The sequence below is a fragment of the Sapajus apella genome, unplaced genomic scaffold (assembly GCF_009761245.1).
Source record: "Sapajus apella isolate SASKATOON/1434 unplaced genomic scaffold, GSC_monkey_1.0 scaffold188, whole genome shotgun sequence".
Taxonomy (NCBI): domain Eukaryota; kingdom Metazoa; phylum Chordata; class Mammalia; order Primates; family Cebidae; genus Sapajus; species Sapajus apella.
The window spans coordinates 1193512-1265600 of record NW_022437128.1 but is presented as its reverse complement, the minus strand read 5'-3'; the positions used below and the strand labels follow the sequence as shown (position 1 = coordinate 1265600).

The 72089-nt window shown below is 41.4% G+C and overlaps 2 protein-coding genes and 1 non-coding gene across 4 annotated transcripts; 1 reads left to right on the top strand and 2 right to left on the bottom strand.

Moving 5' to 3' along the window:
• Positions 1-959: 959 nt before the first annotated feature.
• LOC116543487 (HLA class II histocompatibility antigen, DR alpha chain) lies at positions 960-6033 on the bottom strand. The gene is made up of 5 exons (XM_032269061.1): positions 5836-6033; positions 3231-3476; positions 2483-2764; positions 2027-2192; positions 960-1347 (listed from the first exon to the last, which is right to left on the bottom strand). The coding sequence occupies exons 1-4, from the start codon at positions 5915-5917 to the stop codon at positions 2038-2040; spliced, it is 765 nt and encodes a 254-aa protein (XP_032124952.1). The 5' UTR covers positions 5918-6033; the 3' UTR covers positions 960-1347; positions 2027-2037.
• Positions 6034-33737: 27704 nt separating this feature from the next.
• On the bottom strand, positions 33738-33853 carry LOC116543520. The gene has a single exon (XR_004265602.1). It is a non-coding gene; the product is annotated as a U5 spliceosomal RNA (small nuclear RNA).
• A 6872-nt stretch (positions 33854-40725) lies between these two features.
• BTNL2 (butyrophilin like 2) lies at positions 40726-59121 on the top strand. 2 transcript variants are annotated; one of them, XM_032268954.1, is made up of 9 exons: positions 40726-41132; positions 44948-45031; positions 47131-47478; positions 49200-49481; positions 50582-50602; positions 55312-55659; positions 56671-56952; positions 57629-57722; positions 58294-59121. In XM_032268954.1, the coding sequence occupies exons 2-8, from the start codon at positions 44953-44955 to the stop codon at positions 57715-57717; spliced, it is 1449 nt and encodes a 482-aa protein (XP_032124845.1). In that variant the 5' UTR covers positions 40726-41132; positions 44948-44952; the 3' UTR covers positions 57718-57722; positions 58294-59121. The 2 variants fall into 2 exon arrangements, with proteins under 2 accessions (XP_032124845.1, XP_032124844.1); XM_032268953.1 differs by lacking the exons at positions 40726-41132; positions 44948-45031 and having other exon boundaries at positions 46409-47478.
• Positions 59122-72089: the final 12968 nt, after the last annotated feature.

Here is a 72089-nt window from a genome sequence, read left to right as displayed (position 1 = left end):
TTGCAATATTTTATTATCACTAAGCATGTATCTAATTACTTTGCTTGAATTTTCTTTTTAATTCTGATAATAACTCAATGTAGTAAAAATTAACACCAGTATTTTCATGAGTAATGTGAGGCTAAGTTAAGTAAGATACCAGTGAAAACATAGCTAGTAAATGATACAGCCAAGATGAAATCCAAGCCTAACTCATTTCAACAGCAATTATTTGCAGTCTATCACACTGTCATGAATAACTAATCTTTATGGTGTATGGCAGGCTCTGGAAACTAGTTTAGAAATAAATATCGAGTCATAGTTTTATAGACAAATGAGCAATAGTTCATTGTGTTTCAAATATTCTTTCCTCTCATCTTAATGTCATATCTTTCTCCCCAACCCCAAATTTCACTCAGCTTTTCCACTCAAAGACACATCTTCAAATATAAGATGGTTTCAAGAATCAGACTACTCTCCCCATAATAAAATAGGCATCTGAGATTATGTCTAATAGAATGGGTAAGGCCAATCCTCAGCGTCCAATCTCTTTGCTCATTAAGTCTGGAATGAACAATGTTGACGTGTAAATCCTGTAATGTTTATGGATCCTCCTCTTTTCCTTCTCCCCACTCTAACCCTAACTGCTCCCCTCCATCCCACACATTCTCAGAGTCCATACCTTGGGGTTTCAGATTCACTCTACTGAAGATGCAGTTATGTCATTGCTCAGTAGAGATCTCCCAACAAACCAATCCCACTTTAGGTTTTCCTGTTGAGAACTAGACCACAAGAGGGTTGTCGGCAGATGCACAAAATGAGACCAAGCCCAAATGAACCGGGGTATGTAAGATGAATTCCAGAGCTTATAAGATAAATTCAACATTCAGAGATTTCATGAGGAAAGGATCACATATATTCCCCAGCACTGACTCCCCACTCCCCACTGCCACACAAAGAACTGGCTTAAACACCAAAAATTCCACTCAAGATCATCAAATAGTTTATTGTGTTCAGAAAAATAACATTTTGAGGAAATCTCAAACAATAAGTACACAAGAGATGCCCCCATGGAATGTTCAGAAAGTTCCATAGCGTGTTTTATTCCAGAGGCATTGGATGGCAATAATAAAATGATGGGAAATAAAGGAAAACAAATACAGGAAAGGCAATAGACAGGGAAGCCAGCTAGATGTTAGAGCATGGAGCAATTGAGGATGCATAACCATGCTTGGGGTGGCTACAGGGCTGGAAAATGCTAAAGATTATTGTTTTCAACTGAGGTCAAGGATTGGAATACTGCAGCTTTGTAAAGCTTTTTAAAGCAGAAGTTTCTTCCATGATCTTCTCTCTAAGAAACACCATCACCTATAGCAAGACACACATAGTTACTAAGGAGTTTAAGATGAGTTCTGAGCTCTTTGCTTCAGATTCCTTCTTCTCTCTTAATCCTTTGACTTTACAAAAGTCTTTGAATGTTCATCTAACCTTTCCAACATCGACTATATACCTTACTCTCCAACTGAACATAATAAGCAACTATGATTTACCTTATTTTACAGTTTCTGATACTACATTTGAGACTAAAGAAGCAAAAGAAGGCATTGGCCTCTAAGAGATTCCCATTTTATGCAATGAATCTACCCTCATTCCAAAGGAGCCAGGATCTGGAAATGCTTCTGAACTGATGATCTGCCCCAGGAAATATAAGCTAGGATGTGCCCAAATCTTGAGGTTTATATTTCTGGATACTTAGACTCAGTATTCTAATATGAAACAATGTAGATACTGGAGATGATTTAGTTACTGCAGACAATTTCTAAGACTGGAGCCATGATCTGGGCGCCCATCTATGGAAAGGGATGAGAGACCCTGAAGCTTTGGGATACCAGATGATACTAATGTCTGATTTGTTCTAGCAAAGAGAAATCAAGAGCCACATCTGTTCCTATCTTGTCTCTCAAATGCATTACATTTTCTTTCCCCATCCTGTTCTTCTCCCTCAGATACCTCCATGTATGTCTTCCTCTGACCACACGTAACCTACCTTCACGCGCCTCACAGAGGCCCCCTGCGTTCTGTAGCATTGCTTTTGCGCACACCCTTGATGATGAAGATGGTCCCAACAATGATGCCCACCAGACCCACAATCAGGCCCAGGGCACACACCACATTCTCTGTAGTCTCTGGAAGAGGGCTTGGTGCATCATACTCTGTGGGAGAAATAAGGCAGAGTACATGGTAATGAGTGTGGGAAGGTGTAACACTCAGAACCAAAGGTAAGATACTTAATAAAGAGAATAATTATTCATAGATCAGAGAAGACAAAGACAGAATGATGTATTGAGGGAATTGCAGAATAAAAAGTGGAGGAAGCTGGGTAATAGGAAAAGACAGGTATATTAATTGTAGCAGATATTATGAAACAGTTAGGACACTGAGTTCTACACAAACATCATAGGAGAAAACGTTGAAATAAAGGAGATTGAGTGATGGTCCATACCCCAGTGCTTGAGAAGAGGCTCATCCAAGCCCCAGTGCTCCACCTTGCAGTCATAAATGTCCTCAGTTGAGGGCAGAAAGGGGAGATAGTGGAACTTGCGGAAAAGGTGGTCTTCCCTGGGCAAGAAGACTGTCTCTGACACTCCTGTAGTGACAGGTTTTCCATTTTGAAGCCATGTGACATTGACCACTGGTGGGGTGAACTTGTCGATGAAACAGATGAGGATGTTGGGCTCTCCCAGTTCCACAGGGCTGTCTGTGAGCACAGTTACCTCTGGAGGAACTGAAGGACACATAACAGAAATCAGCCATCACTGCTTAGGCTTGGTCCTCTCCCTCCCATGCTGAATTATGGTACAGACCTATCTAAAAACCCCAAAGCTGAAGAAGTCATTGAAATTGTGCCTTGAGAAGCCTATGCCACATCCTCAAATAACAATTTCTGACAGGCCCTCCTCCAAGAAATTGAGGCAATATTGAGGTATAAGATATGCAAGGACTTCCCTTCTGGCTCCCCCAGCATGAACTCAGACACCCAAGTGTTGTCTCTGTATGGGTGACAGAGACAACACTTGAGCACATCAAGATAGGAACAAACCCATAAAGTTCTCAGACCTCTGGCCTGAGAATTTGGGGCTTGTTTATGGGAAAGTTAGGCCCCTTAGAGGGAAAATCTAACACAGAGCTGAAGCATCTATTTTCAAACTATGGATTCCCATTTCCAGGAGTGCAGCAAGAGAGGGAGGTACCATTGGAGATCGGAGTGTTGTTGGAGCGCTTTGTCATGATTTCCAGGTTGGCTTTGTCCACAGCTATGTTGGCCAGTGCACCCTGGGCCTCAAAGCTGGCAAATTTCCCAAATTCTTCAAGCCGCCAGACCGTCTCCTTCTTTGCCACATCCACATGGAAAATCTCATCACCATCAAAGTCAAACATAAACTCCCCTGCTTGGTCAGGGTTCAGATAGAACTCGGCCTGGATGATCACGTGTTCTTCTGAAAGGCAAGAAAGAAAGAAAGAAAGGGAGTTGGGTGGGGGGAATCAGGAGAAGGAAATGTATGTGGCACTTCCTGTCACATACATGTGGACAGGAAGTGGTGGGGAGAGATTGGGCCAAGAGCAATGAAGGAATGATGGCAAGTAGGGATGAGTGACAAGACAAGGTCTGGGTGAAGGATATGCTGCTGAACAAAGCTGGGAAGAGAGAAGAAGGACTGGTTATAAAGAGGGTGGATTGAAGGAGATGAGGGCTAAAGAACCCTCAGTGAAGCTGTTGTTTGACTCCATGTTACTAGCTGAGAAATTACTTTCTTTTTAGAAATCCAGCAGCAGCCCCTAAAGAGAAATGTTTTCTCCCTCTCTTTACCCAGGCACTAAATACTCTTAGGCCAGAATTCCAGGGCATCTGTTTCTCAGAACATTGTACTCTAAAAAGAGAGAAATGCTGTTTGAAAGGCTGGTTTTAAACTCTGGAATCAAATAAAATCTTGAATTCTTATTCAGCAACTTACCTAGTGATACTGAAGAGATTATTCTATCTATTTATGTGTAGCTTTCCTATTATGTAGTGCTGCTGTGGTTGCCATCCTGTCAGGGGTTTGTTTTTGTTTTTGAGACAGAGTCTTGCTGTGTCACCCAGGCTGGAGTGCAGTGGCACGATCTTGGCTCACTGCAGCCTCCACCTCCCTGGTTCAAGCAATTCCCCTGCCTCAGCCTCCCAAGTAGCTGGGATTACAGACACAAGCCACCATGCCCAGCTAATTTTTGTATTTTTAGTAGATACAGTGTTTCACCATGTTAGCCAGGATTGTCTCAATCCCTTGACCTTGTAATCCTCCTGCCTCAGCCTCCCAAAGTTCTGGGATTACAGGCACAAGCCACCATACCCGTCCCAGGGGTTTGTTTTTAAGTTTAAATGAGATAAAGCAAGTAATTTCTTAGTATATCAACAAGCCTGTAACAAGCACTGTTTACATTTTAGAGTCAGAAGCTTCTTTTTATTTAAGGGCCAAATCTTTGGAAAATATAACTGGAGACTGCAGTATTCCGAAAATTAAGACTGAGGCCTTATAGTGTTGTAGAGCCCCTACTTCCCTGCATCCAAACCCACACGGTGGTTATCTCTGTGAGAAGGGCCACGTTTGGATTGATCTTGGCAATTCCTTAAATTGGGACTGTTATAATGAAACACGTTCTATTACGGCTAACACTGAGAATAACCAACACCATGGAAATAATCAACATGAAAAAGGAAAGCTACAATTGGAGAGTATACTGCCTCTGTGGAGTGTGTCGATGAGTGAGAGATCTTTTTCTCTCAGCCTTTAAAGATAAGGCGAGAGATTTTAATATTTGACTGTGTATTGATAAACCTAGGAATTTATTTAGCATCTGCATCTATGCAAACACACACAAATATACTAGCTGTCCCTTCACAAAACAAGGGAAGAGCCTCTATCTTTCCAGGTAAGTATCCCAATGTATGGCTCTTTTTGGGAAATAGAAATCTGTAATTGCCACTATGGATATGGGAGCTGGGTTATTACTTTGCTTATTTCAAGTCTACCTGACACCTTCTGTGGGGGTCACGCTGAGTGAAGAATACTTTGCTACAATACGTCTTTACAACAGCACAAATGTTGCTCTGGAGATGAGAGAGAACAGCATCAGATTCCCCAATTCCTTACTTATTTTTCTACTCTCTTGGAAACATTACCAAGTTAACATGATCTAAGGTCTACTGCAGCATGGAGATGGACAGCTATCACTGTCCCATGAGGCAATTTATATCAACATGCCTTCCTTCCCCTTTTCCTTGGGTGAATTGTTGCTTTTTCATGACTTTTCCTTCTAGTAATCTTCAACACAATTTTGTGCTAAATATATACTGAAAGAATTCACACTCCAAAAAGTAACTACTGTATCATGTATTCAGGTAAGAACAGTGCTAATAACTTCTTTTTTTATTATTTAATTCTAGCAAAACTATGTGCAGTTTTTAGTTTTTAATTTTATTAATTTTCCAGAAAGAATATTAAAGCCCAGAGATATAACTTGTTAATGCTTGCCAGAAAATATTCTTCCTTCCCAACCCTCAGTGTGGCTTGTAGCAGGACGGTGCTGAGTTGATCAACACACAACTCAGTTTTCTTCTTCTAAACCAAATTTGACTTACTTCAATTTGTGGTGAGGGAAGAACTCCACCAAACCACAATTTACTATGTTTTCTGTTTAGACCACATCATACCTGTCACACTTTTCTTTCACTCTCCAGATTATCTTGCAAATATCCACAGGCCATTTCTCCAATGCTTCATAGTCTATTGTCCCAGATTTTACTCCCTCAGGACCTACCTTTGATAGCCCGTGATTCCTGAGGGCTCATCAGCACAATCATGAGGAAAAATCCTAGCACCGAGACTCCACTTACAGCCATTTTCTTCTTGGGTGCTCTGTTGGGAGTCAATAGAGCTCAGGAGTGAGACAGAACGTAGAAGAATAACAGAAAAGAGATTGTGGGCTTTAATAGAGTCTGATGATTAAAATGCAAATCAATTAAGCATTGGCCAATCAGAAAACTATTTTGAGATGACACATCTGTTGCTAGGGGAAGAGTTCTTGCGAAGGGTCCAGAACACAAGACATTCACCTCATTGGATAAAGAAGTTCTTAAACAAGCAGAACAACAACAACAATAAGTCAAGTATTTAAAAATGTTGATCAATCACTGACAGATTCATTCATCCCCATCAGAGTTCTAGAAAGGGATATACCTGAAGCACATTGGCGAGAATATAATCAATGAAAACACCCTAAAGTGAGAACTAAACACAGTTCATATGTCTGTGCCATGACAGCTGGAGAGTGTGTGTAATGGACTATAAATTACCCAAATAGAAGGTAAATTGTCTGGCTGTGGAGAATGTCTGAATTTTGGCAGTATTGAGTGACATAGCTTCACTAAAGAAGCTCTTTCATGCTTCTTGGAGTCCTAGAATTCAAGATGATCAACTCAAGCCAAGAGCTTGGGATGGCTGGCATTGTGCCTCATTTAGAGAAAATCAAAGGAGAAACTCCGAGGTTCAACACTCTCAACACTGGAGAAGGATGGAAAGCTGTATCTTGAAACACAAGTAGTAGTTAGTGGAAATAGTGGGCTGTAAAGGAGCTACCTTCTTCTCATCTCTACCTTCTTAAATATGATGAGAGATTGGAGTTGACTAATGGACACGCCTCATTTGAGGATTCAGGTCAATGATTATGAGAGAGTATAGTAGGCAAAGCCTTTTGTTTTTTTAAGATGGAGTCTCACTCTGTCACCCAGGCTGAAGTCAGTGGTGTGACCTCGGCTCACTGCAACCTCCACCTCCCGGGTTCAAGCAATTCTCCTGCCTCAGACTCCCAAGTAGCTGGGATTACAGGCACCCACCACCATGTCTGGCTAATTTTTGTATTTTTAGTAGACGCAGGGTTTCACCATGCCGGTCGGGCTGGTCTCAGTGGGGTTTCACCATGCTGGTCAGGCTGGTCTCAAAAGGGTTTCACCATGTTGGTCAGGCTGGTCTGGAACTCATGACTTCATGATCCACCTGCCTTGGCCTCCCAAAGTACTGAGATTACAGGCATGAGACAGCCCACCCGGCTGGCAAAGCCTATTCTATTGGGAACACTAGCGATAATAACCCACAGGAGGGCTTTACTGTTCCTTCCCTCATGTCATAAGACTACAAAAGTTTTTTCTCCTGTCATATGATTATTAAACATCTGCTCTAAAGAATATATTTTGACATTCAACATAGACAATCCTGAAAATTAAAAGACTTCGACTCTCATGTTTCCAAAAATATAGTGTTACAAAAAAAAATGGCGAGGCGCAGTGGCTCACACCTATAACCCCAGCACTTTGGGAGGCTGAGGTAGGCAGATCACGAGGTCAGGAGTTCAAGACCAGCCTGACCAACATGGTAAAACCCTGTCTCTACTAAAAATACAAAAATTAGTCAGGCATGGTGGTATGCACCTGTAATCCCAGCTACTTGGGAGGCTGAGGCAGGAGAATCACTTAAACCTGGGAGGCAGTGGTTACGGTGAGCCAAGATCACATCACTTTACTCCAGCCTGGGTGACAGAGCAATATTCCATCTCTCAAAAAAAAAGGAAAGGAAAATGTTTATTCCATAGAAAGGACTGGAATACAAATACTTCCATGAAGACTGACCTGGCAGTGAGGGAGCCCATCAGATTGTGAGTCCATTGTTCAATATCAGTCATAACACGTCTACTTAGAGTGGATTTTCCACACTGTTGTGCTGAGGTCTTATCTTGCCATGCAACCATCTGTACAAGTGATGAACACAAATAATCTATACATTACTGATTATCTGATCATATCAAAGGGCCCTGAACACACTGTGACATTAACTCCTAAACACTAAAAGGAGACCCACAGGGTGGTCTCTCTTACAATTTTTCAGGAATACCTTTCCTGAAAGGTAACGAGTCAGGAGAATGGGACAGATGAGAGTCTATGGTATCAGTCTGTGCTGAGAGTCTGAGCCTGTGATTTAAGTTTGTCATCTTCTCTTTTAGAGGCAAAACGACATATAACTTTCTATGTCTGCCCTTTGCTGGCTGCCATAATGCCTCATTCTTAAATGGTGTTTAAGAAATATACAGTAAATTCAAAGACATTTCACGTATCATAATGGCACCTTCAACCCAAGGTGTTGCTCAGCAACTTATGACACTGTTTAGTCCTAAAACACTGATTGGTTCTTCTTGTGAGATTACTAAATATGGGAGACTTGAGAAAAGACTTTCACTTCCCTTTCTCTGTGATAGGAGAGACGTTCCTATTTGGACACTACTCATGGTTCTTCGTTTTCTTTCAAACTCTAATTTCCTGTATGTTTGAGGGAATTTCCAAAGGCACCTGAATGAGGACTTCTTGGTGATATTAAATGGGGAGGAGCCACTATAGCCATGAGAATTCAGTCCACAAATAGGAATCCCTGTAAGCAGTCTAAGCAGAACTGAATGTATTACAGGGAATTATCCCTTAAAACTGTTAAAGCGTCCAGAGGAGCACAAGTCAGTGCAGACCCCTAACTTTAAAGGGTCAGGAACCCATAAGAAGCCTCTGCTACTGTTGCAGATCCCCTAGAGCCCCTAGGGAGTAAATGTCTTTAGAACGCAAGGCTGCTGCCAAAACTCATGTCTGTGAAACCTGTGCCTGAGATGGCTGTGGCCTAACTTCCACCTCCCAGATCTCACAATCCTGAGTTTCACTGGAGAAATGTATTCCACATTCAGAAACCTGGGGCAGGGCAAGCCTGGGAGATGTAATATTCTTACTTCTATTCCCTAAGATATAGACAGGGCCAGAGAAGCAAATGGAAATTTTACAAAAATTACTAAATGCAAATATGTGTGTCTGTGTTGGTGTGTATATCCACCATATACATAGATCACTCTGGTTCTCCCCACAGTGCCAAGTCTAAAACCAGAGGACATATTCTTCTGGAGAAGTAGGTTAGGGCTGAAAGATGAGATAGATTTCACACTGGACCCAGATAAAGTCTGGGACCTCAATACTTCATTTGTTTGTGTGGTTTGAGTTCTGAGAACCTGCAGCCCCTTCTTTTAGTTTCCCTTCCACCACCCCCTACCTGCTTTTCCTTCTGCACTAAGGGTCCTCATGGTGTTTTTCTCCTACTAAGGAGCCTATCAGGGATGCTGCGGGAATATTGATGTAGGTATTTCTTTCCCAATTCACTACACAAGAATCCTTTCTGGTGTCACTTCTTTGTATCCTGAGAGGTGGCAGAAGCTGGTCTGCTGAAATAACATCTCTATCAGAATAAAAACTGTGAACTGTTGGTATCAACAAATGCACTAGGACAGTGGGCTAATGGACCTTCCTAGCATGTCCTGTGTTAATAAAGGGCTCCATGATGTTGGACTCATCTTTAACCTGGGAGGATGGCATTTGGGGTTTGATTCATTCTCTCTTCACCTCTACCTGAAACTTGATGCTTTGAAGATCAGAGTTACCTTTATACAGACCTCCTGGAGTGTGCAATTACCCCTCTTTACTTGGATAGTCTTTGTAAACTAGAAAATGCAGGTGTGTGTGTGTGTGTGTGTGTGTGTGTGTGTTTAGAAACTTTGAGTCCACATCTCAGAATATTTTCCTGCTGGCCAACTACAAATTTCATTGCTATAACTTGAGCACCTATAGTCAGATTGTTCTAGAATTCTGTGTTCTTGTCTGTTCTAAATGGCACAAGCTAAATCTTATAATTGGGAGACTCTGAAGAAAAAGATTAGCTTGACAAATCACCAAAGAAGCCTAAGGGAGGTTGTCTCTAATAGCTGCCCCCATATGGCCACTCCATGGCTTGAGTTCACTCAGCACCTCCTGTTCCTTAGAAATTCTGGCAATTTGTTTTCAGAGTTCCTTTCATCTCTGTCATCTTGGCCACTCCAAAGCCAGCACAGAGAATTAGGATACAGGACATTGTGATGCTCTCATCTTCTCATCTTTGTTCTCATCTTCTGAAAACATGCAGGCCCTCACCTGTGAATCATTTCTTGGCTATTCTTCCAGGAATAGGGAACGATTTTCCTCAACCATCCACGTAAAACAGAGTCTGGAAACTTCAGTTAAACATTATGTTCTGTTGCATGAGTAAACTGTGGAATCTCATCAAGGTCAGAATGGTTTTATAGAATTCAGATGTGTTTGTATGCATATGTGTATGTGTGTGTGTCTGTGTGTGTGTGTGTCTGTGTGTGTGTGTGTGTGTGTGTGTGTTGAAGGAGAATTGGGAAAGTATCGATTTCAATCAAATTCATATAATTTTTATTTACTTATTAATTCTTTAAATACTATTTGATCATATTCTTTATTTAAGGTACTGTCTTTTATTTATTTTTGAAAATATCTGAAGCATACAAATGTAATTACTAGGTTGGATAAGCACTAAATGAAATCTTTAATCCAATAAAAACTCATTGTGTCTGCCATTGCCCCTTTAGAGGAATTTCATCAGAGATGCTATTCCCTTGACTTTGGATAGGAATTCTAGCATACTACATGAACTATTTGCTCGATTCTAATTAATATGCTATTCTATAATTCCCTTAAGTTGCACAAGCATATCTTAGTGCAGTAATTAGATTGTTTGGTACTATACAATAATTGAAAGTCCCAACTTAATTTAAGATAAATCTTTTTTATACCCGTGTAAATTGTTGCAGGCAGGAATAAGTGTGGTTCTCCTTCCTTCTTACATTCTACTGGCACTTTGAGACCATAGCCCACCTAGGGTAGGTTCAGGGAAGGGGAAAAAGAGAAAAAGACCAGAAATCTCTTACTGGAAATGAAATATTTGTGTTCTCTGAGCCTGGATGACATTCCAAGTAAAGTTTTCTCTTGTGCAAGTTCCGGTAGGCTCTTCAGATTCCCTCATGGTCCATGTCTGGTGTGTAGGGAACACTTTGTGTCCACGAACTCTAGGAGTGTGGCCCATTCCCAATGCATCACCTTTGCCAAGATGCACTGCCAACCAATCCATATACCCTGCCCTTTAGGATTCTGTTGGGAGTAGAAACCAATTCCAACATCTTCAACCACCCAACTTCATATCAAGTAGAGGAAACTCTTGGTCCCCCTAGAAAACGGTTTCACTAAATTCCAGGCTACTTACTTAGTTGGTCCCTTTCCCACATACTTTGGGAGTAGATGATAGAATTCATAGTAAAGAGCAGATCTATTCAAGGATATCACAAATCTGCTTCATCCTGTACTCTCGGACCACACTTTGGTCAGTAGAGAGACAACAGAAACTTGTTTTTCCATCATTTCTTTTTTATTTATTTATTTATACTTTAAGTTCTTGGATATATGTGCAGAACTGCATGTTTGTTACATAAGTGCCATGGTGGTTTGCTGCTCCCATCAACCCCTCATCTAGGTTTTAAGCTCCGCATGCATTAGGTGTTTGTGCTAATGCCCCCCCTCCCCTTGCCTCCTATCTCCCCCTACAGGCCCTGGTGTGTGATGTTCCCCTCCCTGTGTCCATGTGTTCTCATTGTTCAACCCCCACTTATGAGTGACAACATGTGGTGTTTGGTTTTCTGTTCCTGCGTTATTTTGCTGAGAATGATGGTTTCCAACTTCATCCATGTCCCTGCAAAGGACATGAACTCATTCTTTTTTATGGTTGCATAGTATTCCATGGTATATATGTGCCACATTTTCTTTATCCAGTCTATCATCGATGTGTTTTTCCCATCATTTCTTTATGAATTCTGCAAAAGAGGTGAAGAACAGTCTTGCATGTCTGTAAATAGATATCTGTGGTAATGGCCCCTTAGCTGATATTGCAGAAAGACCACAAACATTAAAAACAAAACAACAATCACTATATGAAAACGTATAAATCACAGGCATTGTCTGTTACTGGTTACATAGACATAATTAGAACACAGTTAGGAAATGGAGGCAGAGCTGGCCATTTATGCTGTGTTTCTTAGTCCAGCTTTCTTACAAGATAATAGAGAACAGAAGTCATATAACGTGTTTTTTGTTAGATTAAGCATCACACAGGGGTCTCTCTGTCAAGGAATAAAGTTATTTTCAACCACTTTTAAGTATTCTACTCTTTTCCCCAAAGTAAAATTGGTATTTGAGGCATCAGTAAGTTCCATGTTCCATCCAATTATTTAGCATTGCAATGTCTGTGTACTTCCAAGTGACTAAAGACTTTTACTCTTGGCCATGTGCCACATAACTGAAGATTATTCTTTCAGGTGAAAGTAGCAGGATTTCTGTAAGAACCTTAGGAGGCTTTTCCTTTAGTCAGAGGGAATTTAGGGACTGGAGTTCTGAGAACTGCCCATGTGCAGACAATGGTGCCCGTAGACAACAGTCATTTCTGCCACCTTTTCTCTGGACATATGCAGCATTATTTCAAAATCTTTGTTCATTAAGCATGATCTCTGCTCATTTCTGAAGATGGTAAGAATGTCTGTGTTGCAGTCCTTTTCTGCTCTAATTCTTTTCTGAAAGGTATAATTGAGATTAAGAAACAAAAAAACTAGAATATAGTTTATTTAATGTACACAGTCAACAATCATAGCGAAGGAGCTGGGTTCTAAACATGTAAAACACTGTAGCGAAGTTAGAAAGAAGGCAAGGAGTGTAAAGATGAGAAGTCAAAAATGTGAAGAATGAATCACTAGAGCCTCCTGATGAGAACGGTAGTAAAAATGATTTTTTAAGTACTTAAGTAGGTAAGATTTCAAATCCAAATGTCATGAATGAATGAAGGGAATTTTCACACAAAAAAGTAGAAGTCATGAGAAGAAGGTGACTTGTTCACACAAAGTATAGCATGGGTGAAGCACAGAATGTAAGAGGGGAATTAGTTCTCACAGTAAAATAGGAGAGAATATGAGTGGCTAAATGGCATCTAAAAAATAGACCATCCCAAGACTTAGGCTGATACAGATGGTCTCTGACTTATGATAATTTGGCTTATGATTGTTCAGCTTTATGATGGGTTTACTGGTGTAATAAATGCATTTTCCGCTTAAGATGTTTTCAACTTATGACAGGTTTATTGGGACATAACCCTATTGTTAAGTTGAGGGGCATCTGTACACGAAAAGTGGTCCATGTGCAAAATGTTTTTTAAAAACCAGTAGTGAAGATAGAGAATAAACTACTTTAGGTTTCTGAGATTACTATGAACTTTGAAACTTTAAGATGGAAAGAAAGGTGAGAAATATGCTACGAGATTGTTACTGCTTTCACTGAAATTCTTTTGGGGATACAGTTTCTTTTTACCAATTAAAAATACTACTACTAAGACTATCGCATTAAAGCTTACTTATATTTATTAGATAATTGTTGTATTTCCATTTTACCTGAAAAACCTGGGTTTAAAGAAATCTAGTCTTTTGGTCAAGGGCTTACTTACAAAGTGGCAACTGAGAAAACATGGACACAAGGAGGGGAATATCACACACTGGTGCCTGTCGGGGTGGGAGGCTATAGGAGGGCTAGCAGGGGGTCGAGGGCTAGGGGAGGGATAGCATTAGGAGAAATACCTAATGTAGATGACAGGGTGATGCATGCAGCAAACCACCATGGCACTTGTATACGTAGGTAACAAACCTGCACGTTCTGCACATGTACCCCAGAACTTGAAGTATAACATACATAAATAAATAAATACTAAATAAAAGAAAGTGGCAACTGTGGTTTTCTAAATCAAGTCTCTAATCCTGTAGCCAATAATATGTGGAGTCCAAGAACCAGTCCACTTAAAACACTAAAACCACTCTAACCACAAACACATCCTTGGATAGGGATAACAGCTGGTTTTTTTCTTGTATACTATGTTTATATGTGACTATTTCAAAAGTTCTCAGGATACATCTTTTTCCCCTGATTTTCTAATGTATAGTATAAGTGGGACTAGGTTTCCCTCTTGTGGTCAACAGTGTTTAATTCTTCATAAGTATTTTTGACATTGAGTAATTCAGACACTTTATGAAAGATCAAGGATTTCTGAAGTCAGAATTTTTCTTACATGCATATTCCAAGTGTGTTTGATTTAATTAGGTCGCTTAAATGGTTTGTGATTTTTAAATACTTAAAGTCTTTTTATAACCATCACCATGCCTTTTTTGAATAAGCACACAAAACACAGAATGTACTTCTTTAAAATAATTTGAAGATTGAAATAATCTCTTAAAATGGATAAAATTAACTGTATTTCATTTTGAATCTTGTGCATAAATGCTTTATAACATCCTTTGTACTTCTCCATGACAAATTTAATCTTAGGCTAATTTTCGAGCTTTTTTCTGGAAACCTGATGAGGGAAAAATGTCAGCTGGATTTTTAGACAGTGTTGCTTGTGGTATAAATGGCTCTGGTTGGCATTTTATATCTTTACTGGGAAGAATATTTGATGAATCATAACAAATGGTGGTGACCCATAGTTTGGGTATCTCTGAACGCACTAACCCTTGTAACTGAGCACGCCCTTTACAGGGACTCTGGAAGCTATGCCCACGAGTTTGTTATAAAAGGTGCTAGCTCCTAGATGGCATGAGGGTTCTAAGCCAGGGTGGACACCACTTCCATGGGTGTAAATTCAGCTCCTTGTTCCTAAGCTGTCACTTGGGGGATGGGGGCAGAGGATGAAACTAGCACCTGGAACAAATTATGTACTGTTTCAAGAACTTCTCCCACTGAAGAAAAAGACCTAATTCAGCACTTTGGCTTTGACTCCTGTCTAATACCCTTCTGATTCGGGATGGGAGCCACAGATTTTTCTGTTTGACTGGAGTAGCACAGTTACTGTCAAAGTTATCTGCCGTGGTAGGCTGCTCTTTCTTGTGAACCTGAGAGCCAGGGGTGGCCTGAGGTAAAAATTTGAATATGACTGTTTAGTTAAACCTAAGAATACTTCCTGCCCCCAGGTATTGATATATGGACAATTTTTATTTGGTTTCTCTTTTTTACATGTGTCACATGGTATATGTGTACACATGGGAGATACACATAAACACATTTCCCATATTTGGGGAAAATCTGCATATTTTTATGCTTTAATATAATTAATAGTTTTAGTCTTTTTGTTACCAAATTAACTCATATTAAACATAATCTAAAGACAGACTATATGTTTATTTAATTTTTAGACAACATTGCTTGTAGTACAAATGGCTGGGTGGACATTTCTAATATACCTAAGGACAGATTATATGTTTGTTTAAGAATCTAAGGATAGATGTACAATATTTTAATATATGCCAAAAACATTTTTAAAAATACAGTGAGAGATTTCTGGTTCAGGACGAGATGGAGTAGGTGTAATTCTTCCTATTCCTCCTGCTAAGTACAGCTACAGACAGATATAAGAAGTCTTTGAATGATGGAGAGGAGAAGCAGGTTGGCCTCAGACCATGAGACTAGGGAATGACAGAGTGGTGAGTTCCATGGGTTTTCTTTCTGCCTAATGTATCCAGGAATGAGTGCTGGAGAAATTGGAAAACAAGACACACCGATAGCCATAGACAAAAACATCCTAAGAAAAACATGTTTCTCTGTCCAAGGGAACAAGAAAGAGCAGCCTACCAAGGCAGATAACTTTGACAATAACCGGGCTACTCCAGTCAAACAGAAAAATCAGTGGCTCCTAACCCGGATCAGTCAGCAAAGGCTGAGTGAAGAGCTTTGACTTATCCCGTTACCTGGCGGTAATGAGACACCACCTAGATCCATCAGGCTTATGTCAGAGGAAACCAACTGCGGATCTTGGACTTTCACCACTGCCTATCAGTAATGAGCCGCCTCCACACTGTGGTTTTAGCGAAGCCCATGCGAAGAGCCTGGACTTCCACCTGCCCCATTGGAAGGAAGCACTCCTCACCCACTTTGCCAGGGTGTTGTCAGAGGAGGCCAAGTAGAAATCTGAGACTTTCACCACTGCCCAGGTGTAAGGAGGCACTCCTCCCTTCCTGGTGTCAGCAGACGCCATGTGGAAGCAGTGATGAGTCCCTCTCCTTCCTAGTCAGGATTGTGTAAGTGGAGGCCTAGTGGAGAGCCTGAACTTCCATATCAGCCTGCAGCCACAAGGCATCCCTGCCAGAGAGCCTTCAGTTCTAAGTTCACCAGGAATCAAACCTGTCCACACCTTGATCTTGAATTTCCCAGCCTCCAGAACTGTGAGAAACACAGGGGGTCCTCCAATAACATTGTTTTGCTCAACGTTGTTTTGTTACAATGTTGATGAGGAAAGAAATAGATTCCTGGCCAGGGCCACTGTCCATGTGGAGTTTGTGTGTTCATCCCACGTCTGCATGGATTTTTTTTGGGTACTTAGTTTTCTTCCACATCCCAAAGATGTGCATGTTAGGTTAATTGGTGAGTCTAAATTGTCCCACCAGAGTGACTCTGTGTGTGTGTGTGTGCGCGCGTGTGTGCGCGCGCGTGTGTGTGTCTTCATCCCACAATAGATGGAATGGCATCCTATAAAAGATTGGTTCCTGTCTTGTCCTTGAGATGCTGGGGTAGGCTCCAGTCCACTCACCCACAACCTTGAACTGGAATAAGCAGGTTGGAAAATGAATAAGTGAATCAATAGACATTATTATAAAATAAAAATGTGTACAGTACATGATATTCATACAAATGCACAATAAACAATGCAGTACAAAAGTACTCAGTGAGTTCAACATGTTTGTTCTTCTTTGCGTTTGAACTGTGTGGGGCAGGAGGTGCTTTTTACAATTTTCATTTTACAAACATTTGTTCCTTAATGTGGCCCACCACCACTGTGACTGCCATCACTCACTAATTCACCAAAAACTGGGTAACTATCTTAGTTGTTTTTATAAATCTACCTTAAATGTGTATATAGTTCTCATTTATTTTAATGTTTAATATTAGAAGTGTTCTGAGTCTTTATTTAGAAGTTTGGTGTTTTTGTGACCAGAAATAGGCCACAGAAACTTAAATCTTGTTTATATCAATTAGCTCAGGGGTTGGGAACCACTGGACCACAGACCACTAATGGTCTGTGGCCTGTTAGGAACCAGGCCACACAGCCGGAGGTAAGCAGCAGGTGAGGGAGCATTACTGCCTGAGCTCCACCTGCTGTCAGAGCGGCAAAGACATTGGATTCTCACAGGAGCGTGAATGCTTTTGAACTGCATTGTGGACTGCGCATGCCAGGGATCTAGGTTGTACCATCCCACTCCCTGCCCCTGCGAACCCTCGACCCCCACTCATAGAAAAATTTTCTTTCACAAAACCAGTCCCTGGTGCCAAAAATGTTGGGGATTGCTGAATTAGCCTATGGGAAAATTGGTTTTTACTATATGTCATTTGGCTTAAAGTCACAGTTGCTAAGAACCTATTAATGATATTAAGTGAGGACTTTCTGTAAATGTCTGCTGTTTAATCCACTGCATCTGGGTGTCAGTGGAGCCAAGTAGAGGAAGTGGAATTTCACATCATCTGGCAGTTTTGGGGTGAGAGTTACATATTTAAGTTAGCAGATTTTGAGTGAAGCACATTGCCCTTCATAATGTGGGTCCCCCTCATTCAATCAGTTGAAGGCCTGACTGGCATAAGAGGAAACTCTCCACCAGACTGCCTTCAGACTCCATCTGCAGCCCCGGCTCTTCCTGGTTCCACAGCAGACTGCCTTTGGACTCAAACTGCAGGTCTGTCCCCAGTCTCCTCCACTGCTGGCCTCCTCCACCAGAGTTTGGACTCAGTAAGCATCCACAATCATGTGAGCAAATTCTTTAAAAGAAATATCTTTCTATATATACACATATTATTGGTACAGTTGCTCTGGAGCACCCTCAATACAGATCCCAAGGGCATTATTCTGAGTTCAAAATGACAATCTCAGAAGGTAGCATATAGTATAATTCCATTTATGTAACATTTTCTGAATGACAAAATTATACAGATAAAAACCAAATTAGTGGTTGGCACAGGGTAGGGATGGTAGGGGGTGGGGGAATGGTGTTACCCTTAAGGGGGGCGAGTGGCATGAGGAAGATCTTTGTGGTGATGGAATATAGTTCTAAATTTTGATCACAGTGGTATTTACATGAATCTACACGTGTGATAAAGTAGAAAACTGTAAACACATTGTATCAGTGTTGATTTCCTGATTTTAATATTGAGCTATAGTTATGTATGGTGTAACCATTGGGGGAAACTGGGTGAAGGGTACAAGAAGCCACTCTGTAGTATTTTCACCATCTCCTGTGAATGTATAATTATTTTGAGATTAACAGTTAAAAATTATAATACATATTATCTAATTTTTTCTCTCAAACTTTAAACAAATCAATGTTTACCTTGTAAATGTTTCTCTGCACTCCCAACATCAGATATTCTTTATTTGTAGATTTTTTTTAAAACTACAGACACACCTGACAAGATAGTTCAACTTAGAATTTCTGACTTTTCAATGCTGCAAAAGTAATATTCATTCTGTATAAACCATACTTTGAATTTTGATCTTATTCCAGACCAACAATATTCAGTAAGCTACTCTTTCACAATGCCAGGCAGCCCCGGCCACACAACCATGAAGCTAAACAACTCTTACTTTACACTTTCAACTCACAATATTTTCAATTTACAATGGATTTATTGGGAGCTAACCCCATCATAAGCTGAAGAGCATCCGTATTACATTTCAAAATCTGAGTTATTTTAAAATAGTTGCTTATATTTATGTATTTACAAGATTATTCAATCTAGCCCAGATCTACACAGGGGAAGAAAACATATTCAAAGTATTTTAAGCCCAGAGAGATGTAATACAGTGAAGTGAACTGTAAAAGTTTTGTGAGGACAGAAAAAGCAAAATTGTGCTTCCAGAGGTCAGGCACTGCAGGAAGCTACTCTTGGCCCTGCAGCAGTAAGCAGACCCACACTCCTGGCAGCTGCTGCTATTTGCTGTCAGAAGCAGAATGGCAGCAATTTTCCGTTGCCTTCTAATCACAAGTGAGTGCCTAAGAAAGGGACTCTGGAAGAAGTGGTGTCCAGGCTTCAATCCCAAGTGATATGGAAAAGAGCACAAAACAGAGGAAAATTGACCTAGTACCAACAGACAATATTCCAACTTAAAATATATTGAATATTTATTCCAGAATATATTACCCTTTTCTAATATCTCTCTTTACATTTTCTTTATTTGTGCTTACATATATGTTTGATGAATTTTTAGCAATTTTAGTAATTTACTAAATCTATGTTCGATAGAAATATTAAACCTAATATAATGTGTAACTATCAGATATAGAAGATCTTAAATGTTATCAATTAAATGTTAGTCTCTTGCGTTTTGATTTATATAAAGCTTAGTAATGTAAAAACACATGAAGATCAACCAAGTGAAAAGAGTAAAGTCTATTCACAACTTCCTATAGCAAAGGACTGAGCCACCATCACTTGCATTTTGGCAGAGACTCAAAGGCACGCAGAGAAATGGGAAACTTTATCATGGTAAAAGGGACTGATTGGAGGCTGTTGGCATGGGGAATATTTAAGGGGTAACTAGAAATGGAGTATCCTATGTAATTGCTTACGGTACATATTTGGCTTTTCCTGATTGGTCCTAAGATGGAAGCAGGCACAAATATTGGGGAAACTGTCAGTTATTAATCAAGTCTTGGCCATTTTAGAACAATTGTTATAAAAGTTATTATTTAGCTTCCTGGATTGTCACTAGAGACAGCAATCTGACTTCCTGCAGGTCTGATGTACAGCAGACTGGCTTGCTGGATTGTTTATTGTAGATAAGGGGATTGGTTCCCTGAACAGATTACTACAGGCTGTGGGTCAAAGGTCTATTTTTATGTATGGTCTGGCCATTGTCCGTTTCTATATCCAGTCTTTCAATAAGCACCATTTAAAATCTTATTCATTTTTCCACCACAGTACAAGTTGTATTAGGGTCACAATAGGACAAATTCTCCCACTAAAAACAACTACAAAAATAGGATAAAATTTTAAAGGTATATTTTTAGCATTGTTTAGCTAAGAAAGCAAATAGGACTAGATGAACTTAAATTTCAAAGAAGAACCATGCAAATGTAAGCTGATGTTTGAACATCACTTTTTCTCTTGGTAGCATTTGCTGACTATAAGCTTGTGCTGCGTTTATCTCAGGCAGAGGTTTTCTGCTGGAGGAAAGAGACCAGCAGCAACCATGGGGCCAGAGTGATGTACCTAGAAAACCAAAGCATCTCAAACACTCTGGCTTCCTCAAAACACATTGGTTAACTTCTGATGCTATGGTAGAATGTTAAAAAATAAAAATAAAAAATAACTAGAGGGTCAACTTCTGAAAGGCAGTGCAAAATCTCTCACTGTCCAGTGATGTTGAGGAAACAAAGACCTACCATTGATATGGGCCCTAAAACAAAATAGATGTAAGTTTCAGAAGAACTGATGAATTGACGCCAAGTATCAACAACTACTTATCACCTGAGGACACTTACTGATCTGAGTGCTTGTTTGGAGCTAAAAATCCAGGTTTGGCCTCTCACAATGGGCTCTTCCAATGGTCTAAGATGTGGTGCTGAAATAATGATATTTGAGAGCCGATGACCTCAAGTACTTTGTAGGTGTCCGTTTCAAGACACTTGTTGCATTTTGAAGATATATGGAGTAGAAGAGTAATGAGCTAAGCTGAAAATTTCTTTAAGTTCAGCCTAAATCTCCTTCAGTCCTTCAGGACTGAGAAGATGAAAACTATGGGGTTTTTCATTGAAAGGTCATGGAGGACTGTGCTTTAGAAATGGGGAAAAACTTAAGTCATGTGTCACTTATCTAAAGGGATAGGTCCTGAGAAATGTATCATTAGGTGATTTCATCTTTGTACAGTATGTGACTATACTGAATCCTACTGGTAATTGTAACATAAGGCTAAGTTCTTGTGTATCTAAACCATATGAAATCTTTTTAAATGGTACATCTGTCTAGGGCACTTACCATGAATGGAGCTTGCAGGACTGGAAGTTGCTCTGGGTGAGTCAGTGAGTGAGTGGTGAGTGAATGTGAAGGCCTAGGGCATTACTGTACCCTACTGCAGACTTTATAAATACCGTAACTAAGACTACACTAAATTTATGAAAAATGTTTTTTCTTCAACAATGAATTAACCTTAGCTTACTATAACTTTTCAAACTTTAAAAACTTTATTTTTAACTTTGTGATTGTTTTGTAAAAGCACAGTTTAAAACACACACTGTACAAAAATATTTTCTTTCTTTATATCCTTATACTATGAGCCTTTTTCTATTTAAGTTTTTGTTTGTTTGTTTGTTTGTTTACTTTTTAAACTTAAAAAAAATCTAAGAAACGCACACATTAGCCTAGGCCTACTCAGGGTCAGGATCATCAATATCACTGTTTTCCACTTCCACATCTTATCCTACCAAAATGTCTCCAGGGGGCCATAGTACACATGGAGATGTCAACTCCTTTGATAAATACACTTTCTTCTGGAAGTCCTGAAGGACCTGCTTGGGGCTCTTCTTGAGAAGGCGTCATTCTTTAGAAACAGGTCCATGGTGGTTTGCCTTGTTTTCTTTTTTCATCAGAGATTTGCTTATAAGCAGATAATTCACATGAACATTCCTCCTTATTAATGAAAACCTTTTTGTGCTGGGGTTCATGTTTTCAAACTTTTTAAGGAGCTTGCTGAGGTCTGCAAAAGCTCCTGCTAAACCATGCACAGGGAATTTTATGTGGGGTTCTTCTTCATTTTCCTTTTTTTCTGGCCTCTACTTCACCTATGCATTCCTGTTTCAGTTCCAGCAACTCCTCATGAGTCAATTCCAAGGAACCACTTCTAGGAGCTCCTAATGACATCCTTATCCATACTAAGTTTAAAGTTGTTGACCATCTCAACAAAAGCCATGTAGATTTTTGCAATTTCCTCATCCTTGGCAAGTCCTTTGAATTCATGGACAAACCTCCTGAGTGTCTTCTTCCAGATACCATTCACACATTCCTTGGTGACATCATCCCATCCCAAGCAAGGTTCTTGAGGTAGCCACAGCTGTTGTTAACCTTCCAGAATTGCATCAGTGTCTTTTCAATGTCTTCCTGAGTTACTGTAATAACCTGGGCAAAGGCCCTTCTCAAATAGTAAACCTTAAAAACTGCTATAAATCCTTGATCCACTGGTTGGATTAAAGAGGTAGTGTTTGGAGGGAGAAACACCACTTCGATATTGGGATAAAGATCATCAGTAACAGGAGGATGTGTAGGAGAACTAATAACCATAAACAAAATCTTGAAAGGCAACTTTCCATCTTGCCTCACTTTTCCTACTGCAAGACTGTAGCCTGCACCAAGTTCCTATCACTATCATTTTGTGATTCAAATGTGGCAGGAAGTTGGGGAATAGTGCCCCCATAGGTTCATGATTAAGTCTAATAACCAGTGAGTTTAATTTCCATGTGACATTTAACATTTATATTTCTCTAGATTTGCTCCAACCTCCATCACACAAAAACACACAAAAAAAGGCTATCAGTTTTCAAAACCAGGTATTTGCATATACTTAAGGCACTCTTTCCATTCTTTAGGCTCATATATTTATTTTCCGCATAAAGTCATTCCTGCTTGACTACCAGTCCTCCTTTTGGAATCAAGGAATCTTACCATTTTTCGTTGTTAATTGCTTGGCTCCTACATGAAAGGATACTTTAGGTTTTCAATACATGCAGATTGCAGGAAACACTGATTCTCTATACTCTTGGTACCTGTTCTCCTGAGCTAGCCTGTAAATTCTTGTGAAGAGTTTGGCACCTTGTCATGTGTCCCTGAGAAGAGATACTTGTTCCCTGGACAGCACTCAAATTCTGAAGGCATCTCTGACCCTTGAAAATCTGAGGAAGAAGGTGGTACTACCCACCTGCTCAGCAGATGTCAAGGTGAATGTCTGTGGCAAGTTGGAGCAATATAGGTGCAGAAAGTTGGGGGCCATAAATCAGTGAAAGAGGTGGTTTTAAGACTGATTCTGATACTGCAACCTGCCTAATTGTCCCATAGAAGGAATGTTTGTGGGGGTTTTGTGTGTGTGTGTATACATAAAAATTGATCCTTTCTGGTCTTGAAACTTGAAACTTACATTTATCTTGTCTGAGTTCCCTCCTCAGGAAACTGACCCTCAGACAAGCAACTGAAAGTCATCAGCTCATCACATTCAGACAATGCGATGCCAGACCCCTCATCTGTCATGATTGCTTCCTTGTGCCTCCCTAATCCCTGTTTTCCTGCACTGCACATAGCTGTACTCCTTCCCTGCTATAGAACCCCCCAAGTTCAGTCAGTTGAGGGAGATGGATTTGAGACTAATCTTTCATTCTCCTCAGCTGACATCAGACAAATAAAAAGGTTTGTTCTCTGGTTGTCTTAGTCATTGGCTTTCTCTATGGTGAGCAACAGGCCCTCCTAGCCCCTGGCATTTCAGTCACAACGCACTAGGCTGCATGCCTGAGCTGGAGGAAGCTCCAGTGCTTTGCTGAACAAAGTTTCCTGTCAAACTTCTGCCCTCACTCTTCTCATTTCATTTTCATTATTCCCAGTCCTACCACAGTGAAGGTTACCCACAGGAAATATGGGGCCATTCATTGCAGAGCTATGAGTAATTGGAAAAGACTAGAAACAGCCCAGATGTTCATTAACCAGTGACTGTTAAGTAAATGTAGTACAGCTGCACCATGCAGTGCAATGCAGCTGTTAAAAAGTAACCAGAAAAGAAGAGGGAGCAGAGAGGCCCTAGAGGAAATGGCTTGAGGCCCAGGCTTTGTAGCAAATAGTAGCTGTGTTACCAGAAGCTGAAGCTGAAGGCAGAAGCTGGAATTGGCGCTGGAAAGCAATAATGTGACCGAACACTGGAGCAAAGACTATAACTTACCATGGAGAGCTGCCTAGTTTTACCAAGCATCCCTGGATTTTCTGATCATTCTCCTCTGCTCATTTAGATATTTCTCCACAACAAAGAAACTCAGGATTATTTTTCATACTTTATTTATCTGAACCAGAGAAAACTCTGGCCATCGCTGCAGCCATAGACGATAGTCTCCCATGTGGGCATGCTCCCTCCTGGTGAAATGCTTCCTGTTTCTATGCCTTCTGATTGTGTCACCTGCACACCACTCATTGTACAGGGCATTAACTTCAAATAGGCTGATCTTATTTGAGGAAGGAGTGAGGGCTGTGGGACTAGTGAGGTCTTCTGGGAGACGGCGACCTCCCTAAGATGGCTTATGTGCTGCTTACACAGCGGGGTCAGCACAGAACGTGGTCAGGAAGTGACTGGTTACTGTGGGAGCGTGGCTCTGTCAACCTTCCAGCAGCCTCAGTGTTGACAGTTATAGCCATTCCAAACAAACCAATCCACTGACTTTTATATTGTGAAAGAAAAATAAAGCTTGGGAATCCAATTCACTCTGCCACGAGGAAAATAAAAATGAAGCTGTAAGTGGAATTATGCAAGAAGCTGCCTTTCGTTTTGTTTATCTGAAGCAGATAGCTACAGATAAAATGTTAAATATCCCCACAGGTAGCTACTCTATGATCACCTTATCTTATGTAACGTAGCGATTTACTGAGTGCCAGACAAATACATAATTGACTCTTCCCCTACCGACTGCTTTTCTCTTGCAACTTGTGGATTCAGTAATGGGACCATACGTTTCCCATTCCACCTCCAACCTGCTTTTCTTCTTTAAATATTGAAGTCTTCAAAAACATCTTTGGAGAAATGCAGAGACCTGTCTTCTGGGCATTGTCATAAATCCTAGCAAAATAGACTTCTAAATTGATTGAGACCTGTCTCAGATACTTTTTGGTTTAAAGTATTCTAACTATGTTCTTTGCACCTGCCGCACTGTGTCCTCCCCATTTGATTTACCAATGCCCAATGAAGCCATGTTTTTATCATGCAAAACCGAGGAAAGAAATTCTACAAAACTTGCTAAGCAAGAACTCATTGTTACACAAAACTCATAATGATAGTGCACCAGCACACCCACAGGGGAGCCAATTCACAGATAAACACTAGAATATCCAGGTGAAGGCCATTTTACCAGCCCTGAAAAAGTATTTATGTTTATGAATTTAACTGTAATTGATATGAAAATATATTAAGTTGTTCAGTTGTTAATGAATACTTAATTGTTTTGATGGTTTGCTATTAGGAATAAAGTTGTCATGAACTTGCAATAGTTCTTCTTGATGTTCAAGAGTAGTATTGTAGTAATAATGTAGTATTAAGGTAAGAGACCCAGGCATCTAAAACCACCTCCCCCTTGACTTCTACACTGCATTTCTTTTTTTTTTTTTTTCTAGTGTAACCATTATTTTTTTTATTGCATTTTAGGTTTTGGGGTACATGTGAAAAACATGCAAGATTGTTGCATAGGTACACATGTGGCAGTGTGATTTGCTGCCTTCCTCTCCTTCACCTATATCTGGCATTTCTCCCCATGCTATCTCTTCCCAACTCCCCACCCCCCGCTGTCCCTTGCCTATTCCCCCCGACAGACCCCAGTGTGTTATGCTCCCCTCCCTGTGTCCATGTGATCTCATTGTTCAACACCCACCTATGAGTGAGAACATGTGGTGTTTGATTTTCTGTTCTTGTGTCAGTTTGCTGAGAATGATGGTTTCCAGGTTCATCCATGTCCCTACAAAGGACACGAACTCATCATTTTTGATGGCTGCATAGTGTGGTGTATATGTGCCACATTTTCCCTGTCCAGTCTATCATCGATGGGCATTTGGGTTGGTTCCAGGTCTTTGCTATTGTAAACAGTGCTGCAATGACCATTCGTGTGCATGTGTCCTTATAGTAGAACGATTTATAATCCTTTGGATATATACCAAGTAATGGGATTGCTGGGTCAAATGGAATTTCTATTTCTAGGTCCTTGAGGAATCACCACACTGTCTTCCACAATGGTTGAACTAGTTTACACACCCACCAACAGTGTAAAACCATTCCTATTTCTCCACATCCTCTCCAGCATCTGTTGTCTCCAGATTTTTTAATGATTGCCATTCTAACTGGCGTGAGATGGTATCTCAGTGTCGTTTTGAGTTGCATTTCTCTAATGACCAGTGATGATGAGCATTTTTTCATATGTTTGTTGGTCTCATGTATGTCTTCTTTTGTAAAGTGTCTGTTCATGTCCTTTGCCCACTTTTGAATGGGCTTTTTTGTTTTTTTCTTGTAAATCTGTTTTAGCTCTTTGGAAATTCTGGATATCAGCCCTTTGTCAGATGGCACACTGCATTTCAATAGAAGAAAATGCTGACCAACTGGCACCTCCTAAATCATCTTCCTACAGGTAGCAGGCATAGTGTGGGGGATTCTCTCCTGAAGGCATTGTTTTTACTTAAACAAGATAGAACCCCCACCCTCCTCCTTCTCCCTCTACCAAGACCCTTTCACATATAATTTCTAAAACTGTAAACCCAAGACCCTTTCGTGTGTAATATCTAAAGTTGTAAGTCTATATAAAGGCAGAGCTTTTCTTTGTAAAATGAGCTTGGCTGTTAGACAAAACATGTCGCCTCACTCCTGGCCATAATAAACCACCTCTTCCTTCATAGTTCAGTGTCTGAGAGGTCTGTTTCTCGTGGCTGTTCCTGCTTCATTTTTGGTTTCCTGATCGGAAAATGGGTTTCAGTTGGCAAACGACCAGCAAAGCCTCTCAGGCAGTTTACCTAGCCCTTCGGAGCATCCCTGTGGGGAGGCTCCTGCCCGCTGGGGTGACACAGTTCCTGAGAGCACTCCTGGGCAGATATTTGCCCAGTGGAAAGCCTCACCAGAGCAGAGCAGGAAAGCCTCTGCCATGTGGATCCGCCCAGTGGCTGAACACCGAGAAGGAGCAGATACTTGGAAGAGCCAGACAACAGAAGCATGGTAGAATTGACCCCAGGAAACTTGCCCACCTCCTTTAGGTGGAAGCGTGGCCTGATCACCCACATGTGCCAGATTTGGACTCTTGAACTTGGCTCTCTGTATCTCTCCTTTTGTAACTAACCTTGGAAGCTTTTGCTTATGTTTTTAATTTGGGTGAAGGGAGGAGAGCGATTGTGTGCATGTGTGGAGGGGTCCAACTAGACTCATTAGCCATGAAATGTGGGAGTGTCAGGCCCATTAGAGGGGGTCTTACACTCCAAGCAATTTGTGGGGCTGGTTGGAATTAGAGACAGCCACATAAAGCTAAGTGGAGAAGCTTTCACAATCTAGGCATTGTGAAAGGATTAACAAACTCTCCTATGCCAAGTGGTGTCTGAAATACTTTTGAAAGAAAGGCAATTCTGCCAGCCTGAAGCAAACATGAACCAAAGATCATGCACTGCATCTCGCTGGGTGGGAACTGCTATGGGCAGAGGAACACTTTCTTACCTGTGAGAATTATTTTTCAGTGCATAGGCATGGGTCACACTCATAGCAAGCCCACTCCTTTAGAGGCCATGCTGAAAAATTTCAAGAAGGGATTTAGTGGGAACTTTAGAGTAGCTATGACACCAGAGAAATTAAGGACTTTATGTGAGGTAGATTGATCAGCATTTGGGGTAGGCTGGCCCTCAGAAGGGACCCTCGACAGGTCTCTTGTCTCCCAAGTATGGCATGAGGTTATATGCAGTGAGCCAGAACACCTTGATCAATTTCCGTACATAGACTCATGGTGACAGTTAGTTTTAAACCCTCTGAAGTGGTTAAGAGGACAGGCAGCAACTGTTTTAGTGGTCAAGGGACAGAGACTTCGAAAATCCCCCCCCCCCACACCCCCAGCCAAGAGACAACAACTCCCAAGGTCCTGGCAGATCCGGCAGCAAAAGAGTTTTTGCCAATAATGCTTCCTCCTCTTCAAGGACTCCCTGCCCCTGGGCTAGACGCCTCAGCACCCCTACCAGAATTGCACACCCCTAAACCACCCAAAGTAGACAAAAGAGAGTGTGGAAAAACTCCTCCCATTGCTGCCCACTCCCCAGGAGAAAATCCCCCTCTGGCATCCCATCTATGACCCAAGGCAGGGGTGTAGATGCCTTTAAGAGAGCAGAGGTACACGGGCGTGGATGAGGATGGCCACATGGTAGAAGGGCATGTTTTCACATAACTGCCATTCAACTCAGCTGATCTTATCAACTGGAGAAATAACAACCTATCTTATACCAAGAAGCCACAGGCTCTCATTGACCTACTGCAAACTATTATTCAGACTCATAACCCTACTTGGGCTGATGGCCTTCAGCTGCTTGTGTATCTTTTTAACAAGGATGAAAGGCAGAGTGTACTCCAAGCCACTTCTGATTGGCTGGAGGGGCATGTTCCTGCAGAGTACCAGAACCCCAAGAGTATGTTAGGGTCCAGTCACCAGGAACTGACCCCCAGTGGGATCCAAACACCCCGGAGGGCATGCAGAGGCTAATCCAGTACAGAGAAGCCTTGCAGGAAGGATTTAAAAAGGGGGCCCAGAAAGTTACAAACATTAATAAAGTCTCTGAGGTTATTTAAGGAGAAGAGGAAAGCCCTACCCAATTTTATGAAAGGCTGTGTGAAGCCTATTGCATGTACACTCCTTTTGATACTGAGAGCCCTGAAAACCAACACATGATAAATATGACATTAGTCAGTCAGTGTGCAGAAGATATTAGATGAAAAGTGCAGAAATAGGCAGGATTTGTGGGCATGAATTCTTCACAGTTACTGGAAATGTCAACCAGGTATTTGTGAACCAAGAAGCAGTGAGCCATAGAGAAAGTCATAGAGAAAACGAGTGTCAGCCTTGGCAAAATGCTGACTTGATAGCTGCTGCTATTAAAGGAGGACCCCCCAAGAGGGCAGGGAAAGAGGGGTTCCTGGAAAGCCACCCAGTCTGCTCACCCACTCCTGCAACGTGATCAGTGTGCTTACTGTAGAGAAGTGACACACTGGAGAGAAAAGTGCCCCCAGTTAACAGAACAGGGCAATCCTAACCACGAGGATTCAGATGAAAGTGGAGAAGCTCTGTTCAGTCTAATGGAAGAGCCACTGGACTAAATTGGGGGCCAGGCTCATATACCCCACAAAGAGCCCATGGTCTGGACAACAGTCCTGTAACTCCCCTATCAAAGGAAACAACCAGTATTGTTAGAGCTACTGGGGTGTTAGAAAAACAGGCTTTCTTGTACTTGCTGGACTGTCCCATCCCCCTTCTCCAGCAAAACTTGTTTTGCAAATTAAGGGCTACATCTATCACATTCAATAATGAGGACTCCCTGCAGCTAAAACTGCCTTACAAAGGGGTTATCAAGGCTCTCACTGTCCCTTGGAAGGGGGAATGGAGACCCTCCCTAACCAGGGACTGAAAACTGCAGGCCAGTGCAGGGCTTGCATTTGGTTAATCAGACTGCAGTGACTTTGCACCCAACTCGGGCATGCGGTTGGGATTATTGCCAGTGGAGGATAGTTGGGTCACTTGAATGGACTTAAAGAATACTCCTTTAGCACTGGACTGGCCTCAGAGGGTCAGAAACTATTTGTGTTTCAATCGGAAAATTCAGAAACAGGTGTGACCACTTGGTACACCTGGACCCAGCTTCCCAGGGGCTCAAAAACTCTCTCAACATCCTTGGGGAGACACTAGACCGTGACCCCCCACCAGAAGTTTCTTGCTAAGGACTTAGGCTGCATGCTGCTCCAATATGCTGGTGACCTTTTATGGGGACCTCCCACAGCAGTCGGGTACACTAAAGAAACAGATGCCTTACTTTGGCACCTGGAGGACTGTGGATATAAAGTGTCTAAAAAGAAAGCCCAGATTTGCCAACAGCAAGTGCAATATCTGGAGTTCACCATCTGGCAGGGACAGTGCAGCCTAGGAGCAGAAAGGAAACAAGTCATTCACAACCTGCCAGAGCCCGACACTAAGAGGCAGGCAAGAGAGTTCCTGGGAGCCATGGGTTTTTATAAATTGTGGATTCCAACCTTTGCAGTAGTGGCCAAACCCTTACACAAAGTGACAAAGTGGTGGAGGAGACAAGGAACCCTTTGAATGGGACAGGAACTGAAAGTGAAACTTTTGTCAGCCCTGGCTTTGGGGCTACCCAATTTAACAAAGCCTCTCATGCTGTATGAGTCAGAAAGAGGGAAAAAAATGGCAACTGAAGTTCTAGCATCAGCTCTGGGAAAAATTTAAATATGAAAGCACCCCACACAGTAGTGACGCTAATGAACACCAAAGGACATCACTGGTTAACAGATGCTAGGCCAACCAAATACCTGAGCCTGATAAAGTGAAAATCCCCGCATCACCACTGGGATCTACACAACGCCTTAAACTCTGCCACTTTGTCCCCGGTGCCAGGAGGCCCATGAAATAACCCAAGTGCTGCTTCGAGATCTCATCCCTAGTTTGGACTGCCACTGTGCATTGGATCAGACAACAGACCAGCATTTTTGGCAAATTTGGTCTGGAAGACAGCAATGGCCTTGGGTATTACTTGGAAACTGCACGCTGCCTATTGACCTCAGAGTTCCGGAAAAGTGGAAAGAATAACCGGAATTTCAAAAATAGCTTAGGGAAAGTGCATCAGGAAACCGGATCAAAGTGGATACAGGCACTTCCCTTGGTGTTATTCAAAATTAGACGTGCTCCCTCTAAGAAGACATGATATTCCCCCTATGAAGTCTTATATCATACGCCCACTCCCATACTATGGGCACTCCTGGGAACTCCTTGGGTGTGGGAAAGATTGAGTTAGGACAACAGTTACAAGCCCTGGGGAAATCACTCAGGATATTTCAACCTGGGTAAATGAGAGCTGTCCTGTAAGCTTATTCTCTCCAGTTCACCCTTTCTCAGCAGGTAATTGTGTGTGGATAAAGGACTGGAATGTAGTCCCTCTGAAGCCACAGTGGAAGGACCCCAGACCGTGATCCTGACCACTCCCACAGTCTTAAAGGTAGAAGGAATCCCAGCCTGGATCCACCAAAGCCACGTGAAACCAGCAGCAGCTAAAACTTGGGAAGCTAAACCAGACCCAGACAATGATTGCAGAATCACCTTAAGAAGGAGGACAACAAGCCCTGCTCCAGCCACGTCCCGGAAGCCGGCTGCTTGACACACGGCCGAAGCATGAGGAAATTCATCATGGGACTTGTTCTTCTTAATATTTGGACTTGTACAGTACAGACATAAACTAATTTTGAAGAATGCTCTCAGTGTGTACACCAGGTTACTAAGATAGGAAGTAAAGTTGCTGCCATTCTTTTGTTCTACAGTTATTATGAACGTACAGGGAAACAGAGGGAACCTGTTTATATAATGGTACTCAGCATAAGGTGCGTAATCCAGGATATGGACAGCCCGATGTCAGCTAGGATCCAACAGAGCCCCCTACACATACAACTTTTAAAATTAAACTCAAAACAGGGTGATGGGACAGCCCTACCAAGCTAATAGCTAAAACAGAGAACGGAAGCCCAAAACAGGTTACACTAAGGTTTGATGTCCGTGCAGCCATCAGTGACTATCATTCCAGTCGGGGTTGCTGTGGTTCCCTCGGATGGGAACAAAGTTATGCAAAAGAGCATAAGTACATCTGCAAAAAAACCTACTGGTGCAGTAAATGCATAGTTAGGTCATGTGTCATCTGGGCCACTTGGGAAAATAATACAAATAATCCCATTCGTCTTGTAAAAGGGAGAAACACCATTCCAGGGAGCGATGTCCCCTGTGTCTCGGGACATTGTAACCCAGTAGAATTAATAATCACAAACCCCCAAGACCATAAATGGGAAAATGAGGAGAGTATAATGCAAGGAATTAGGGCTTGACCCTGAAGTCAGTATCCAGATTCAGGGGAAAATCCAAAAACCCTCAGCCCGGCCCATGTACCAGCACTTTTATGGTATATTAAATAAGCCAGTGCCAGAACTTCCGAAAAAGACAAAGAACTTGTTCCTCCAACTCGCTGAAAATGTGGCCCATTCCCTTAATGTCACTTCTTGCCATGTATGTGGAGGAACTACTATGGGTGATAGGTGGCCATGGGAAGCCCAGGAGTTACTACCCTCTGACCCTGTCCCTCACCTGACCTCAGTTCAAAGGATTCAAACCAACAGTTTCTGGGTTTTAAAGGTTTCAGTTATGGGATAATACTGTTTGTCCAGAGAAGGAACAGACTTCACTGTTCCAGTTGGAAAGCTTAGCTGCTTAGGGCAGAGACTATGTAATGAAACAGTGGGCATCGTAACCTGGTGGAGCTCAAATTATACAGAGAAGAACCCCCTGCTAAAATTTCCAAAATTACAGGGTGCTCGGAATCACTCTGGGTCCGGGAGAGACTCAACAGCCCTGCCTGGGTTGTACTGCATATGCGGACATAGAGCATACGTACAGCTGCCTGAAAGATGGACGGGTAGCTGTGTCATAGGCATCATTAAGCCTTCTTTTTTCCTATTGTCTGCCAAAACAGATGGGCTGTTAAAACATCCAGTCCACTCTGCCTGGGAGAAAAGAAGCCTAAAGCTAGTTAAATGGAAAATAATATGTAGCCACCGGAAAGAATTATTGAGTACTATAGGCTGGCCACAGGGACAGAGAATGGCTCAACGGGACACCAGACTCCTTCTATATGCTAAATCAGATCATCTGGTTGCAGGCTGCCTTGGAAATACTTGTTAATGAAAGAGGCAAAGCTCTGTCCATTTTGGCCAGACAAGAAACTCAAATGAGCAATGCCATTTATCAGAACCAGTTGGCCTTAGATTATTTGCTAGCAGCTGAAGGGGGAGACTGTAAAAAATTCAAACTAACCAACTGCTGCCTGAACATAAACGACCAGGGTCACGCAGTTAAGAATATAACCAAACTAGCACACGTGCCTGTGCAGGTATGGCATCAATTCAACCCTGAGTTCTTGTTTAAAGGTTGGTCCTCAGCCTTGGGAGGATTAAAAACCTTCATCATAAGTGTGATAACAACAGTGGGTGTGAAAACAAGGGAAAACTACTCCCTTGTTTTCCCCCCTTAATTCTCTAAATGGCTAAGAAATCCTTTACTGCTGTAATAGACCAGAGAACCACATGACAAATGTTTTATATCCATCATTATCAATAAGTTTCTTCAGGGGATCATGAAAATGAGAACGAGAGTGAGAACTCTCCCTAATGTTATAGGTGAGGCTCTCAAAGGGGGTGTTGAGGAAGGAGACCCAGGCATCTAGAATCACCTCCCCCTTGACTTCCATGCTGCATTTCAATAGAAGAAAAGGCTGGCTGAGTGGCGCCTCCTGAATCACCTTCCTGTAGATGGCAGGCTTGGTGTGGGGGAATCTCTCCAGAAGGCATTGTTTTTACTTAAACAAGATCAAACCCCCACCCCGCTCCTCCATCAACCAAGACCCTTTCACATGTAATTTCTAAGACTGTAAACCCAAGACCCTTTCGTGTGTAATATCTAGAGTTGTAAGCCTGTATAAAGGCAAAGCTTCTCTTTGTTAAACAAGCTTGGCTGTTAGACAAAACACGTTGCCTTGCTCCAGGCCGTAATAAACCACCTCTTCCTTCATAGCTTGGTGTCTGAGAGGTCTGTTTCTTGAGGCTGCTCCTGCTTCAGTATACAGAATTACAATTGCTTTTTGTATTTTGTCACTGGTTTTTTTTTTTTTTTTTTTTTTTTTCAGGCCCACAGAAACAGGGCCTCAAAAAATTGGATTAAAACTCAGAATTGTTCCTCTCTACAGAAATCTTTAGTAAAAGGCGAAAGATTTATACTATTTGAAGAGAAATTAGAGTATTATTTTGTCACTGTTAAATTCACACATTCTAGGCATTTTCAAAAGCCCTCTTAGGGTTTTATATATAAGCAATCATGCTTCCCAGGCTGCAAGGTTTATTCTTTGGCAAAAGGAGTCTGAAATTATGTAAAATCTGCAAATAAAGAATATTTTAAAAATAGTTTCCCATGACCAATTTTATGTTAAAACACAACAAGGCCAGGTGCAATGGCTCATGCCTGTAATCCCAGCACTTTGCGGGGCTGAGGCAGGCGGATCACCTGAGGTCAGGAGTTCGAGACCAGGCTGCCCAATATGGCAAAACCCCATCTCTACTAAACATACAAAAAATTATCCAGGCGTGGTGATGGATGTCTGTAATCCCAGCTACTCAGAAGACTGAGGCAGGAGAGTCGCTTGAACCTGGGAGGCAGAGCTTGTAGTAAGCCAAGATCGCACCACTGCACTCCAGCCTGGGTGATAAGAACACAACTCTGTCTCAAAAACAAAGACAAAAAAAAAAAAAAAACAACCCACAACCAGACATAGTTAAATGTTTTACATATGGTCATGAAAATAAATTGTTCCCAATTATTTTCATATTCCAGTTTACATCAATTTCAATGGGTAGGGTATCCTTTAGGGTATAGTTTTCCTTTCATCCTGCTAATCCATTAATTATTCTTTTCTGTGTATCCACAAATGTCAGAGGTGTTTGAACGGGAGCAACTCCATCTTGAATAGGGGCTGGGTACAATGAGGACCTACTGGGCTGCATTCCCAGGAGGTTGAGGCATTCTTAGTCACAGGATGAGACAGGAGGTCTGCACAAGGTACATGTCAGGAAGGTCTTGCTGATAAAACAGGTTGCAGTTAAGAAGTCGGCCAAAACCCACCAACACCGAGATGGCCACAAGAGTGACCTCTGGTTGTCCTCACTGCTCATTATAAGCAAGTTAAAATGTATTAGCATGCTAAAAGACACTCCCACCAGCGCCATGACAGTTTACAGATGCCACGGCAACGTCCAAAATTACCCTATATGATCTAAAACGGGGAGGAACCCTTAGTCCAGGAATTGCCCACCACCTTCCCAGAAAACTCATGAGTAATCCATCCCATGTTTAGCCTGTAATCAAGAAATGCTAAACCTAAATGAAGTGTGAACGATTCTTTACATTCTATCCCACGCACCACATCCTCCGTAAAGATTTCTTGATTCCTTCATAGCTTTGAATTATTATGATATTAGTGCCTATGTTCTCTACTCTTAAAGAGTGTAAATGACATTAAGAACTGAATTTATAATACTTTCTACTTTGCCTCCTTAAGAGTGCCTGGTATTGAGACGAGATCACAGCGAATTTAAGACAATGAAGCAGTCCTCTCTCCCATCTCCCTCCTTTCCTCTTTGGCTCTGTCCATCCTTCTCTCCCCCTCCCTCTCTCCTGCACTCTCCCAGCGTGGTTCAGGGGCAGAATTCAGCAGCAGCAGCAGCGGTTTTCCTAATCCTGCCTCCATCTGCAGCTTTGATCTGAGTTTACCACGAAATATAAAAACACAATTTTAGAAAAAAAGAAGTTGGCAGTTAAGGTTTCGAACGTTTCTAAAATGGGACTTTCAGTCCTTCCCGCCACTCTGAAATCTGTGCAGTAGTGAAATCTTGGAGGTTGTTCTTGAAGAAACCTGCCATCTACTGGTCACGTGAGGAACTGGCCCCGCCCGGTGGGGGATGCGCTTCTCAGAGATGGAGATCCCCTGCCAGAGGCACCAAGAGGGCCAAGCAAAAGAACCCAGGTAGAATGGCAGGCTGGACGGGTGCAAATGCAGGAGCCTTAGCAGATCGGTGTGCTTTGTTTTAGCCGTCTTTCTCCCAACATTTGATAGGGTCTCCTATTCCTAGTGTGAGACACAACCAGATATCTCTGTGAGCGCAGCTTCTTTGGGGTCCTTCAAGGAGTGTGAAGGTACCAACACATTCTGTACTCTGTCTCCCTGCAACTTCCCAAGGGGGCATCTGCATTAGTTTAGTAGTCAGCTGAGGTGCGTTTCACCGATGCTTACATCTCTGCCTGGGATTGGTCTTACAGGTTCCCACCAGCAGTAGAATCAATTTTAGGTAATTTCATCATTTAAAAAAATAGATGATCACATAATATAATTGTGATTATCTTAAACTTTTATAAGTCTTTCATAAAAGTAAATTTGAAAGTAATTTTTTTTTTTTTTTTTTTTTAGCAGAGCCTTGCTCTGTCACCCAGGCTGGAGTGCAATGATGGCGCAACCTCGGCTCACTGCAACCTCTGCCTCCCGGGTTCAAGTGAGTCTCCTACCTCAGCCGTCTGAGTAGCTGGGATTACAGGTATGTGCCACCATGCCTGCCTAAGTTTTGTGTTTTTAGTAGAGATGGGGTTTCACCATGTTGCCCAGACTGCTCTTGAAATCCAGACCTCAGGCGATCCACCTGCCTTGGCCTCTCAAAGTGCTGAGATCACAGGTGTGAGCCACTGCACCCAGCCTATATTTTTTTTTATTAAAAATTTTAGAGGAACTGTTTTGTCAGACACTTTTTGTAAAGTATATGACAGCAATGTATGTAAAGAGCTCAACTTAGACTGTAGGTCAGCCAGACTAAGAATGCTTCAGTCCTCCGCCCCTAAGTGTTTGGGTATGTTACTATTCAGAAGTTCTTCTGCCCGCCCTTCCTCCCTTCTTTTCTTTCCTTTCTCCTTTTCTTTTCCCTCCCTCCCTCCCTTCCTTCTTTCCTTTCTTCCTTCTTTCCTTCCTTCCTTTTTCTTTTTTTGTCAATCAAGAAAAATGACCAGACAAGTCTCAATCATTTTAGGATGTTTATTTGCCAAAGTTAAGGACGTGTGCCCAGGAGACAGGTCTATGCCTTTCTCAGAATATGATTTTGAGGGCTCCAAATTTAAAGGGAAAAGGGCAGAATATTGAGAAGTACACAATTTTTGTATAAGAAAGAGGTAGGAAAAAATAGTCATTCATGCCTTTGTCTGGCTCAGTGAATCCATATTTCTTACATAAGATGACATAAACAAAAGGGGCAATGGAAAAACATGGGGAATCTGCATTTTACATAAAGTTAACACACACGAAATGGGGCAGGAAAACAATCGGATATACATTTGTGTCTGGCAGTCCGGGGTCACTGCACCTGTAAAGATAAGCTGTCAATGTGCATTGCCATGGTAAAGTTTTAACAGTTCACCAGGAATTGTCTTGAGTGCAAAATACGGGGGAGGCGTGTAGCTTTTCACCTTGCAGCCATCTTATTTAGGAACCAAAAGGGGGAGACAGGTTTGCATGACCCGGTTCCCAGCTTGAGTTTTCCCTTTGGCTAAATGAGTTTGAGTTCCCAAAATTAAATTAAATTTATTTATTTAATTATTTAATTTCATTCTTTCCGTCCCTCCCTTCTTTCTTTTTTCTTTTTTTTCTTCTTTCTTTTGTGTGTGTGTGCGACTTCTGGTGGCAAATCTCTGGGAGATTTTGCTGAGAAATCTGGGTCTGGGTGAGGGCCTTTGGACAGTTACAGTCACCCTGTTCTTGTGACATGAACTCTGGGAATCACAATATTCTTCATTCCCCTTTCAGCGAGTCCTCAGTCCACAGGATCTCACCTTGTGGCTGATTGCCTTCTTTCCTTGGGCTTTGGCCAGATGGTAATGCCGTGCCTCCCTTTGACTTGAAAGGACATTGCCAAACCCTAAGACCTACAAGTCTCAAGAGGAGAAGCCCAATTCCATGTCTATTGTGTCCCCTGCTGAGGCCAAGCTGACAGTGGGTAGGGAAGAGGTTTGAGGAGGAGGCATACACACCAGGAACACTCTGTGCTGTCATCTGATAATTTGCTCCTTTATCACCTCCATCTCTGTGGACCTGAGATACACAGAGGGCCCTCCATGTAGTGATGGGCACAGAGTACCTGGTTTCTGTCCCACAAGACTTGAGCTGATTCCCAGGATATTTGGCTAAGATGTCCTGCACCCAGAGCCCCCTCTAGGATCTGCTTCCAGCCCTTACTGACCCTGTCACGGCCAGCCCGAATCCTTCTCCTTTTCCAGAGCTGGCTATCTGCTATCCTGTGTCAAAAAATACATTTGCAAGAGGAACAAATCCAAGAAATACTGTTTCAAAGAGTAATTCAGAGCCAGTCAGACTTCCTTGTCTGTAGAGGCGCTAGGGTGTGAAGGGTGATGAGGGGGGAGTGAAGGAAGAAATGGGATCCCTCCTGGAGGTGCAGACTGAACCATGGCCACACTGTGAGGAAAGGCCTCCGTCCCGAGAGCACCACCCTCCCCAGTGCCCTCGGGAACCCCAGGCCCACCTCTCGCATCTGGGGGAGGAGCTGAGGGCTTCTGCCTGTGCTCTCTCCTCCAGTCAGGCAGCAAACCGAGGGGACTGTGGAGGACAAGCCACTCTGCCTCCAGGAGATGAGCGCTGCTGATTTTTCTTTCCTTTCCCTGAGGAAACAATACATGTGTAAGTCTCACTGCTGGGGGACTCCACAAAATTGTCATCTTTCTGGTGAGCTGATCTGAGAACTTTCAAAACATCTTCCATCCAAGTCCCCAAGAAACAGCTGATGGCACCACCTGAACTTCTCCGTATTCATAACACTCCTGATACTTCTGGATTGACCTTGTTTTCTTATCCTTATTTCTAACCTCCTCTATTTTTCTATCCACCTTCTTTCCAAGGACTTCCACTCCCAGTAATGACACCTTACAGCTCTGTGGGGATTTGGTATCATGATCATATTCTTACTCTATCCTTACACCAGCACTTTAATGTGAGCCATGCACATACTATCCCTGTGCAAAAACTAAGAAAATTGAGACCCCTGAAAAGAACAGACTTATCCAAAGTAAAGCTTGCCCAAATGTATAGCAAAGCTAGAATGAAAATCTCAGTCAGCCTAAACTCAGGGCTTCTTTTGTCTAGTGGCCGAGGGATTATGAATGTGGGCCACAGGTGACCGCCGCATTTGAAGAAGTGGATCGTCTTGCAGAATGGCATTGAAGCCGACCGTGAGCCAGTCTCTGCTGCCCCCTGGTGGCCAGGTGCATCCATGACTCCCCTCTCCTGTGGCTCTGCCTCTCCGGATGCTTGTCCTTCCCTCTCCTCAGTTCTAGCAGCGTTAGCTTTGTTTTCCCGCGTCTCCCAGAGGTGGATTCTAGTCAGAATGGCAAAGAGATCGTGACCCTTTTTTTCTTTCCCACACACCAACATCTTCCTGCACAAAACGGCCTCCCATAACATGCAGCATAATTGAGGATACAGCTCTTATCTCAGCACAGGTGGACCTCTGAGAAAGTGTATGCAGATGATTTGCAAGGAAACACGCACTTGAGTGTGAACAGAGCTTCTTTACGTGGTCAGTTGGCGCTGGTGTGACTGATCATTAAAAAAATTTAAATAATTCCAGCACTGGGTACCAGAGAGATGATACTACAGAAAGCATGCAATGGGTGGGATTTTTTGACACGTTCAGATGTGTAAAGTAAATTTCTGCATTTTCCTATTACGGATTCTAATTTTTATGCCAAGCCCTATTATGTCAGAGGAGTTCATCCGGTAATTTCCAGATAAATTCGCTGGCTTTCACACAATTAACTTAAAAACAGCCTCTCCCTCTCCCACCTGAGGTGGGAGGGGCTCAGGGCTGGTGCGGAAGGCTCTCCTCACATTTGCATCTTCAGCCCCCACAATATGTCACTATCCCGTCGTGTTCCCTGGTCATCACTGCCCTTCCCACACTGGTGGTGATCACTGTTATGTCCTTGACACCACTCTCCTCTTGCTGGAACATTCCATGCTAGCATCTTACACAGCAAACTTTCATCCCACTGTTGGAGCTTTCCAGAGTCTGCCACTTCTTGCCTTGGGGAGCTTTTCCCTTGCTGCTACCCTGAGAGGGACATCTGTGGGCATCACCATCATTCTGGGAACAAGAGGTGCAGTGGGGTTCATTCCCCTCTAAGTGAGAGAGAAACAGGGCAAAGAGACTCTCCTATCCTCGTGCATGTTTAATTGTTCCTCTTCTCTCCAGACCTCTCATCCTCTACAGTGAGGAGAGGGTCTTTGTCTCCACTGAAGGGTGAAGGGGAAGCCCTTTTATTAAGAATAGTAACCATTAGTTAGGGGGCCCAGTTATGGGCTGCTCATAACGGGGGGGGGAAGAAACTTCAGGAAAAAATTGACTGGAACCTTGTAACATCATAATGCTACAAAGTTTACATTGACATGAAAATCTACAATTAAATCAAAAATTATTCTGGAGAACTTTTGAAATCCTGAGTCTCTCTCTGAGACCCTCTAGCTCAAGGAACACAGATTAAGGGGAATGTAAAGGAAAATCTAGCAGAAACACACACACACCAAATGTGCCTGTAAAATCCCTGTTATTATACTCTTTGGGCCCAAGTATTATGCTGAGAAGCTTATTAAATTTCTTTGGTAAATATATGCGAGTAATTAAACCTTTTATGACTCAGCAAAGGGAGATAAAGTACCTGGGTAAAAAGAGCACTGACGTAGCCCACAAGGGACCGTGGCTGGTGCTCTGATCCTGGAGAGGGCCGTTCCTTTCTCTGGGCCTCTACTTTCTCATCAGTGGAATAAGGGAAGGCACATTTGACATTCAGTTTTGCTTCCAACTCCAGCCCTATGAGTGCCATGCTCTGGTGGAGACTTGACACTAGTTGGGAATCTTTGATGTGTGGCAAGGTGGAAGGAAGTGTGAAGACAGCCCCCGAACAAGGTGCGGGATGGTGGCGTCTGCGTGAGGACCTAACTGGGGGGAAGGTGTGGGGGAGTTGGGGAGCTGCAGATAAGGCTCCCATGAATGCCTTGGCTTTCTGCGGAAGGTGAGAATTGCCAGTGTCATGATTTGTCTGCAGGTCTGCAGAATTCGCAACTGAACCCAGCCAAAGTCCACTTGTCCCCTGAGTTTCACTTTCAAGAGGATTACAGCTGGTAGAAGGTGAATGTGCTATTCTGATTTTCATAATGCAATCTCATTTTCAGAGGGCCTCAGGGATTTGGCTCTGCCTTCAGCTTGGGTAAGACGGCTTACCGTCTCCTTCACCCAAAGTCCCGGGGGAGCTGCAGCCACCTCCACAGTCTCTGGCTCTCCCACAGTTCTGTCTTTGATCTGCACACCTCAGAACGCTGACCTATCTTTGACCCCCTGCTCTATGGATGAAGGATACATCTGGGGCCAAGTGAGAAGACCCAGCAGCACCAGGTGTTCACCCCAAAGGAGAGAGGGAGACACGTGAGTGTTGGAGTCCCTGGTGAAGGATGGCCACAGGAAGCTGGGGACGTTGTCTCAGATTAGAAAGTAGGACACATGGACAGAATCAATGTCCTTGAGGGAAATGCTGCCACTTGCTACACTGTCTCCCACTTACATGTTACGTTTATATCCCACTGTGCAGGTCAGAGTACCATTACAGCCCATTTGATCCTCACAGTGTTCTTGTGGAGCAGGCTAAGTGAGGAAGAGGCACTAGATTAAAAACAAGAAAACCAGGATCACATTACTCATTTGTCTTGGGTGATGTGGGGCTTGTCTCTGAGCCTTGATGTCCCCTTCAGCCACATGGTCATGACATAGCGTGGGAAACGTTTGGATGATTGTCTCCACCAGACAGTAGAGAAAATGGAGCCTCAAGAAAGTAAAATAAGATGTCCAAGATCACAAAAAAATTAATTAATTAAAAAAAATTTTTTTAATTTGCCTTGTCGCCTAGAAATCTTATTTTAGCTTTCTCTACAAAAATGTATTGTTTTGGCTGGGTGCAGTGGCTCATGCTTGTAATCCCAGCACTTTGGGAGGCTGAGGTGGGTGGATCACCTCAGGTCAGGAGTTCGAGACCAGCCTGACTAATACGGTGAAACCCCAGTCTCTACTAAAAAAGAAAAATGCAAAAATTAGCCAGGTATGGTGGCAGGCACCTGTAATCTTAGCTACTTGGGAGGCTGAGGCAGGAGAATCACTTGAACCCAGGAGGCGGAGGTTGTAGTAACCCAAGATCGTGCCATTGCACTCCAGCCTGGGCAACAAAGCAAGACTCCGTCTCAAAAAAAAAAAATAAGAAAGAAAAAAAAAGTATTGTTTTAACGTATGATAAACTACAGCTGTTTTTAATGTCTACATAGATATATAAGCTTCCAACTTCGTGAACTGTGAACTAAATTAACTTATTCTCACCACTTAGTTACTATGGTTACTTGGCATTTTGAGAAGTAACATTTGAGGCTTTTACTGAAAAAAATTCTGATGACCCATGATACGTAGTAATTTGCAATTTTCTTTGAAATGAATTTTAGGAGTGCAGGGTGGGCCTTGAAATCCAGAATTGTTAATCATCTAATGCCTAAACATAAGCTGCTAATTATTGTTACAATTTAACACATACTTTATCCAGAAAATTAAATTAAATGAGTTTATGAAAATTTGATGATACATTTGCATATTAGATCATATATCTTGACAACACCAAAATGTACCGTATTTAATAAGAACAGCAGTTTCAGAAGATTCTTGCACTACATCCAAATGGTAAAACAAAGGGTTCAAAAGTTTATCATTTTAGACTGCAATTTAAGTCTAGTTATCTATTTTCAAAAAAAATGTGCCAAAGCTTTTCAGCATCCTGACAGCAAACCCTGTGGCAGGGCTCTTCCTCAGCACCACCGATGTTCTGGGCTGGATGATTGTTTGCTGTGGGGGCTGCCATGTGCATCACAGAATGTTCAGCAGCATCTCTGGTTTCTACCCAATATATGTCCCCTCCCCCTAGTTGTAACCACTGAAAATGTCCCCAGACATTGCCAAATGTCCTCTAAGGGCAAAAACCACCTGTTTCCCCATTAAGAACCCTGGTCCAAGGTGGTTATTCTCCCTGATACACTCTCTCACCAATCTATCTGAGCACTAGAGAAAGTTAGGATGTATTTTCCCAACATTCTTCAAAGGCTTCATTGATTTGAGCAATTTTTTTGAGAGTTCATTTGTAAGCTTTCCCTCCCACTGCTTTGATATAAAAGACCTGCAGGAATACAAGCCTCTAAAGGCGTCTGTAGCAAGTGTGGGTTCATTTTAGTTCACACGGCTGAGAAATCACGCTTGGCATGGATGTTGTAGTGCTTTCTGTGCCCTTACTTGGTGGGGAAAAAAAGTTCCTGCTTTTCACAAGAGGAGGCAAGGAAGCATCAACAACACCCTTCAGTCTAAGGGGAAGTGACTGGTAAGTTTCAGGTGGCAAGAGGCTGATGATCTGCACTGTCTTGTAACCGCCAGCTGCATTTTCACATAAATATCATACTGCCCTTTTAGATCTGGGTATTGTGATTGGGCTCATGAAAGTTTCCTTAGAGATAATCTTATATGAAAGTACATATTTTTTATCAAGCAAATGGGCAATATTTGAGTAACAATAATCTCCTGACTCATTTGGTTGTTAATCTCCATTTCAGAATGTTGATTTTTTTTCCCTCGTCCCATAAAATCTTACTAACATTAGTTTCTGGGAAAGGAGGAAGCAGTAATTGACTCAACATTGCTCCTGAGCTGGCTTTTCTACTTGGTGTGAAGCAAGTTTTCTTTTAATAAAATACTGGACTATCACATGTAATAAATCCTAGAATTCTTTCACTCTGAATTTTGTGTTTTACAAGAGTACAATTAGCCTTCTAGCCTTGTCCTGTTAAGTTTTAAACTTTTTAGCTGTGTAGAAGTGTTTTTGTTATGCTGGTACAGTGGGGTTTTTGGGTTTGCCAATTTCTGGCAGTTGGGCTTTTTTTTAATTCACTCCCGTGTTTTTAAATCTATTCTACAGGGCGACTTACAGATATTTTCCAGACCACCTTTCTACTACTCTTTCTTTCACTTTCCATAGCATCCCTGTGCCCCTGGGTTCTCTGCGTGTGAGCACTGAATGTTGGCCTTCTGGCTGCAGTCTTGGGATGCAGGGTCTTCGTGCCCTTCCCTCCACATGTAGAAAACTGTGGCAAAGAAAGGTTTTGCAGGAGGAATTGGGAGGAGGACTAGAAAAAAAAATACTTGAATCTATAAGTTTTGCAAGCTCACAACAGATGAATCTAAGGAGTTCTGTTTGGTTTGATTTGGTCTGGGTTTTTAAAAATATTATTGTCCCTTTACCTGAAGTGTTTTTTCATTTCAGTCTCAAGACTTCCTTATGCATAAAAACTTGCTTAAAATATTGTCTCCTGAAATTAGGGTTGTTGAGGCAGGAATAATTTGATAAAGATTTATTGGAAGCCAAATGTCAGGATTGATGCAGGAAGACACACCAATGAAGTTGAGGGTGTTCCAAAGTCTGTTACAAGTTGGAAAGCTTTTGTAACGAAGTTTAGGAGGAGGGATAGGGGCTCTTCACATCGGAGTTGTCATTTTTCATTGGGGGGTACAATACAGAGGTTACAATCATTGGATGCAGATGACAATGTATAGGCTAAAATATTTTATGCACAAAATAATCAGTAAAACTTCATGATTCAGAAACAAATCCATATCCTTTCTGATGTCAGTAGGTTACATATTAATCAGTGCATCAAACTAGCTCAGAAGTTACATTGAACCCGAATTACATCAAAGTTTGGATGTATGAGCAAATCTGGTCATAGGTTACAGAGGTATCCTTCAATCAGACATTATCTTATGTGTAGGAAAAGGCAAGGACTATGATTGCTTATCTTTTAAGAAGTAGAGTGACTCAGGCAAGAGAGATGGGAAGCCATGTGTTCAATCTTGTTTGTCTTTAAAGCTTCTTTCCCGAGAGCTGCAGGTATCACAGAGTCAGGGGCTTTGTGGAAGTATGCCAGCAAGAAGAAATGAGCAAACATGGCTTCTTACATTTGCTACTTTGTCTCACAATATAACACATTAGAAAAAGGGTTGGATGTGACCAGTAATTGCAGAAAAATGGAGCCAAGCCTATTTCATGGACTGTGAAGGGGTTGATGTGGATTCTCTGTTAAGACTGCATAACCAGTGGAAGCCATGGAGCATGCTGGGTTGTCACAGTCTTACTTAGGCACAGTGTTTCCTTGTGTTTGTTCCAGGGAGGATGGTGGATTTTCCAGGGTACAATCTGTCTGGTGTAATCGCCTCCTTCTTCTTCATCCTGCTGACAATGAAGCAATCAGGTAGGATTCCTTTTTCCCTTTACTATACAGTCTAAAGTCCCAGGGAGCTAGCCTGGGTCCAAAGGTCTAGAACAACATCTAAGCATGTAAGTCTGGGGCCTACGCACCTGTGTCCAAGAAGGAACTCCTGACTTTTAAGGAGTTCCTCCACTCCCTGGAGCTCCTCCACTCCTAGCTGAATCACCTTTGGAAAGTTACTTGAGCACCTCATGCCTTAGTTCTTTCATCTTTTTAATGAGAATAATAGTAGTAACTATGTCCCAGAGGCCAGCACAGGCTTTAGGACTAAATGAGACATTAAAAGCACTTGAACCAGTGGTTGCACCATGTTAAATTCTCTCCTGCTTCCAACAGGACAGTACTTTGGGGTCAAGAAATGCAGCTGCTTCTTACCATGAATTAAGCTGCAAAAAAATTAAATAAATAAAAATAAGAATTAGAAGGAGACCTCGAAGAAATGGACTTGGAAATCTCACTAGCCGAATTTTGTCAGTCAAATGTTGCACCTTGAAAAGAATTATAAAAATTCAGTGTGCCCATCAATGATAGACTGGATAAAGAAAACGTGGCACATATACACCATGGAATACTATGCAGCCATTAAAAAGGATTAGTTCATGTTCTTTGCAGGGACATGGATGAAGCTGGAAACCATCATTCTCAGCAAACTAACACAAGAACAGAAAACCAGACACCAGATGTTCTCACTCATAAGTGGGAGTTGAACAATGACAACGCATGGACACAGAGAGGGAAATGTCATACACCACGGATTATCAGGGGGTGGGGGGCTAGAGAAGGAATGGCATTAGGAGAAATACCTAATGTACATGACGGGTTGACGGGTGCAGGAAATCACCATGGCACGTGTATACCTATGTAACAAACCTGTACGTTCTGCACAGGTAACCCAGAAATTAAAAGTATAATTTAAAAAAATTTTTTTTAATTCAGTGTCAGAGGGAGATGTCAGAGTCCCAAGGAAAATGCAGCATGGCAAACTGGGAAAAAAACATTGGACAGGGCATGAGAGGGCACGGGCTCTGCCTCGGCCCTGCAGCACTGGTGTGGTGTGATGAGGCTGCTGCCTGCTCTGCGCTGTGCTGCAGCTCCCTGCCCTGTAACAGTCAATCTGATGGGGTGTCTTCAGTTCTAGCTTCATTATTCATTAATGAATAACGCAAGCAGATCTCCACTTAGGCTCTTTAGCCACCTTTTGAGCAGCAGCTATTTGATACCCAGAAGTAGCTAAGTAGGGGGAAGTTCTTCTTAGCAGGATTGGATCTGCACAGAGAAAGAGCAAATGGCCCCAGAGCATTTAGGATGAGAAAGAACATATCATACATGACATAAAATGATCAAATATAATAACATACATAACTGTCAAACATCTCTTCAATTTGGAGATACACGGAAGAGATCAGACATGTCTTAGAATTTGTTTGGAAGACTCAAAATCTCTAGGCAAACCACTGTTCTTAATCCAGCACAAAATGTCCTTTTGAAAACTGCCTTGTACATAGTCCCAGTAATTGGCCTCTTGCCTACTCCAGGCAAAAAAAAAAAAAAAAAAAAAAAAAGCTCACTTTCATATCTAGGCGAAGAGGAATCCTGACAGGCTAAAAAAGCTAATAATTGATTTACTACCTAAATTTTAGGAAAATAAAATGTTAGCAACAAGAATAAGGTTTCCAATTTAAAAGTCGATTTACATGAAGACAAATGACTCAAGTAATAAATAATTTACTTGAGAATAAAAAAAAACAGGTATGGTGGTGTTAGTATCTTAAAGATGAAGAAATTAAGACTTCAAATCTCAAAATCTTACCAAGAATAATAGATTTGCCCCCAAATCACATAGCTGGTACGTGACAGACAGCAATCTCACTCACATTTTTGAACTGCATTTATTTTCAGTACACAAAATGACTGTGTAACAAACAAATGTGCAATTCTTCATGCCAGATTTCTCCAAAACATGAAACATACATCCCACCCTCTTCTAATTGCCTCCATTTTGTTAGACTGGACACCCCAAAGCATGCATATTGATTTTCTGGTTGGCATTTCCTCATCCCTCTTTTTCACTCATTTTGTAGATGACTTTAGAGTCATTGGTCCTGCTCATCCTATCCTGGCCAGGGTTGGGGAAGATGTCCTGCTAACCTGCCAGCTGCTCCCCAAGAGGACCGCAATGCACATGGAGGTGAGGTGGTACCGCTCAGAGCCCAGCACACCTGTGTTCATGCACAGGGATGGAGTGGAGGTTACTGAGATGCAGATGGAGGAGTACAAAGGCCGGGTAGAATGGATAGAGGATGGCATTGCAGAGGGAAGCGTGGCACTGAAGATATACAACATCCAGCCCTCCGACAATGGACAATACTGGTGTCATTTCCAGGATGGGAACTATTGTGGAGAAACAAGCTTGCTGCTCAAAGTAGCAGGTGAATATCTGGGGAAAGACACAGGGTCTCAGGAGGCAGAAGTATATTTGGTGGTAAGCTTTTTGTCAGTTGAGGAATTCCCTTTGAATCACCAAGCTAATTCCTAATGCTTAGTCCTCTACACTGATTGATTTTAAAATAAGTGGTTCTTGAGTCTTCAAAGCAAGCTTAGTGTTAAAATATTTTCCAAAATTTAATTTGCACAGTTTTGACTGTTCTTGAGGATTATTGGAAATCCATGACATGCAGTCATTAGCAATTTTGCTGAGACACACATTTGTGCTGCCTAAGGCTGGTGTGCAAGAGCAAGCCAATTGCTGCATGAGTGAGCCCAGCTGACTGCCCCACATCTGTATCTCAGGGCCTCGGTTGTTCTCTACCCAACCCCGCCTATGCAGAAACTGGGTGTGAAAAGGTTCTTTCTTGGTGAAATGCCCTCAGTTAGAAAGCTAACAATGAGACTGAAGAGGCCAAGAACGTTGTGCTTTGGAGATTGCCACGTACTAATGTTCAATGAATTGGGGCCTCACAGATTATTTTGGACACACCCACTGTGAATGGGAAGGTTCTTCAGATTGCTGTTTTATTAGCTAAGCAGGAAGGGGTGGGTAGGAAGGGGACAACTGAAGAATGGATCTGTCTTATGAAATGTAAACCATGACATGATTCCCTGACAGGACTAACTCCTCTATGCTCTAAAGAGAAAATCAAGTAAATCCAATTACTAAGGTAAATGGGAAAAAATAGTTTTCTGGAGATGTTAACATCCCCGGCTGATACTGCTTCCTTCTTTACTTCCCTAGGAGGCTGTTTCCTAATAACTTTTTTTCCTTAACATTCGTTACTTTTATTATGTTCGAGGTGATTCAAAACAGATGGAAGATTCCATGTATTTCTGAGATGTGAGGAACAGGGAACATAATGCTGTATTTCAATATAAGGAACATTTACAAATAAGTCACAAGTTTTCTAAGGCTCCAAGGGAAGGGAGTAGGTCTCCCCTTTACCAGCAAGTGATTAACACAGAATTCCCATTTATGGAAAATATAGTCCTCTTAGTTTGGGTTTGGGAGTTTCATACTAGAGGGGGAAAAATCATGAGTTCATAAATTGTTCTAAATTAAGATTTCTGAAAACCATCCTACCCATTGAATAGAATATTTAGCTACAAAAAAACTCATGGATCTTCACATTTCACATACTCCCATTTATCCACCTGCTTTCCAAGATTACAGCCACCAGCAAAAGATTCAGAAAGCACAGGCCCCAGGGAAGTGATTTCTGACTTTATGTTAAATATTCTGTCTAAATTGGAGTTTCAGACATCATCTAAAATGTTAAACAATGTGCCCAATACAGATAATTTTAAGATGAAAAAGGCGGAGTTCATGGCACAGGGGAATTAATGAATAAATTACACTACATCTCTGTTTACAGTGCTAGAGGCATTGCAAAATGTCATCATGTCCCCCTTCTCTGATTCCCCTTTCTGGATCTGGAGAAAAATACTTGTCCGATGCTAAAATGTAAAGACCCAGACTGGGGAACAAATAAAGTGTATCTGTACTCAAATTTGAATGAGGAGACTTTGGTCAACTTTCTGCTCCTCAGACTCCTGAACTCCGACCATCTGTCCCTGTGAGCAGCGTCATTGCCATCTCAGTCTCTGTGATTTCTGCTCCATGGGCTCTGGGTGTCAGAGCTGTGGCTTCCCTCTGCAGGTCTGGGGTCTGCCCCTAACATTCACATTGAGGGATCTGGGGAAAGTGGAGTCCAGCTTGTGTGCACTACAAGGGGCTGGTTCCCAGAGCCCCAGGTGTATTGGGAAGACATCCAAGGAGAGAAGCTGCTGGCTGTGTCTGAGCATCACATCCAAGATGAAGATGGCCTATTCCATGTGGAAACCACTCTTGTGGTCAAGAACGCCTCTGCAGAGTCCGTGTCCTGCTTCATCTACAACCCTGTCCTCAGTGAGGAGAAGGGGGCAGTTATCAGCATCCCAGGTCAGTGCTCTGCCTCTAGGACCACCATGCTCAGAACAGCCGGAGAGGTCCCAGGGACTGCACCACAACACCCATATTTTTATCAAGAGACATATCTATCATTTAGTAATATGTATTGAAAGCTATAAAACATTTATGACTGGAAATATATGCATTCCATTTTAACTGAATAGCTATTATAGCACTTCCATTATTTTTGAGTTCTACCTTTTCTTCTTCTGCATTGTTTTTACTCACGAGTATTCACTGCATTGTGAAGAAAATAAAGCTATATTTCTTCAACTGAAATGGCTTCCTGTGCCGCATGTATCATATGAAGATAATGAGATGTAGAGAACTATTTGCATAATAGAATACTAGTTACAGCCTTATTTATAAATAGCAGCAAAAACAACCCCCAATACAACAGTACAGTGTTGAGTCTTGTGTTATATACTTTATAGAATTGATGAAAAATATATATTTTTAAATAATTTTAATGGTTGAAAAAAATCCTCATGATGTACTATTCAGTGATAACCATGACATCTATATATAAATAGGCATTTCCAATCACATAAAAGTTGTTGGCTTTAAATGTCTTATAACTGCACTACAACTTTCAGGATACCCTCCACATTTGGATATAAGTATACAGTTATTCATATAAATGGATAGATAAAAAACTTTAAAGTAATGTTATATTTTAATTTTAAATGAAGCTGATCGTATATTATATACAGTCTCTCCATTTTGTAATTATAGGTGATATAGTTTATGTCCATATAATTTTGTACTTTCTGTATGTCTATAAAAGGAACATATGTTATAACTATCAGTTATAACTGATAGTTAAGTATTTGTGCTGTAAATATCAGAAGAAACCAACAGAATCATGGGGAGATAGAAGTGAGAGCATTTTTTGTTGTGCAGAAAAAGAAAAAAAAGCTGTATCATTGGGTAATCAGCGGGAAATAATCTGTATGTTTCTGCTTTTCATATTTTTTCTATGAATTGAACTTTCCTATATAACATATAACTTGCTTTCTTTTTTAAAAAGTAGTTTCTCTCCTTTCCTTTACACCAAATTCCTTAATACGTTATTCTTGTTCTTTTTCCAGAGAAACTCCAGACTGAGCTGGGTAAGTATGAAGTGCTGACACACACCTGTGCAGGGAGCTTCTGCCCTCCCCAGCAGAGGGAGGGGAGTTACCATGAGACCTTGTGATCAGAGGAGGAACTGAGGCACAACTTTACCAGATCTTATGTTCATTAAATACCAGAGGGGACCAGCAAAGTGCAGCCTCATTCAAGACACTTCCACCGTGTAACCTGACACTTTGGGGGCTCATGGGGATTCCGGTGAGCATCAGATGGACACGTATAAGGAGCACTGCATCGTCTCTACTCTGTGTGTTGAGGGGAAAGGGAGTTACCTTGGAGTGTGTGGGATGACAGCAGACAGCTGGCCAGGGTCTGGAGGCCCTTTGAACACATTTCAAGTGTGAGCAAGGGCAGCATCATTATGATAACTGGGATTTGCACGCACCACCTCCCCACTCAACCCTGCTTTGGGGTCCTGCACCTGCTTCTCACCACAGCAGGCCCCTAACCTAATCACTATTGGGAAGGAACTGTTACTTTCTAGGTGCAGCCTGGGATCCTGTGACTGAGGCAATAATTTTTGTCTTTATAGTTGAACTGAGGGTATTATTTTACTGTACCTGAGATAAGTGGTTTAAAACATAACCAGCTGATGTCTGAGTCCCTTTCAGTTCCCCTTTACCTCCTTACGATCTCCCTCCTTTCCACGGCCTCTTCTCCCAGCCCAAGGCAACCTGCCTGCTCCCTGCCTAGGTGTATAGAACCTGGATCGCTTATGCCCTCCTTCTATCAACACCCTGCTCTCCCTCAAGTCACCTGCTCCAGGAATGTGGGCATGTGTGTGCTTTAGGTGAGCTTAACCACACCTTTCAGCCCACAAAAGAGATTTTGAGGAAAATTAGGGTAACAAACACAGTGCAATCTCTACCAGAGTCTAATGTGGCACCTTCAATCCCATCAGGCCATAAACATAAAGGGAAGGGTGTCTGGAAGGCGCAAGGTAACTCGGCAATCTGAGGAGAGACACACACCTGTGTACCTTACCCTTCTGAGATTAGGAAGTCAAGCTAGTGTCTGGGGCAGGTTGACACAAGTCTGTCTCTCAAGAAGGTTTTAGGAGAAGAGTCACTCCTCTGAGTTCTCTGAGACCCACTGGAGACCCAGCACACAAAATATGACCCCATGTTGTGTTGTTCCTAAGTCATGCTGACCTGCCGGGGCCACAATTAACCAAGGTGGAAATATGGAGCTTCCCTTTGCTTCCTGTCAGGTGGGAGAGGAGGACTCTGGGCACTGAAGCTCTGCAGGTGAGCTCTGGTGATGGGACACACAGCTCTCTATGGAAATCCTAAGACTGAAATCCCTGCTCATACTCTAGTAATAATGTTTTTCATTTATAAAGATAATGATTAGGTTTTTTTGACATATTAATTGTATGCCAGGCACTATGCCAAATGTGATACAGGAATTGTTTCATTTTTTTCTTACAATAGTTACAAAGTTTAATTGCTTTATCCTCATTTTACAGCTAAGAAAAAAATCTTAGAGACATATCTGATTTGCCAAAAATCAGGAAGAAATGGTGATGTTTGCCTTCCAATCTACATCTCTCTAACCTAAGAGTGCAAGTCCTTAATTACTTATGTGTGACTTTATTGGCTCATTCATGTCTATTTTTCTCATCTTTAAAGTGAACAGGTTGAATTTAATCTGTAATGTAGTGTCCAGTTCTAAGAGACTAGATATAATTAGCGTATTTGAGAAATGAGGTAGTGCATTAATTGAATATGATGATTGAAAGAGGATTATGTGGTTTGATGATGAGATTATCAGGTTTCAAGGAATCGGTGTATAATTCAAGTGTATTTCACACTCCAGAAGGGATTTAATTTTTCGGTGGATATTCAGGAGGCACTTCAGAACATACACACAACAACCAAAAACAAAACAAAACAATACATTTCAGCACAAAGTTGTCTGGAAGGTTGTGTACAAAACTGCATAGAAAAAGGAGGTTAGCAACTACTGCATGTTCACACTTATAAGTGGGAGCTGATTGATGAGAACACATGGGCACATGGCAGGGAACAACACACACTGGACACCTGTTGTGGGGTGGAGGGAGGGAGAGGATCAGGAAGAATAGCTAACAGATGCTGGGCTTAACACCTGGGTGATGGAACGACCTGTGCAGTAAACCACCATGGCACACGTTTACCTATGTAACAGACCGGCACTTCCTGCATGTGTACCCCTGAACTTAAAAGATGAAGAAAAAAAGTGAGTTAGACATAGCGGCTCCCAAGGAGTTCATATTCTAGTAGAACATCAATTATTAACAAACAGGGCTGCATAATTTTTCTAGTACTTTAAACTTCAGTTTTACTTGGATACTGGACAAAAGGAATTTTGGCTATATTTATAATGCATCAAATTAATTGAATATCCATACTTATATTTTGCATTGTAATGGAATTACAATGGAATTTAGTCTCCATTGAAGTCCATTTTAACTCTTAATTACCTATGTCAGGCAGAGCAAGCCAGTTTAAGATCTGATATGTGCCACAGGTCACGGACAGGGAATAAAACCCTCATATGGATAAAGAAGATGAGGAAACAGTCTGTTTTATTAAGTAATTTACTGTAAGACATGTGGATGGAGAAACAGCCCCAAACTAATCCCTAGTCCATTTTTTTTTCTGATTCTTATCTTCAGACTTTAATAGATACATAGGGGAGGAAGATAATATTGTTTTAGGTAAAATTACAGGACAAAGCAAACAAAATGCTGGAAGTAACTGGGAGTCAAATATTACCTGAAGTGATTTTCCTCTCTACAAAGGTAGCTGGCAGTTTTCGGCCAATAACATAATGGGATGTTAATGCCTACAATTTGATGCTTGTGTTTCTATTATAAAGTATCACAATTTATGCAAAACCATTCTTATCATTTAATAGAAAAAGACAGCACTTAATTTAGAATAGAGAAAAATTGGCATGGGCAGGCCCGATGAGAATGGAAATGTAACATAGCTTGGGTCCAGGGAGGCCCTCAGAGATCATCTTTCCCCACCTTGCACAGTGGGAGAATTAGAGCCCTTTTTCACATTCCTCATTGTTTCACAATTTGTATTTTGCCAACCTTCCTAATTCTTGATCTTAAAATGTTAATCTTAATTTTCAAAATTATTCTGAGGACACTTAATTGGCCTGTGTCTATAACTCCACTATGTAGAACATTGGGGAAATAAAATTTAGTGGCTGGACCAGACTTACAAGGTACTATAAAGACTACCTAGATGAAGATTTCTTCAAATATCACTACCAAAAGTCCACATGAGACTCATTTTAAACCCCTCCCTGTTACCAAGTCAGAGGGTGGGAATGGCTCCAATGCCCTCAAGTCTCACAGGTCTGTGCCCCTCTGCTCACACTGCATGGGCTTCCAAGCACTTTATGCAAACTATTTTGTTCAACTCTGAAACAACATTATGATTTTGATAGTTGTATACCAAATTCATAGTTTAAGAAACTGAGGCATTAAGAAGTAGTTTAAAATCATACAGAATTGAAGTGTTAGAAGAAAAACTTTAAACAGATTAAATTTAGCAGAGTCTAACTGAGCAAAAGATGACTCATAAACAAGGCATCCCTCAGAATCAGAAAGGTTTCAGAGAATTTAAAGCAGCAATTTGGTCAGACAGCAGTTATAGACAGAAAATGGAAATGAGGTACAGAAAATAGAAGTGAGCTGCAGAGACGGCTCTACTGGCTGCAGCGTGGCGTTGCCAATTTGAATAAGGTTTCAACAGTTGACCACTGCAACTGACTGAAGCGCAGCAGCTGCTACTCAGCGATTTATTACAAAAGTGCACTCCTCAGTTAGGCTTAGCCCCTAAGTTAGGCTTATTCATAAAATGATTTTGCAATTAAAACTCCCAGAATAAAATGAGCAATTTATAAAGTTGGCCCCAGAATGCCTCTGTACCTGAGTGCCTATGTAACAAACTGTAACCTAAGTTAGGCTTTCAGTGGCTGATGTGCTAAGTTAGACTGCAGTTTGTCACATGAGGAGTCAGGTACAGAGCCATCTGGGCCAAATTCATAAACTGTTCATTTCATTCTGGGAGATTGATTTGTTTGTTTGCTTGTTTTAGACAGAGTCTCTCTTTGTCACCCAGCCTGGAGTGCAATGGCATAATCTCGGCTCACTACAACCTCCACCTCCCAGGTTCAAGTCATTCTTCTGCCTCAGCCTCCAGAGTACCTGCACTACAGGCATTCAAGACCACACCCAGCTAATTTTTGTATTTTTGTAGAGATGGGATTTCACCATGTTGACCAAGCTGGTTGAACTCCTGACCTCAGGTGATCCGCCCACCTCGGCCTCTCAAAGTGCTGGGATTACAGGCATGAACCACTGTGCCCATCCTATTCTGGGAGTTTTAATTGCAAAATTGTTTTATTATTGGTCTGTAAATTGAAAAAATTATAGGCAGAAGCAGGCAGGGGTTCAATTACCATTTTACTCGACTGACACACATCATGGACTGATTCCCCCTTAAAGAAGAACAACCTCTATTCTAAGTCTGTGACACCCCCACCTCACCTAAGGATGACCCTGAACCTCACAGCTTCCCTGGGATGCTCATGGTTTCTAAACTCCAACGGAGCTGTTCTTAGAGATGACATTATTGGTTCCATTTTGATTCTTTCATCATGTTTTGTCCACTGTATTCAACAGCTTCTTTAAAAGTGATTGGACCTTCCCAGCCCATCCTTGTCAGAGTGGGAGAAGATATACAGCTAACCTGTTACCTGTCCCCCAAGGCAAATGCACGGAGCATGGAGGTGAGGTGGGTCCGATCCCACCGTTATCCTGCTGTGCATGTGTATAAGGATGGGGACCATGTAGCTGGAGAGCAGATGGCGGAGTACAGAGGGAGGACTGTGCTGATGAGTGACACCATCGACGACGGCAGACTGACGCTGCAGATACTCAGTGCCAGACCTTCAGACGACGGGCAGTACCGCTGCCTTTTTGAAAAAGATGATGTCTACCAGGAGGCCAGTTTGGATCTGAAGGTGGTAGGTAAGAAGTCTAGAGAGATATTTTGTATTCAATACCTGCTCCTACCCCTTTAATATGCCAGTTCCTGGACAATTTCTCTGACATTTGAAATTTTCTTAATGCTCATTTATCATCAGATTTATATCAAATCCTCCAGTGTGCAGAACTGTCATAGTTACTTAAAATCCACAAATCAAATGGATGAAATTTAATTATTTTGGTATAGAACTTGTATCTTTTCCAGTATCTTCAAAAATTGACCATATCTTTAAGGAAATCTGAGTATTTTACTACATATTTTACAAAAGATTCATTGTTTTACAGTGTGTTATTAGAATTTGGGGAAATGTGATAAAATTCTAGAAAGTGTAATTATTTGAAGACTAAACTGGAGCCACTGTGTAAGCAAAAATTATAAAGATTGACAGCTTTGGCAGGGACAGGGGAGGAAAGATGAAGTCACTCCCTGCAGCATCATTTCCACTGTCTATATGTGTGAGAATTGACACGTCCAGTGTTAGCAGATGCCACTGAGTACATATAGTCTGAAGTCTTTGATATGCCATGTGTTTCTCCCATGGATTTTGATTCTAAATTAATAAACATGTTTAGGAAATAGCCTCAGGAATGCATGTTGAAAAATTACACGAGCCTCGTATTTTCTGCCATTGGACATAGACATTTATAAGGTTTCAATTTTTGAGAATATCCTCCTACTCAATATTTTAATCCTGTCCATGTGACCCAAAAAGTTATTTTGTTCTCAGGGACAGAATAAATGTTGGATTTGAACATTTACCCTACCTCTTAATCGTTCCAGAATGATTTAGCTATACAAAACATAAAAATAAGCAAACAAACAAAACAGGAAAATGCTCCAGCCAGCCTCATCCCTGAGTGGAGTGCAATCCCCCTTAAGCTTTTCTCCCTTCCCCAAGACCCCACATCACCATCTTTTCTTCCAGTGAAATTGCTTTCCACACAGCCACTTGAAAGGACTCTACACTTCGGTTTCTTTTTCTCTGTCCCCAGGTCTGGGTTCTTCCCCACTGATCACTGTGGAAGGGCGAAAAGATGGAGAAATGCAGCTGATGTGCTCTTCAGATGGGTGGTTCCCACAGCCCCACGTACAGTGGAGGGACATGCAAGGAAAGACAATACCATCATCTTCCAAGGCCCTGACTCAAGGCAGCCATGGGCTGTTCCACGTGGAGACATTGCTACGGGTCACAAACATCTCCACTGTGAACGTCACTTGTTCCATCAGCATCCCCTTTTTGGGCGAGGAGAAAAGAGCAACTTTTTCTCTCTCAGGTTGGTGATTCCATATGTTCCTTCAGGCTTGGAAAATAAATATGAAGACCAACTCAGACCTACTCACTGTATTGCTCTTCTTCCTTTTTGATTTTTATTTGCTTCTCTCTGACGAGGTCTCCTGCTATCTACTGCAAAGCTGGTTTTCAGGACACCCAGGGATTGTACTCCTCTGAGTTTCTCCCTGACACCCTGAACTAGAGCCCTGAAATTATATTTAGCATTGGATACACACTAAATTCTCATAATTGACCCTGTCTTCACTCTCTCTAAATTCATTTCTTCTGATGTGAAAACAATCACAACACTTTGTGTTTTCCCCTCATGGGACACTTTCTTCTGAATTAGAAACTGATTTTCATTAGCACCATCTTCATAGTTGTGGCTTCGGTAATTTTATCCTTCTGCCCCCAAGTCATTCCAGTGATTGTGTGATGTAGCTGGAAGAGGGAAGGAAAACAGCTTGTCTGTGCATGTGTACATTTCTGAGACGAGCAAATACAAAATACTTGCAGTCTCTCCTCTGCATCTCCAGAGCAGGGAGGAACAGGCCAACTGCCTCCTGAGATGCCCAGTTCCCTCCCTTCTCTCCAGCCTAGAAGCTGCCCAGATGAAAAGTACAATTTTGATTTTGTTTCAGTTTCAGTTTCATGGGATTCTTGGGTTTCCATTTTAGAGTCCAGGATGACTTTTTTATGGAAGACACTGTTTATTTTGGGATTGCTTCTTGCTGTGGCTGTAGGCCTGCTCAGGAGGAGGGGCTGAAAGAGGTAAGTCACGGAAACAGAAACAGAGGAGCACATGCAGTGGGAACCATACTGTGTACTTCCCCAAGCCTCCCTTTTCAGAAGTCACCCATGGGAGACGTTCAGTGACTATCCAGTAACTAAGGAAATGTGAGAAACAGGAAAGCACATGGCTTACTATGCACTACAGGATCAATAATGAATGAGGTCAGAGTTTCCACTTGTAACAGAAGCAAAAGGATTAAAAGATAATAATTTTATTCCCTGCTGCCCATTTCCCAGTGATCTAGCTAAGGAAGAAGATGGAAAAAGTTAGTGGTATAGCCATCCTCGTTTTTGAGGCTGAGAGCTGGTGTTCACTGAGACTTGTTGGCACGAACATTGTCCTGTGATCTTTAAAAATGAGGTGACCTCCTTGTTGGTGATTTCTGTTTTGCTGGTGATTTCTCATCTGTTAGGGAGGCTTTTTGGGTGCTCTAGAAAGGGCTTCCACTTTTAATATCTTATGTCCGTGAAACACTTGTCTTCCTGTTTGGCTGTTAATAGCATTAAATTATATTGATTAATTATCAGAATGGATTCTCTTTCTTTACAGTGAATGTGACACTGGCTTCAAATACAGCTCATCTGAAACTGATTTCTTCTGAACAAAACGAGAGTGTGATCCATGGACATTCGGGCAGCCAGACGTCCCACAGAGATCTGACTGTCTGCTCTGTGAGCCAGGGGCAACTCCTGTCAGGGAGCTGGTACTGAGAGGTGGAGGCCGGGGACAGGGTGCAATGGGTCCCAAAGGTTGCCAAACACATGTTGCAATGAAAGGAGTCACCTCTGTGCCACCTGACAGTGAGTTTTAGGCAACAGATTGCAAAAGAAATAAGTACTGGGCCATCACCTCTCTTCCAAGCCTCCTCTTCTTGAAGGTGGCCCCGAACAAATCAATCCCCCTGACCTTGCCTCTGAATACCTCTCCTCTTGTAACGTGATTGGCAAGTGCCCTATCTTCACCTTCCCCAAAACTTCCTTCTCTGGGACTCCACAGCCCTCTTCATTCTTTGGTTCCCTAATGTAGGTTCTCTGGATGTTTTTTCTGTACCCACAAGAACATCTCCAACATATCCAAGGAAAACAACAATCTGGGATTCTGGAAACCAAAATGATATTGAGTCCTGATCGCTTTCTCCTTTCTCTAACTGCTTGAAGGGGGCTTCCATGATCATCAGCATACCAAGTCAAGGGTGCTTTAATTCTACTCAGGAAAATCTGCTGGAGACTGATCCCTTCGGAGACCTATTCTGTCCCAGGTTCTCTGGGATTCAGCCTACCAATCACGATCTGACATCTGATAATCAAGGAACCTTAGAAAATCCCATGGGAAATATAGATTAGCCTACGGGAAGAAATGAAAGGAATAATCAAGATTTGATCAGTTCCGTTTTTTCTTTTTCTTTTTCTTTTTTTTCTGAGACAGAGTCTTGCTGTATCACCCAGGCTGGAGTGCAGTGGCATGATCTTGGCTCAGTGCAACTTCCACCTCCCCGGTTCAAGCAATTCTCTTGCCTCAGTCTCAAGAGTAGCTTGGATTACAGGCCTGTGCAACCACGCCTGGCCTATTTTTGTATTTTTAGTAGAGATGGAGTTTCACTTTGTTGGCCAGGCTGGTCTCAAGCTCCTGGCCTCAAGTGATCCACTTGCCTTAGCCTCCCACAGTGCTGGGATTACAGGCATGAGCCACCGCCCCTGGCCTGATCAGTTTCTTTAAGATGGTGACAATTAATTGTTTACATAGGTGGAACTGAGAAATTTTTTTTTAATACAGTTTTAAAAAGTGAGTAAAAATACAGCTGCTTAAGAGGGAGAAAAATCTGATCACTAAAATATAATCTTGGAAATCTTATAAAGTGTTGTAAAATCCCTACTCCAGATTTTTTGAGAAAGTTAATACAGGAAATGGAGTTAGGAAAAAATTTTAGACTTTCCAATCCAGGAGAAAAATTATGTACCACCTATATGAACATGTCAATTTTATTGTTAGAGGAAAATAAAGTGCACAATTTAAAATTAATAATTATAAAATAAACAAATATAAGCAGTACATGTAACACAGTAAAAATATTTTAGTCATACTTCAAGAAGATAAACTATATGTGGAAAAAAGAAGAATGTCAACGAGAAAGACCCTTGGAAAGGATGTTTCGAGGTGAGAAGGAGAATGCCTGCCAGTGGCACTCTGGGCTTTCCAGGCTGGCAGACGGCACACAGGCATCGCGGTCCTGTGGATCACTCACGTGCAGCACTCTGGACTTGCTGTTCTGGGCCATCGTATTTTTTTTCTATTTTTAAATTCATAATTTTAAACACATAAATGTTGGAAGCTATGCCTTCTTCTTCCACAAATGTACACATTTATTTTATTAAACATTTTTTTCAATTGTGGTAAAATACACGTAACATAACACTTACCCTTTTAACCATTTTAAAGTGTACCGTACTGTGGTATTTTGTATGTTACATTGTTGTGTGATCATCATCGTCACTTTCTAGTTCCAGAGTATTTTCATCACCCTAAAGGAAACTCCATACTCATGAAGAAGTTACTGCCCATTTTTCACCCCCTACTCCCAGGTAATCTATGTTCTGTCCCTATGAACTTTTCTATTCTGAATATTTTATATAAATGGAATCATAAAATATCTGTCTGTGTGTGTGTATGTGTATATGTTGTGGCTTCTTTCACTTAGCCTAATATTTTTAAAGTTCTTCCATGTCATAGCATGTACCAGTGCTTCATTCCTTTAAAAAAAATTAACAGACATTATTTTTAAGAAGAGTTTTAGATTTATGACAAAATGGAATGGAAAATCCAGATAGCTCCTATGTCCCTCCTCTCGCTCCTGTTACTAACATCTTACATTAGTGTGGCACATTTGTTACAACCCTTGAAAGAACAGAGACACATTATTTTCAACTAAAGTCCACAGTTTACATTAGGTTCACTTTTTGTGTAATATAGTCTCTGGAGTTTAACAAACGATTTTTACATTTACATTGATATATCTTTATGAAGACAAATTTATTAGTAAATATATTAGGTTTATCTGAAAATATTTTAACATTATTTTGATCTAATGTAATTTAAAATAACTTGTTGCACAACATCTAAAGGTTAACTATTATTTTTCAGTTACTTTTGGGTCTTCTTTCCTAGTCAGTGTAACTCTTTGCTTGTTAGTCTGTGCTTGTGAAGGCCCTATGGATAAATAAATTCATTTACCAGGGGGAAAGTCTCATGAAAATTGTTTATTATCAGTCACGTTCTCTCACTGTATATTAAAAAACATACTTTCCTATAGCTTCTGAAATTGGTGATTACTTTCTGAGTTCCAATTCCAGTTAGAAAAGCCACAGGAAGGAGAGGAGTTGGTGGTGTGAGGATGATGCCCCAGTCGCTGGAAATCCCTATGGCTGATGGCTGGGTAATTGGGCTGGTGCCTCAGGATGCAGTTCCCTCCCCTCCTGGTGTATAGACACCTGGGTGTAGTCATTAAAGCTGAGCCGCTCTCAGAATAGATGTCCAGATTGGCTGGATCTCAGTTTCAGGGAGAGGACGGGAGGAAGCCACAGAGACTAAATTGTTAACCTGCCTGACACTTTCCTCCTTTGTCAGTACAATTTAACCCATGAGGACAGTGATTTTTTTCTTCTTTTTTGTCTAGCCCTACAATCTATAAAAGTGACATATATTGATTCATCAATAAACATTTGTAAAATGCACGAATTGTTTCATAAAGTGATATTTACTGAATATCTTACCTGTTGAATGTGCTGTGCTAGGGCCTACAGATACAATCCTTAATAGGACATAATTCCCTCCCTCAGGTCTTTCTTTTTTGCAGTAGAGTCACTTTGTTTTTGGAATGTCTGTGAAATGGAAAGTTTATACCTGCATAAACTTTACTAAAAGCAGTAGTACCAAAGTAGTCCAGCAATAAAGAATTAATTGATGTAGCCACGTGGTGAATTCACTTTTCCAGAAACGATAGGCTACTTGGAGACCCTACACTACCTATTGATTTGCTCAAAGCTACAAATGAAAATAAGATAAACACCGTTATACCTGACATTCCGGAAGCTCTGAGTCCAACAGACCATCTACCTTCATGTGTTTTCTACCCTGTCTCCCACCAGCCACTGCTCCCCAGTCCCTAAGCTTAGAAGGACAAACACCCATTAAAATGAGTAAAGAAGTGACAAGTGGAAGAATCTTGTTATAGAAAAAAATGAATTTGGACTCTGAAGAAGAGATATAAAAACTCCTCTTGAGCCTCATAGTGAATGTCCTAAGTGTATAAGAAGTAAAATATCTAAGGCTGAACCTGTCACCTTTCTTGTTCTGTATCACAGTTCCACCCCCATCTGTTCCTGTTTTGCTGTTACCCCATGTTTAGGGTTCACATGTCCAGAAGTCCCTCCTCACCCACCATGTCTATTTGATTACAACTATTAATATTTTATCACTGTTTATTTACCTCTGTCCTGCCTTGATCATTTCTTGATGAATATGTAAGCCTCCCTTTAGGGTCAGTGAAATCAGGACTAGGCTCTGGGTTGATTCTTCCTGGCTTCAAATACTGGCTTTGCCACTTAGTATGTGCCGGGAAATTTTACCAAGGAGATACAGTTTGCAGGAGAGGTTGATTAGAAGGACTTGTGGTTTACAGATCTGCAAATACTGTAGAAAAAAAATCTAAGGGGATCTCTTCCATCATCGGGAAGAAAGGATTCATTTAACAGGAGAAGCTCGGCCTGGGGCAGTGGCTCACACCTATAATCCCAACACTTTGGGAAGCCAAGGCAGATGGATCATGAGGTCAAGAGATCAAGACTACCCTGGCCAACATGGTGAAACCCCGTCTCAACTAAAAATACAAAAATTAGCTGGGCTTGGCGGTGCACACCTGTAGTCCCAGCTGCTCAAGAGGCTGAGGCAGGAGAATTGATTGAACCTGGGGGTTCAAGGTTGCAGTCAGCCGAGATCGTGCCAGTGCAGTCTGGCCTGGAAACAGAGAGACTTTGTCAAAAAAAAAAAAAAAAAAAAAAAAAACACAGGAGAAACTCATATTCTATATCCTTGAAGACAAACTTGGTGATAAACAGTTGGCAAAGTCTTAGATGCAGTAAGTACAAGGAAAACCCTCAACAGTGGGTAGAACAGGTCAGGAAGAAGAAGAATGCCAGCCAGGAGCGGTGGCTGATGCCTGTAATCCCAGCACTTTGGGAGACAGAGGCAGGTGGATCACCTGAGGTCAGGAGTTCGAGACCAGCCTGGCCAACAGAGAGTAACCCCATCTCTACTAAAAATAAAAAATCAAAAAAATTAGCCAGGCGTTGTGGTGCTTATCTGTAATCCAAGCTACTCAGGAGGCTGAGGCAAGAGAATTGCTTAAACCCAAGAGTCAGAGGTTGCAGTGAGCCAAGTTTGCACCATTGCACTCCAGGCTGGGTGACAGTGCGGGACTCCACCTCAAAAAAAAAAAAAAAAAAGAATACTAATGTTAGCAACTACTCTTGCTACAGATGTTTCTTTATTTCTACTTTACTGCTTTCTCTCCTAAACTGCAACACTGACTCCTCTTCCATTTACATTCTCACATAGGATGCAATTTTGGACTTGCTGACCAGTGAGAACTTGTAAAAGAAAATGGCTCTTTCCTTCCAGAAAGCTTTGGCTCCTCCTCCAATGATTTACAGTTATACATGAGCCTTCCCTGTCCCTTGACAAAGTCCAAGATTAGGAGGTGATGGTACACTAGAGCCTGAGGAGCAAACACACTGAGCTATTAAAGGACTTGAACAGATTTCTGTGCATCTCCAACAGTGGTAATGGAAGTGAGAATTCACTCTATTGCAATAGTTCCCTTCAAACACCACCCTCCTCCATATTTGATAACAAAAATAAGAAGAAGAGATCTTCCCTGTAAATGTAGCTTTAAAATTATTTACTTCAACACATACTCATCATGAAAATAGATGAGAAACCTATGCACTTGTTTAGAGTTTCCTTGTGAGAAATTGTTGCTGGACCCACAAAGAGACTATTTCCCCAATGGTAACACTGGAGGAAATCTCCCTGGACATTTTCCAGTTTGCTCATTTCACTTTCTGCCTCTCCCTCTTTGATAGAGGATGAAATCACACCTAGTGATATTGACCTACTCACCATCCAAGGACAGCTTTCCTGATGATGTACCTACAAGACACTCCAGCGGAGATGCAGCAGTGCCAACACTTTGCCGCTTATTATGCTAATACAAAGTTAGCTTCCTGGGCAACATCTCTATCATGACTCATTAAAGAAATTACAGAGGTAACTGGAAAAGAATCAGGACAATTTTCACCATGATCTAAGCAGAAGAATACAGATGTGTGGGCACCCTGAAGGTTAGACTTAGGTTGGAAAATCCCACAGGTGATTCCAGTAAGGGAATAGATGTGGGAATGATCAACCTTGTTGTAAAAGGCCACATCTCCAGCCTTGCTGTCCTGGAAATCTTCTATCCTATGGGGGGATAGGTGAGGCTCCTGACAGAGTCTCTGGGCAGGAAGTGAGAGCCGTGACCCTTCCTTCTTCACATGCCACCATGCAGAAATTCTTCTCCGGACTTTCTACAAACCACCCCTCTCTCTTCATTGTGCTGAACAAACACCCAGAGTTCATCTTATTCCTGGTCCAACTTCTGTTCCCGTTATTTACTTCTACCTCCCAGTAATGTCTGTCTCCCCTGTGGTAAACCCAGAAAACTGAAGATGGTTTCAGATTCCCCTTGTCCTTAGTGCGTGGGGGACTTAACAGTTCTGGAGAACATTCTTTATTGAAGAAATGTATCTTCTACCCTCAGATAGGATGAGGTCGGGATGAGCTGCATCTGGATCCAGAGATACAGCCGCTGCACAGATAGCAAGAAAAAAAGAGGAAAGCTGCAAATACTGGGAAGGCAGGTGGAAAAAAACAAGAAGGAGAAAAATGAATGGTTAGGTAAAACTGCGTTCCATCCTAGGAGACACAAGATGTGTAAGTCCTAGAAGGCTAGGATTGGACAGAATCTTCAGTAATCATCTATTCCAGACAGGCTGGGACTGTCTGGCCACGATGACTGTCACATTTGAAAGTCTTCCAGGGTCAGGTTTTCAGGATGGGGTCCTCCCTATTCTTCAAATTCCCGTTACTTTATTGCTTGTTCTTAAAATTAAATCTTATAGTATCTCCAGTCATGGTGTATCCACTGTCATTTGAGCCTCTTCATTTTCATTTTCTGTGGGTTTATGTAATAACCGGGCCATCCACTTCTCATACGCCTTTATTATATTTCTAGTGATTGAAATCCCAGGCCTTATAGTCAAAAAGATCTGAATCTTGATAATTGCTCTTTCCTTAATAGCTCTGATCTTGGTGACATTATCTTGCTTCTTTCAGGCACACTTAACTCTCATAATGATGCAAATAATTATAATACTCAGCACAGACTATCATGAGAAATAAATGAGATAGTATACAGAGAACATAATACTATGATTTCTTCACGATGAACATTTGGTTCATTTTAGCTTCCAATATTTATAGTAACACTAACAGCAGAGGAGATCATAGCTATAGTACTAATACTGGTAGTAATAAATCTTTTCAAACCAAACATCCTCAGTAATTAAAATTTTTCTCATAGGAATTTGTATTTGTAAATTAGAATATGTTTGAATTTGGGAAGGATTAAATTAATTAGGAAATGTTGTAGGTGGGGGGCTATTTAAAGTGACATGTATTAGAAATTGATAAACCACAATTCTAGAAAGACTCTAAGATGGTCAGGGACCATTTTTCACTTCACTGAGATGCAACAAGCTCTTCTCCATCTCAGGCTGGTTAAACAATAGACCTCCTTCTGACCAAATTATCTTTCAATGTTATTCATATGAATACATCTGCCATGTTGCTCAAGTCTCAGCTTAAATATCACCTCATTGGGGGAATTCTTTGAATGCACTATTTTGTCTCGTGGCAATCTCTTATTCCTTCATAACATTTATCACAATTTGTATGTGCACTTTCCCATAAAGCCAGAAGTCTGATCTGCTTTATTTATTTGACATTGAATAAATGCCTATATATATTTATGCTGAATGAATGAATGGTCTCAGAACATAAAAAATATGCTAACATTCTAATGTGAAATAGAGAGTGAAAACCATGAAAGGAATAACCAATAAACAAATGCAAAAGTTTCCCATTTGTATGGAAGAGATTATGTGGGATGAAATAATAAGGTAACTCACCTGCTTCAAACCTTTCTTCAGTCAAAAACAGCAACACAAAATCACATGGGAAATAATGCAAAGAACACATCTTATGTACTACAGGGATACTCTCCTCCCTCCTGCCTGTATCTTTCTGGTCTCCTAGCTTCAAACTAAAATTTCCAGAAGATGACACATCTCTGGAAAATGCCCAGGAAATGCCTCATTAAATCCTGGGGCAGAAAGCTAGACTCCGACACACTCAGGCAGTAATGATACTCCTAAACATTGTGAGAGTTCTTTAGTGAAGATACTTCTTCTCTGCCACTGTCTGCAATCAGCTTGGAGAGGAGAGCTTGTAATGTGGAAACATAACAATAGCAGGCAGCATGTTCAAAGAGGGTGGGAACCCACAAATGACAACTGTCTATGGTGTGAGTATAGACGACTCAGAGAAAACAATTTTCCTGGATAAACTATGTGCAGAGTTGGAAGAGAAAATACTGTGACATAAATTAAGGTGTTTTAAAGAAGTATGGGGCATGATTTTATGCAATTGCTAAAGTATAAGAACAGATAAATCATTTGGTCTAGTACTAGGAATATTTTCCTTCAGAAGAAATTTTGATATAATCATTTAATATATGTTCTCTGTCAGTATTCAGATTTTACAGATGACCAATGAGCAAAAGGTAAGACTCTTGTCATTTCAGGAAAGAATATCAATATTAATATCCATAACAATATAGAAGTAAAAGTGTAACTGTTGAAAAGTCGACAGACACTTTTGTGTGGGTGTAGGAAGAAAATGTGGAGGAATGTGAGAAGTGAATATGCGCACAGAACGTGTAAGTCCCAGCAATACTGATATGAGCTCTACAGGCGATTGCCCTCTGTGTGCAAAATGTACTGCAAGTACATATGCCTAAGGGTATTAGCTAAGCACATGAAAATGTGTTTCCAGTGTGTTCTAACCTGTTGAGAGATGCTAAGAAAGAACCAACTATTACAGTCATATGAGGATATCTTACATGAATGCATAAATTTAAAATAAATTCACTGTTTTAAACTTACCAATAAAACAGGTGCTACCATGAGGAAGCAGCAGCAGGGAGGAGGGAGCCCCGAAGTCGTTGTGCATGGGAAGGGAATGTCTCATTAGCAGGGATTATACAGGTCTGTCTGGGGCCATGACAGGGAGAGAAGGATAAGAATGAAGAATAAGGGACTCTTGTTTGGAAGAAATTGGAAACCAGATAGATAATTCCTCCTTAGGGAACCGCACAAAGAGAGGATCATTGATGGGCAAAAATACTTTATTAAGAGGGTCAGAATTCGTTATTCCACAACCAAATGCTGAAGCACCATCATTTTTTTTAAATATGAAAAATATCAATGGTCACCAATTGATAATTGGTGAAATGCTATGAGATAAATTAAGGTGTTTTAAAAAAGTATGGGACACCAATTGAGACCTCATAACTGTGGAAGTCTAGGGGATCCAACTAATGTATTCAATATAAGAATTCTTTAACTTGAAGTTGAATATCCACCTTAAGTTCAATATATTCAGAAGTGTCCTTTTCAATGATAGGTATCACCTGTCCCTTATCCATGTAGGACTGCAGAGCAGTCATGTACTGCTGAGATCTGGAAAGTTTCCTTGAACCTTTTGTGTGTGTAGACTCAAAGTCTTTTTAGTTGGAAAAGAGACAAAGAAGTTCCAGGTTGCGGTTTATATTTTTCAATCTATCCTATTGCATCTTTATGATTCAAGAAATATATTTTCCTGTGCATAAGAGTGTCTGTAATAATCATTTTTAAGTAACATGGGAAACTAGACCTATATACATCTTATATAGGCATCTTATATACAAGCACTTTTACAATGTTTGGAGTGCTAAACCTTTCCTAGGATCTGCGTATTGAATTTAACACCCACATATATGTTTATTCCAGTGAGAAAGAAAAGAAACTTTTTATCTGAGTAATGCAAAAATGATCAGGCCCAGAGAGTCATGTACCATTTCCCCATTGAGCTAAATAACCATCTCTTGAAGCTGCTTGCTGTGTGAACACTTGACTGACTGCCACCACAAATAGCTATAAATTAACCTAACAATGCGATACAATGGACACCATTACTCATATCTGGTTGCTCAACAATGTGCAGCCAATCACTAATCAATGTTATTTCTGTAAACCAATGAGAATTCCTGACAAACAATTTTGTACCAGCCCATTCCTTGTCCCCTCTTTGCCTTTGTAACAAAGGCCAAAGTTCATATCCAAGGTTACTTAGGTCTGAGTCCTCCAGGTTGCTGACCTTATTTTGGCTCAAGTAAACTCTTTAAAATCATATTTGTGCCTCAGCTTCTTCCCTTGGGTTGACACAGCCCTCCTTTGAAACTCACTTACATTTCTAATAATCTCATTAAAGATTTGGGTTTTCATCTCCCAAACAGACATAGGTATGCAGGATATTGTGAAATATATATTCGGTCTTTGATCTTATTTCCTGGCATAAAACTCGTAAAATCCTTAGAAACTCCAAAGTGATGTCTTTTTCTATGATAATGAGTTGACTGATGGCTGGCAGCCCCTAGGTAGCTTCTGGATGGCCAGTCATTGCTGGAAAGTCCAAGGAAGGATTAGAGGAGTAGGACTTTCGGGCCTACCCTCAACTTCCAAGGAGGGGAGAGGGCTTGCTGGGATTTGGATATACTTTGTTTCGACCCACAAAGTCTCATTTTAAAATTTGATCCCCAGTGTTAGAGGTGGGGTCTGGTGGAAGATATCTGGATTGTGGGCTCAGATCCTTCATAAATGGCTTGGTGCCATTCTCGTGGGAGTGAATGAGTTCTCACTCTTAGTTCTCTAAGAATTGACTGTTAAAAAGAACCTGGCAGTTCCTCTTCTCTCTCTTGCTTCCTTCCTTGCCATGGGATGCCTGCTCCCCTTTGCTTTTCACCATGAGTGGAAGCTTCCTGAGGCCCTCACCAGAAGCAGATACTGGCACCACTCTTCTTGTATAGACTGCAGAACTGTGAGCCAAATAAACATCTTTTTTTTTTTTAATTAACAAGTCTCAGGTCTTCCTATTTATGGTGATATAAACAGACTAAGACAGGTCTGGAAGGTTGACAACCAATAGCCAATGATTTATTTAATCAGCCATGCCTGTGAATTAAGCTTTCATAAAAACCTGAAAGGACAGGGTTTGGAGACTTTCTGAATAGCTGAACACATGGAAGTTCCTGGAAGGTGGTACATGGGGGAGGGCACCTAAACTCTGCCCCCCTTCCCCTATACCTTGTCCAATGTATCTCCTAATCTAGATCCTCTGTAGTATCCTTTATAATAAACCAGTAAATGTAAGTGTTTCCCTGGATTCCATGAGCTTCTCCAGCAAAATGATCAAATCTGAGGAGGGAGTCATGGGAACATGCGTTTGTACTTGGTCAGTTAAAAGCACAGGTAAAACAACCTGAGGCTTGTGACTGGCACTGGAAGTCTGGGGAGGGGCATTCTTGTGACACTGTCATCTCGACCTGTGGGATCTGATTGAGGTAAACACCACTGGAGTTAAATTGGAGGATGCCCAGCTGGTTGCTTATTTGCTGTGTGCAGAAACAACCCCACACCTTTGGTCACAGAAGTCTTTTGTGTGGATTGTTGGGGGTGAGAGTAGAGGAAAAACATTTTCCCCAGAATTTGTGTTTATTTTCTCTCTCAGGATAGATCATATTATTATACATTTTCCCCTGTATTTTTGGTTATTTTTTTAGATGGATGCAGCAAACTACCATGGCATGTGTATACCTGTGTAACAATCCTGCACGATCTGCACATGTACCCCAGAACTTACAATTTTAAAAAATGAAAAATAAAAAAAAACAAGTTTTATCTTGCTTTCAGTTGACATATAATAATAGCAGATTTTGTGGAGTGCAGTGTGACGTTTTGATACATGTATGCATTATCTAATGATCAGATCAAGGCAATTAGCATATCTATCACCTCAAAAAATTATAATTTCTTTGTGATCATTCAAAATCCTCTCTTCTAGCTATTTTGTAACATACATCATTGTTAACTAGGTCATCCTACTCTGAAATAGAATTTCAGAACTTATTCCTTCCATCTAACCATAACTTTGTACCAGTTGACCAACCTCTCCCCATTCTCTCTTCCTCCATCCTCCCCAGGCTCTGGTAATTATTGTCATAACAACTACTTCTATGAGTTCAATTTTTTTAGATTTAACATATTAGTGGGATTATGCAGCATCTGTCCTTCTGTGCTTTGCTTATTTTACTTAGCATAATGTCCTCTAGATTTATCTATGTGAAATGACAAAATTTTATTATTTTTAATGGCTGAAATCTATATTTATCCATTGATGGAAACTTAAATTGATTCCATATCTTGGTTATTGTGAATAGTGCTGTCATATAAATGAAAGTGCAGACATCTCTTCCATACACTGTTTTTTTTTTCACCATTTATTTATTTTATTGCATTTTAGGTTTTGGGGTACATGTGAAGAACATGCAAAATTGTTGCATAGGTACACACGTGGCAGTGTGATTTGCTGCCTTCCTCCCCATCACCTACATCTGGCATTTCTCCCCTTGCTATCTCTCCCCAGCTTCCCACCCCCCACCGTCCCTCCCCTATTTCCCCCCAACTGACCCCAGTGTGTAGTGCTCCCCTCCCTGTGTCCATGTGTTCTCATTGTTCAACACCCGCCTATGAGTGAGAACATGCGGTGTTTGATCTTCTGCTCTTCTGTCAGTTTGCTGAGAATGATGGTTTCCAGGTTCATCCATGTCCCTACAAAGGACCCAAACTCATCGGTATACCCAGTTGTGAGACTGCTGGATCATATGATAGTTCTGTTTTTATTTTTCTGAGGAACCTCCATACTGTTTTCGATAATGGCTGCACTAATCTACATTCCCAATAACAGCGTATGAGAGTTCCTCTTTCTTCACATCATTGCCAACACGTGTTATTTTCTGACTTTTGGGTATTATCCATTGTAACTAGGGTGAGTTTCTTCTTTTCTGAGTATTAATATTAATGTGGGAAGGTCATCATGTTGCAGGTTTACAGACTAGATGTCACAGTTCATAATAGGAATTGTCAAACAATGGCCCACAAGTCAATTCTGGTCCACAGCTGATTTCTGTAAGTTTACAACCTAAGCATAATTTTTACATTTTTAAGGAGCTGTGAAGAAAGAATCATATGTGACAGAACCTACGTGTGTCCCACAAGCTTAAAATATTTGCTATTTAACCATTTACAGAAAAAGCTTGAGATCCCTGGTCTGTAGAATTGATCTCCCCAGAGCTACGCAAGGCACTTTCTGAGCATCTGTACAAGGTCTTCCTAATTGTTGAATGTTTTACATTTTGCATAAAACTCTAAGACTGTTTTTTCTTTTGCATTGGATACCTGTATCTCTTTCAAATTAATAAAAATTATTTATAATGAGAAAACCTAACCCGAATTATTCTGATTTATTAATTCATTCCGTTTTTAAGTGATCTCTTGTTTCTCTCCTGTGTAGCAAAAAACTCTATTCAAAGAAGACCAAAAATAATACCTGTTGATTATTTCTCCAGCCTGCAGTTGGGTGCACTATGGTGATTCTTACATAAATAAAATTACATATCTGAAACATACTACAAAAGAGCTATATATTAGTTTTTTGTAGGGATACTAAATCTGCTTCCAGATTTTCCAGGGGCAAATAACTTCTGTCAGCGTGAGGCAGATATATCAGTCTAGGCTGACTAGAATACTTTTTTTTTTTTTTTTTTTTTGAGAAGTAGTCTCACTTTGTCACCAGGCTGGAGTGCAGTGGTGAAATCTCAGCTCACTGCAACCTCTGCCTCATGGGTTCAAATGATTCTCCTGCCTCTGGGACTACAGGCGTGCACCACCATGACCGGCTATTTCTTGTATTTTTAGTAGAGACGGGGTTTCACCATGTTGGCCAGGATGGTGTCAATCTCTTGACCTCGTGATCCACCTGCCTCAGCTTCCCAAAGTGCTAGGATTACAAGCGTGAGCCACCACACCTGGCCTGAA

What these genes read in the sequence shown, in the direction of transcription:
- LOC116543487 (XM_032269061.1), bottom strand. Translation starts at nt 5,917, where the DNA reads ATGGCTGTAAGTGGAGTCTCGGTGCTAGGATTTTTCCTCATGATTGTG. An exon ending in GGAATCACGGGCTATCAAAG is followed by an intron (nt 3,477 to 5,835) that starts GTAGGTCCTGAG and finishes CTTGCCTTTCAG; the next exon opens with AAGAACACGTGATCATCCAG. An exon ending in GCCTCTTCTCAAGCACTGGG is followed by an intron (nt 2,193 to 2,482) that starts GTATGGACCATC and finishes TTTCTCCCACAG; the next exon opens with AGTATGATGCACCAAGCCCT.
- BTNL2 (XM_032268953.1), top strand. Translation starts at nt 47,010, where the DNA reads ATGAAACATACATCCCACCCTCTTCTAATTGCCTCCATTTTGTTAGAC. An exon ending in GAAACTCCAGACTGAGCTGG is followed by an intron (nt 50,603 to 55,311) that starts GTAAGTATGAAG and finishes TGTATTCAACAG; the next exon opens with CTTCTTTAAAAGTGATTGGA. An exon ending in AGCAACTTTTTCTCTCTCAG is followed by an intron (nt 56,953 to 57,628) that starts GTTGGTGATTCC and finishes TTTCCATTTTAG; the next exon opens with AGTCCAGGATGACTTTTTTA.